At 47.8% G+C, this 69,868-nt stretch overlaps 4 protein-coding genes and 2 long non-coding RNA genes across 6 annotated transcripts in view; 3 read left to right on the plus strand and 3 right to left on the minus strand.

The window, feature by feature from the left end:
• The window catches only part of map3k4 (mitogen-activated protein kinase kinase kinase 4), a 33,887-nt gene extending 6,179 nt beyond the window's left edge, over positions 1-27,708 (minus strand). Inside the window, 24 exon segments of the mRNA XM_047029154.1 lie at positions 1-47; positions 1,999-2,099; positions 3,457-3,594; positions 4,851-4,944; positions 5,377-5,455; positions 5,594-5,672; positions 5,854-5,987; positions 6,275-6,436; positions 7,084-7,233; positions 7,474-7,743; positions 8,597-8,680; positions 8,871-8,970; positions 9,415-9,537; positions 9,660-9,817; positions 10,368-10,520; positions 11,141-11,296; positions 12,335-12,439; positions 13,276-13,445; positions 13,541-13,644; positions 13,646-13,832; positions 13,835-13,883; positions 14,721-15,658; positions 15,953-16,137; positions 27,414-27,708. The exon segment at positions 1-47 is cut by the window's left edge and continues 34 nt beyond it. Coding sequence (XP_046885110.1) covers positions 1-47; positions 1,999-2,099; positions 3,457-3,594; positions 4,851-4,944; positions 5,377-5,455; positions 5,594-5,672; positions 5,854-5,987; positions 6,275-6,436; positions 7,084-7,233; positions 7,474-7,743; positions 8,597-8,680; positions 8,871-8,970; positions 9,415-9,537; positions 9,660-9,817; positions 10,368-10,520; positions 11,141-11,296; positions 12,335-12,439; positions 13,276-13,445; positions 13,541-13,644; positions 13,646-13,832; positions 13,835-13,883; positions 14,721-15,658; positions 15,953-16,137; positions 27,414-27,448 — 3,801 coding nt within the window. The 5' untranslated portion in view covers positions 27,449-27,708.
• Positions 27,709-32,142: 4,434 nt separating this feature from the next.
• kcnk1b (potassium channel, subfamily K, member 1b) lies at positions 32,143-39,325 on the plus strand. Its single transcript, XM_047029137.1, has 3 exons — positions 32,143-32,695; positions 34,743-35,138; positions 38,998-39,325. Exons 1-3 carry the CDS (start codon positions 32,341-32,343, stop codon positions 39,243-39,245), a joined length of 999 nt encoding a protein of 332 aa, XP_046885093.1. The 5' UTR covers positions 32,143-32,340; the 3' UTR covers positions 39,246-39,325.
• Positions 39,326-49,985: 10,660 nt separating this feature from the next.
• Positions 49,986-51,997, plus strand: LOC124473696. Its single transcript, XM_047029329.1, has 6 exons — positions 49,986-50,330; positions 50,426-50,749; positions 50,863-51,201; positions 51,292-51,459; positions 51,581-51,632; positions 51,727-51,997. The coding sequence occupies exons 1-6, from the start codon at positions 49,986-49,988 to the stop codon at positions 51,843-51,845; spliced, it is 1,347 nt and encodes a 448-aa protein (XP_046885285.1). The 3' UTR covers positions 51,846-51,997.
• A 4,575-nt stretch (positions 51,998-56,572) lies between these two features.
• On the minus strand, positions 56,573-57,954 carry LOC124473953 (centrosome and spindle pole associated protein 1-like). Its single transcript, XM_047029727.1, has 7 exons — positions 57,916-57,954; positions 57,721-57,834; positions 57,420-57,545; positions 57,223-57,336; positions 57,052-57,124; positions 56,817-56,949; positions 56,573-56,714 (listed from the first exon to the last, which is right to left on the minus strand). The coding sequence occupies exons 1-6, from the start codon at positions 57,952-57,954 to the stop codon at positions 56,840-56,842; spliced, it is 576 nt and encodes a 191-aa protein (XP_046885683.1). The 3' UTR covers positions 56,573-56,714; positions 56,817-56,839.
• A 62-nt stretch (positions 57,955-58,016) lies between these two features.
• Positions 58,017-59,999, minus strand: LOC124473935. The gene is made up of 5 exons (XR_006956760.1): positions 59,881-59,999; positions 59,122-59,269; positions 58,872-58,994; positions 58,297-58,762; positions 58,017-58,056 (listed from the first exon to the last, which is right to left on the minus strand). It is a non-coding gene; the product is annotated as an uncharacterized LOC124473935 (long non-coding RNA).
• An 8,268-nt stretch (positions 60,000-68,267) lies between these two features.
• On the plus strand, positions 68,268-68,954 carry LOC124474194. Its single transcript, XR_006956793.1, has 3 exons — positions 68,268-68,356; positions 68,474-68,547; positions 68,870-68,954. It is a non-coding gene; the product is annotated as an uncharacterized LOC124474194 (long non-coding RNA).
• The last annotated feature ends 914 nt before the right edge of the window (positions 68,955-69,868 follow it).

Below are 69,868 nucleotides of genomic sequence, written 5' to 3' on the forward strand. Positions count from 1 at the left end.
GCTCCTGCGTGCTGTGCTGCTGGGGTCTCCCTTGGGGTACGAGGGCTCTGGAAAACAACATCACCATCAACACTAAGCTCAGGAACCCCCTGGAAAACAACATCACCATCAACACTAAGCTCAGGAACCCCCTGGAAAACAACATCACCATCAACACTAAGCTCAGGAACCCCCTGGAAAACCACATCGCCATCAACACTAAGCTCAGGAACCCCCTGGAAAACAACATTACCATCAACACTAAGCTCAGGAACCCCCTGGAAAACAACATCACCATCAACACTAAGCTCAGGAACCCCTTGGAAAACAACATCACCACATCACCATCAACACTAAGCTCAGGAACCCCATGAAAAACATTATAACCAGTGATGTGCGGTGATGTCAGTAAGAAGCTAGGCACAGAGTTATGAAAGCCAGATTACCTTAATTATTGTAAGGCTAATACGTCTAAACAGTAAACGCAGTAAACAGTAAAAGCAGCTGCTGCTGACTGCTAGCACAGCCATTCTTGCCTTCCATACCAGTCTGTTTGAAACGATTGGACACGTTTTGTCCCTTTTGCTGCAGTAGTCCAGCTAAGTCTGGCGTGGACCTCCCTCTTGCTATTAACTCCTTTTTTTGAATAAAATCGAGCTTGGACAAATCCCTCAACTCTGTGATATCGGCAGACACCGTTGCTGTAACTTTTACTTGAATTTTGCAGGGATTACGCTTACAATGTAGCTGGTGTAAAGACGTCAGCTGCTCAAATGGACAGTAAAAGCACTGCTTATTCTACCGTATTTTTTTGTATTTGATTATGCCTAACTGCTACATTTGTCATCGTAACGTCTAAACAATTGGAATAACACACATATTGCATATATAAATCACAAGAATAAATTGTATTAAATACAAATACAAGTTTATTAAATAAAATGATTTTAGAAACTTTTTTACGTTTGAATTTTGGCAGGGTAGGCAGTGCCTACCCAGACCGTGCATCACTGATTATAACACTTAACACTATTAGAAACATCCCACACCCACCAGTATGACAGACAGGATGAGAGACAGACAGACAGGATGTTAGGCAGACAGACAGGATGTCAGGCAGACAGACACAGTGTTTCCTTTAGGATTTTTTTTTTTTGCATTGGGGGCAGGTCTGTCCAACAACAACAACCTTCCCCCCTCTCCCCCCCCTCCATTTTTAGCCCAATTCCCTAACCGCTCAGCCATCTGACCCCCTGACCCAACTTATTGCAAATGGTCAATAGCCTAGCCTATCGATTAAGGTAGGCCACTCTAAAGCACGTGTCCACTGTCTGCTTAATTTGATCTTGACATATAGGCTAAGCATTATGTCAAAAATAACAATAAACCCTCTATTAATGACATTATCTCAATGCAGTGTAATTACCTCAGCATAATAAGGCACCTAAAATACAAACGTGAGCAAGGGCGTTCAGCAATCGCTATCGAATCAACAGCCACATGCAATTTAGCTAGCAGGTGAAGAAAAGAACAAAAATCACCAGTTAACTTAATAACATTTGCAAGAACTATAGAATAATACAATAACAGGCTTAAATGAACTGACAACGCAAGTTCTACGACTTACAGTTCTCAAGGACGCACGGTGGCACGTGCTATTCTCCAACATGCACTCTAACAATCACTGCTGATAGACGGCCTTTTGTACGGCCCTATTTCTGATACCGTGACGGCAGAAATCTTAGAAACACTGAGACAGGACGACAGCCAGACAGACAGGACGACAGGCAGACAGACAAACAGGACGACAGGCAGACAGACAGGACGACAGGCAGACAGACAGGACGACAGGCAGACAGACAGGACGACAGGCAGGACGACAGGCAGACAGACAGGCAGGACGACAGGCAGACAGACAGGACATCAGGCAGACAGACAGGACGACAGGCAGACAGACAGGACGTCAGGCAGACAGACAGGACGTCAGGCAGACAGACAGGAAGTCGTCATCTCTCCTACCTTCCCTGTCCTCCGTGGGGCTGGAGTGACGACTAAGAGACTTGAACTGCAGCTCAGCAGCCACCGAGGACAGACGGTCGCTCTCATGGAGATTAGAGCCCCTGGAGAGACAAGCGAGACCAGGGGAGAGAGAGAGACAAGGAGAGAGAGAGACAGAGACCAGTGGAGAGACCGTGGGAGAGAGAGTCCATGGGAGAGACCAGGGGAAAGAGAGAGACCAAGGGAGAGAGAGAGACCAGAGTAGAGACCAGGGGAGAGAGAGAGACCAAGGGAGAGACCAGGGAAAAGAGACCAGGAAAGAGAGAGACACCAGGAGAAAGAGACCAAGGGAGACCAGAGTAGAGAGACCAGGGAAGAGAGAGAGACCATGGAAGAGGAGAGGATAAAGAGCAGAGCATAAAGAGCGAGCAGATAATGAAGTAAATAGAGGGATCAGGAGAAACGAGGAGAAAGACCAGAATAGGAGAGAGAGCAGAGGAGAAGGGAAGAGAATAAGAGAGAGAGAGCAGAAGATGAATAGGAGGCAGGCAGGAAACATCAGTATCAACAGCAAGACTCTCTATACACTGTCATGCAGCAGCACAGCTGTTGGACTGTTGGTCTATTCTCTGGCAAAACTAACACACCAGGACACACACACACCATGACACACAACAGTGTAGCAGGCAGTGTGGCATGCTTGCACAGGACAGGACACAGTATAGAGCAGGACACAGTATAGAGCAGGACAAGTCTAGGAGGAACAGCCAGGCAGGGCAGCATTAAGAGTTAGCAGGACATACACTCTCTCTCTCTCTCTCCCCCCTTTCTCTCTCCCATCTCCCTCTCTCCCATCTCCCTCTCGCCCATTCTCTCTCGCCCATTCTCTCTCCCCATCCCTTAGAGGTAGTTTGTGTCTTTAGCTCCTTGTGATGTATCAAACTACTGCTGTACAGTCAAGAGTACACAGGAGTCTTCACTGTGGGAGGGGGTGGGGGTGGCTCAGCGGTTAGAACATCTGACTACAGATCTAGAGCCAGTTCAAATCCCGCTCTGCTGGTCGCTTTGGATCATAGTGGCACCAAAATGAATATCGTATTCATGTTTCATTTGAAGGTTTCTATATTGAGTGAGGCAGGTCAGACTTGCAGGGGCCAGGCCATGCCTGCTCTGTGGGCTGGGGTTCTGACAGGACCACTTGATCCTTGGGAACTGGCACAATAACATCTGGGACCTGGGCTTATAGTCAAGCTGAAGCACCTCTTAATCAATAAGAATTTAGTTTGGGGGGAGAAGGGCATGGGAGGAAGGCAGTTGTGGAGGAGGGAGAAGTAAGGGGGGGGGGCGGAAGAGGAGGGATGTGAGGGAGGAGTGGTATGGGAGAAAGAGTGGAGTGGGGGGGCAATTAAATGGAACTTCTGCTTGTGTCCCTGGCTGACAGTGTGTGGTAGCAAGTCCTGTTTGGGTAGGGGGGGCTACCTGAGGTCACTGGTGGGGGTGGTGCCACCAGGTGGTTTGGGGTGGCTGGGGTCCCCAGCGGGGCCTGGGGGGGCAGGGGCTGGCCGGGGGCCGGGGGGCCACAGCTGGGTCCGCAGGTCACATGGTAAACTCCTGGAACTGAGATAAGACACACTGAGGAGCGGGCTGGTGCTCTGGACCGGGGAGGAGCAGGGCGTGCGTGCGGGGCGTGTGATTGACAACGTGGTTGGGAGAGCATCTGTACGTAAGCACACCTCTCTCACACACACACACACACAACTTCCAAACCAAGCAATCTATTAAGTTGTAACTGAAATTGTAGGTGAAACAGACCCACCCAGTAATAGCAGCATAAGCATAGAATCCCGGCCATTATGACAGCCCCTACAAGCTACCCCTACACACAGCAGTACTGTAGCAAGCAGGCTAACACCTACACACAGCAGTACTGTAGCTAGCAGGCTAACACCTACACACAGCAGTACTGTAGCAAGCAGGCTAACACCTACACACAGCAGTACTGTAGCTAGCAGGCTAACACCTACACACAGCAGTACTGTAGCAAGCAGGCTAACACCTACACACAGCAGTACTGTAGCTAGCAGGCTAACACCTACACACAGCAGTACTGTAGCAAGCAGGCTAACACCTACACACAGCAGTACTGTAGCAAGCAGGCTAACACCTACACACAGCAGTACTGTAGCTAGCAGGCTAACACCTACACACAGCAGTACTGTAGCTAGCAGGCTAACACCTACACACAGCAGTACTGTAGCTAGCAGGCTAACACCTACACACAGCAGTACTGTAGCTAGCAGGCTAACACCTACACACAGCAGTACTGTAGCTAGCAGGCTAACACCTACACACAGCAGTACTGTAGCTAGCAGGCTAACACCTACACACAGCAGTACTGTAGCTAGCAGGCTAACACCTACACACAGCAGTACTGTAGCTAGCAGGCTAACACCTACACACAGCAGTACTACAGCTAGCAGGCTAACACCTACACACAGCAGTACTGTAGCTAGCAGGCTAACACCTACACACAGCAGTACTGTAGCTAGCAGGCTAACACCTACACACAGCAGTACTGTAGCTAGCAGGCTAACACCTACACACAGCAGTACTGTAGCTAGCAGGCTAACACCTACACACAGGAGTACTGTAGCTAGCAGGCTAACACCTACACACAGCAGTACTGTAGCTAGCAGGCTAACACCTACACACAGCAGTACTGTAGCTAGCAGGCTAACACCTACACACAGCAGTACTGTAGCTAGCAGGCTAACATCTACACACAGCAGTACTGTAGCTAGCAGGAACATTGTTAATGACAGACCAATATTGAGAAATCAATAACATTCATTATGTTGTAACCCCAGTCTAACCTGAATCCCTCGGCATTGGCAATAAACAGGTTGGGATTGGGTGGGTCACTATGGCAACGAGGTACCTTGACGGGTCGAGGGCTATTCCTAGAGGCTGAGAGGAGAAGAGGAAAATGAGAAGGAGGAGAGTGAATGAGAGTGGGGAGGAGAGAGAGGACAGGAGGAGGTGTGGAGAAAGGAGGGGAGAGGGAAGGAGAGGGAAGGAGAGGGAAGGAGAGGGAAGGAGAGGGGAGACGGAGACACAAACGGCAAGGTCAGTACAACTTGATATAACAGGTCCTTGTTGTAAGGACAGACCATTCTGGGTGAATGGCTGACCTGAATAAACATCCAGGCAGCCTGATTGACTGAATGACTGCAAGGCCCTTAGGAGGTAAGAATAGACTGACTGGTTTATAGACAACAGGGACATCCAGGTGGGGGGGGGGCAGCCTACACATACACTGGCTCAGCTTTCCCCATGTGTACACATACACTGAAGGCTTTAGCTCAGACGTATCTCTGTGTGGGACTGGTTTTAACTCACCTATGTACATGCCAGTGACAGGGCTGTGGGGCTTGCCAATCACATGACCAATGCACTCATTCATCAACGCCTGAAGGTTCTGCACACAAAGGAAGAGAAAGGTTACAATGACAACATGACCACAAGTGACGTAAAACACCCTGTTGCGGAATAAGGTATGGATGAAGACTGAGATTGATTGACAGGCCAATTGACCAATCGATGGTGGCGTCTTTACCAGGAAGTCGTCCTCAGGCAGGGCTGAGATGAAGGCGGGCTCGATGGCCTGGAGGAAGTCGAAGCCTTGAGTGGCCCACCTGGAGAGGGACACACCAACCACGCCGTGAGAGGATGGACAGACAGACGGGGAGCGAGAGTAAGCAGGAGGGGAGGGAGGCAGGGAGGGGGGCAGGGAGGGAGGGAGGGGAGGGGGCAGGTAGGCAGGCAGGGAGGGAGGGAGGCAGGGAGGGAGAACAGCAAGGCAGAGAGAGGTCTGACCTGGGCCTAGTCCCACGTCCGCTCTCACACTTGGTCAGGACGTAGTTCATCCACTTCCTGGCGAAGGAGATGTAGCGCTCTCCGATCCTCTGGCGGAACTCTCCAGACATCAGGCGAACGACCTCCTTGTGGTACTGGGGACAGACAGGAGAACGACCGCGTCAGGGACGAGGACAGACAGGAGACCGACCGCGTCAGGGACGAGGACAGACAGGAGACCGACCGCGTCAGGGACGAGGACAGACAGGAGACCGACCACGTCAGGGACGAGGACAGACAGGAGACCGACCACGTCAGGGACGAGGACAGTCATCCGTCTGCCCCCTTTAGTCTGTCTCTCCCCCCCCACTTTCCTCTCCACCTACCCCTCTCATCCCATGCCTCCCCTCCTACCCCTCTAACCCTTCTCCCCCCTCCTGACCTCGAAGGCGAAGTTGTAGCCCTGGATCATGGCCTCCCGGTAGTACTGCTGCAGGGTGGAGCACTCCGACTCGTCCACCTCCGACTGGAACTCCGACGTGAACATGAACTCCACCTGGTCGATAGCCAAGCTGATCCTTATACACAACTGGAGAGCCTCGTTCTGGAGGGGGAGAGAGGGGAGGGGAGGGACGGAGAAGTGACGCTTGTGCTACTTTCCTTGACTTTGTCACAGGGAGAGAGAGAGAAATAGAGACATCCTTTCACAAAGCTTGCATCTGCCACAAACTAGACTGACAGGGAGGAGCACTGAGACAGCCTCTCTCGTCTGAGGACGTCTTGACAGGGAACACACTGAGAGTGTGAGTGTGTGGGTGACTGAGGGGAACTCACAAGGAGAGAGAGACAGAGCGAGAGAGAGACAAAAGTGTGTGGGTCTCCTCGGTCTCCCTGTGACTGAGGGGAACTCACAAGGAGAGAGAGAGAGAGTGAGAGAGACACAAGTGTGTGGGTCTCCTCGGCCTCCCTGTGACTGAGGGGGAACTCACAAGGTTTACTGGAAATCCTATGGTTCTGAATGAAGAACACTGGGCCGACTGACGCTGTGAAAACAGTGGACGCTTTGTTTGATGTGTGTGTGTGCGTGTGTATACATGAGCGTGTGCGTCTGCATACGTGTGTGTGCGTACATGATGTGGGTATGTTTATTTACGTGTGCGCATGTTTATATACATACGTGTGTGTGCGTACTGTATGTGCGTGTGTGTGTTTATACACATATGTGTGTGTGTGCGTGTGCGTGCAGCCTACCTTGAGCTGCTCCAGGGCGCAGGCTATGAGAGGCTGGCTGGAGGTCTGCTCTCGGCTGAGGGACAGCACGTCCTCCATGGCCTGCTGGAAGGCCTTCCTCTGGGCCACCAGGTGGGCCGACTGCATCACGATCAGGAGCAGGTTCTCCACCTGGGACGCACCACAACCAGTCAGTCATATCCAGGCGGTCGATTAGTCATATGATCAGCTAATCAGTCAATCAACCAGCCAATCAGCTAATCAGTCAGTCAGCCAGACAATCAGCTAATCAGTCAGTCAGCCAGACAATCAGTTAACCAATTCATAAATCAGTCAAGTAGTCAATCAGTCAGCCAGCACCCACAACCACTATGAACTACAACCACTATGAACTACAACTCCCAGACCTACCTTCATGGCCCTGAGTGTGTCCACCGTCTCCACCTGGGGCACCAGTTTGATGGTCTGGCCCCCCCACTGCGCCCAGCCTGTTTCCCCAGGCGAGCCCCAGGCTCCGGGCTTGCTCATCAGCAGGTAGGCCTCGTCCTGGCTCTGCTCCTCCGGCTCCATGCTGCAGTCCTTCCCTGCGGCGGCATGGAGCAGCTGCAGGATCAGCGGGCGCTGCTCCATCAGCACGCTGGGGACAAACACCTCCAGCTCCTCCAGCCCCGGGATCTGGACCTGGGGGGGGGGGGGGGGGGGGACCAGGCCAGTGTGGGGGGGGGACCAGGCCAGTGGGGGGGGGGGGGGACCAGGCCAGTGTGGGGGGGGGGACCAGGCCAGTGTGGGGGGGGGGGGGGGGGACCAGGCCAGTGGGGGGGGGGGGACCAGGCCAGTGTGGGGGGGGGGGGCCAGGCCAGTGGGGGCGGGGGGGGACCAGGCCAGTGGGGGGGGGGGGGGGGGGGGGGGGACCAGGCCAGTGTGGGGGGGGGACCAGGCCAGTGGGGGGGGGGGGGGGGGACCAGGCCAGTGGGGGGGGGGGGGGGGGGACCAGGCCAGTGGGGGGGGGGGGGGACCAGGCCAGTGGGGGGGGGGGGACCAGGCCAGTGTGGGGGGGGGACCAGGCCAGTGGGGGGGGGGGCGGACCAGGCCAGTGGGGGGGGGGGGGGGGGGGGGACCAGGCCAGTGGGGGGGGGGGGGACCAGGCCAGTGTGGGGGGGGGACCAGGCCAGTGGGGGGGGGGAGGAGGGGGGACAGAAACAGAAGAGGGAGAGCAAAGTCCGGGAGACAGAGAGAGATTGGAGGGGACGGAAGAAGAGGAGAGAGATACAGGGGGAGAGATTCAAAGAACCAGGATTAGAAACCCAGCAGTGAGATAACAGGTTGAATGACACCGAGATAAAGCTTTGAGGTCAGAAGCACTCTGAATAGAACATCTCCACTGATATGAGAGAGGGAGAGAGAGACAGAGAGACAGAGAGAGACAGAGAAAGACAGAGAGAGAGATAAACAGAGAGAGATAAACAGAGAGAGAGACAGACAGACAGACAGACAGACAGACAGAGAGATAATTGACATCATCCCTGAAAAGCACCTTGACATAGTTTCTTTCCCTGAGAGCATCCAGGAGACTGGACACCCCACTGGTGATGCTGAAGTCTGCAGCAATCTCCAGGTCCTGAGGGGGAGGAGGAGGAGGGGGGAGGTGGGGGGGGACACAAACAGAGGTCAGTCAGTACAGACAACATTCACAGCCTTATCTGTAATAACAGAAGGACACCGCAGCCTCAAACACATGACGTACACAAACACACAGAGGAGAGATCACACACACACACACACAGAGGGGACTGATAACACACACATACCTTGCGGAGCATCTTGGCAAAGCCCAGAGCTTTGGATGCTCTCTCCCTGGCCTCATGGAACAGCTCTTTCAGAGACCTGCTGGTCTCGATGACCGACCGCCTGGACAGGGACGAGACACACACACACGGGCTGCTTCATCTCTTCACTTTCATCACAGGAAGTAGCGCAAAACACGGGAAGTACATCTGTACTCTGGTTGTAGGAGGAGAATCAAATTATTACCCACTACAGAACGACCTAGAGTACCTGGAACCTCCCTCTTTCGCCTTCATCCATCCACCCCTCTCCCCCTCTTCTCCACCCTCTCCCCCTGTTCTCCACCCTCTCCCCCTGTTCTCCACCCTCTCTCCCCCTGTTCTCCACCCCTCTCCCCCTGTTCTCCACCCCTCTCCCCCTGTTCTCCACCCCTCTCTCCCTGTTCTCCACCCTCTCTCCCTGTTCTCCACCCTCTCTCCCTGTTCTCCACCCCTCTCCCCCTGTTCCCCACCCTCTCTCCCCCTGTTCCCCACCCCTCTCTCCCCCTGTTCCCCACCCTCTCCCTACCTGATTTCGTCTGACACGTTGCTCGTCTCGTCCTCTCCGCTGCCCCAGAATTCGTCTCCACTCTTCTGCAGCCCCGCGTCCAGGAACTCTCCTGTAGACTTCAGCAGCATGCCGGCAATGTCGCTGGATACGATAAAGGTAACAATTTGTGATATAATGGATAGGGTCACAGGCTAGGATAGCAGAGTAGTAGGGCAGCAGGGTAACAAGGTGGAAGGGTAACAGTGTACTACAGAGCTACTGACCAGAAGAGCTTGCCGGACTGGGCCTCTCCTCCCCTGATGTAAGGGGTGATGACCTTGGTGAAGTTCCACTCCTCCTCCAGCAGGTTCTTCAGGCTGTGGGACGCCTGGGGCAGCTGCTGCAGCATCTGGATCCAGCTGTGCATGTAGTCAAAGTACACCTGAACACACACACACACACACACACATACATACACACACACAAAGACACAATCACACACAGCAAAGCCCAGATGAGATACTGATATATGTTGCTGTAGCACAGAAGCCTGAACACAAATCAAAAGATTTTTTGACTTGGCCAATCCAGTTCCTGGTTTATAAAATCCAGTTTGTAGAAGAGCCTAGTCTGGGGCTGGAGACTGGTGTTCTGCTTTCTCACCAGGCCTGTTAGGAAAGTGTTCATGAGAGAAGAAACACGCTTACGAGCCAGAGAGCAGTAGCGCATCTCTCTAAGAAAAACCTTCCTCTTACGTTTACCGAGCCAAGCCTGATAAAGCTGTTTGCTGTCAGCTGGCAAGACTGGCCAGGGTTCTGGTCAGGAGGAGGTCAGAGCTGGGGTCAGTGCTGGGGTCAGTGTTGGGGTCAGTGCTGGGGTCAGTGTTGGGGTCAGTGCTGGGGTCAGTGCTGGGGTCAGTGTTGGGGTCAGTGCTGGGGTCAGTGTTGGGGTCAGTGCTGGGGTCAGTGTTGGGGTCAGTGTTGGAGGCTCACCACCAGCATCTTGTGCAGGTCTTCCTCAAACTCATCGATGTTGGCGTTGGTCTGCAGGCCCTGGGCGTCGGTGACCACGCCCCTCAGCATGAACTGGTAATACTGCTTCATCAGCAGACCCCCCTTCAGCACCTCCTTACACTCGCGCACCAGCTACACACACACACACACACACACACACACACAAACACACACAGGCATTAAAGGCAGGGTAGGCAATGGTGTTGAGAAGCACTTTTTCTCATATTTGCCGAAAGTAACTTTACGTCTTGATAGCAACCAATATATATAAAGGTTTGACGGCAATATGAAATAATTCTGACATTTGTGGGCGTCGCAATACTGTAATAAACAGGACTTATCATTAAAGTATACCCTGACTAGTGATTGGACGGGCTACCTGTCTGTCTACCTCCCTACCTGCGCTCACTCTGCCCCTCCACTCAATGCTCGTCACTGTAGTTGTGTGGGAGTGGCTTTGAAGGGAGGATGTGGGATATTTGGGTTTGAATCGTGTCAAAAACAAGCTAAAATAGCGAGCTTCACACAACTTGCCTACCCTGCCTTTAACACACACAAGGATAAACAAGTGGCTGAAGTGAGCTGAAGTATAACCATAATTCAGAGCCTGTGTGTGTGAGCGCCTGTGTGTGTGAGCGAGTGTGTGTGTGAGCGAGTGTGTGTGTGAGCGAGTGTGTGTGTGAGCGAGTGTGTGTGTGAGCGAGTGTGTATGAGCGATTGTGTGTGTGAGCGAGTAAATGTTTACAGCAGACCTGTTTGATGCTGAGCAAAGAGGGTTCCCCGGCGGGCCTCTGTTCCAGACGCAGTTTGAGACACTCGTGGATGACGTTCAGCAGAACTCTGCAGAGAACCAGGAAGGCCGGACGGAACGAGGGCAGGTCCATGTCCAGCAGCTCCCCCCACGACACCTGCAAACCACACACACGGTCACTCAACACGCTTCCATCACTCGACACGCTTCCATCCCTCGACACGCTTCCATCACTCGACACCCTTCCATCACTCGACACCCTTCCACCCCTCGACACGCTTCCACCCCTCGACACGCTTCCACCCCTCGACACGCTTCCACCACCCGACACGCTTCCACCACCCGACACGCTTCCACCCCTCGACACGCTTCCACCCCTCGACACGCTTCCACCCCTCGACACGCTTCCACCCCTCGACACGCTTCCACCCCTCGACACGCTTCCACCCCTCGACACGCTTCCACCCCTCGACACGCTTCCACCCCTCGACACGCTTCCACCCCTCGACACGCTTCCACCCCTCGACACGCTTCCACCCCTCGACATGCTTCCACCCCTCGACACGCTTCCATCACCCGACACGCTTCCATCACCCGACACGCTTCCATCACCCGACACGCTTCCATCACCCGACACGCTTCCACCCCTCGACACGCTTCCACCCCTCGACACGCTTCCATCACTCAACACGCTTCCATCACTCAACACGCTTCCATCACTCAACACGCTTCCATCACTCAACACGCTTCCATCACTCAACACGCTTCCATCACTCGACACGCTTCCATCACTCGACACGCTTCCACCACCCGACACGCTTCCACCCCTTGACACGCTTCCACCTCTCGACACGCTTCCATCACTCAACACGCTTCCATCACTCAACACGCTTCCATCACTCAACACGCTTCCATCACTCAACACGCTTCCATCACTCAACACGCTTCCATCACTCAACACGCTTCCATCACTCAACACGCTTCCATCACTCAACACGCTTCCATCACTCAACACGCATCCACCACCCAACACGCTTCCACCCCTCGACACGCTTCCACCCCTCAATACGCTTCCACCACTCAACACGCTTCCACCACAAGCGGCTAAACGGGAGACTTCAAACTGAACGTACCATCTCTTTGCATGCACTTTTATAAATGTAAAAAGGTGTCATCTTCGAAGAGTTTAGCTCACCTGGTCAGCGTCCAGATCGGGCCGGCCTGGATCCCCACAGGACAGGTGCCTGGAAAGCTCCGGCAGGTAGTCACTGTACAGCATGGGGTCTGGGAAGTCTGCAAACTGGAGGAGGAGAAGGGGACGAGGGCCAGATTGACTTGATTTACCTAAACAAATTTCAACTTCTGTACTCTCAGATTTCAAAGCGTTAAATGACCTCTCCAAATCTAAAATACTCCTAGAAGGAGACATCGTATCTCGCTGCCCCATATCTATCAACATGCCCCAACCTGAGGGAAAGTGAATGACCTAGACACACTACGCACACACGTGTTTAATTGATACTTTGGCAATATTGTTGTTGTTACATTCAAGCCAATAAAACACATTTGAAAAGAATTGAGGAAAAAGGAGGAGAGAAGAGGGGAGGGAGAGGGCAGAGAGATAGAAAGATAGAAAGGGAGGAGAGGAGAAAGAAGATACAGGTTTCAGTGTGCGTTTGCTTTGTGAGTAGATATGCATGTTGTACTACTAGGATGAGTAGATGTCTAAAAGTGTGTGTGACAGAGTCGTCAGCATATGTCCATGACCTGCAGACAGATAGCTGTGAGGTTGAGCCATCTGAACTAGTTCATTATCACCCCCGCCCCTGCCGATGGCAGGAGGGAAACCCTGTTTCACCCACAAAGCATGTCTGAATGACTCAACTGTTGTTACTCAGTTGAGTCATTTTTACTAACTAAATAACAAGCATAATTGTTTTTATTTGCTAAACACTATGCAGTGAGCAGCATGCACATTTTGCACTTTGAAGCCTAATCAAACATTGGTAAAAGCATTATTAGTCAGAATTGCATAACTAGAACGTCAAATCCATAACCTCAAATCTCCCCCTCCCCTCCCCTCCCCTCCCCTCCCCTCCCCTCCCCTCCCCTCCCCTCCCCTCCCCCTCCCCTCACCTCCAGAGCAGGAGTGTGGCTGAGCAGGGCGGCCCTGGCCCGCTGCAGGGATCGGTCCATCAGCTTGTGCAGCCTGAGGATCAGCTTACGCAGGCCCATCTGCTTCAGGGCCTTGTCCACAAACGGCCGGTAGATGGCAGTGGAGCAGTACTGTCCCCCAGCCCCAGCCCCTGCCCCTGCCTCCGCTGCCCCAGCCCCAGCCCCTGCCCCTGCCTCCCCTGCCCCCCGCCCCAGCCTCCTCTGCCCCCAGCCTCCCCAGCAGAGCCTCCCGCTCCTGCCTCCCCCGCCACAGGCAGAAACTCCTCCTCGGACAGCAGGCGGGTGAACTTGGGCGTGAGGCAGGGCGACAGCTCCCCCCCCTCCTCCCCCCGCGTCCCGCTCCTCGCCCTCACTGTCGGCCGTGAAGGTGGCGGTCGAGTCGTTCTCTTCGTCCTCGTCCTCGTCTTGCTCTTCCTCGTTGCCGCGGGAACAGCGGGGCGAGGGGATCTCGAAGACGGGCCAGCCAATCCGGGACAAGTCTCTGAGGCCCAGCACGGTTGCCATGACACGCAGCTTCTGTTGAGGTCCTGGGTGATGTTGAGCCATAGACAGAGAGCCTGCACCCTGCCCTGGAAACACACAGACACACACAAGAGGGTAGGAAGGATGTGTGTGTGTGAGGCTGTGTGTGTGTGTGTGGCTGCTGGTGCACTTCACTAAGCTGTAGTCGGGGGGGGGCAGTGTTTCCATCGCTAGGTTGTGGCGTCCCGCCATAGTTTCATAAAGTTTCAAAACAAAACTTTTTCCCAACGTTAGCTCTAACGAAGTTAGCTGTCAGTCTCCTCGCTGACGTCTAGCTAGCTAGCGTTAGCTCATAGCTAGCTAGCGTTAGCTAATTCTAAATGTTAACGTTGTTATTACGAGCTCTGACACGTTACTATTTTTTGCATCTGAGGAGCTAGCTGGCTCATCATATAACCTTAGGCTGTTACATGTAATCAAGTTAAAGTACCGTTATTGTTTCTATCCTTGATTGGTTTCTATCCCAGATCATGAGCATAGATAAGTAGGCTGTTTTAAAAGAGAGTGAAATCTACCAGGAGCACCAGATGAGAAAGAAACAGTAAGAGGTAGCTAGCTTGCTAGGATAGTTTGATGGCATAGTTTCAGAAGTTGGTGCATGTGGAAAATAATTATATTATTTTTATATTATATATTATTACTTCGTTTATAGGCCATCTAGGTGCAGGCAAACACTGTACATCAGGGTAGAATCCTAATGGCATTATGACTGAGGTTTCTGAGATGTGCGCTTCCTCGATGGATTTAACGTTATAAATGTTCTCTCTGGGAGCATGCCACCGGACCCCCTACGGTCCCAAAGTTCCCCCCACAATCTCACTACATGCTGTGGGAAACACTGGAGGAGGTTAGGGAGGATGGGTGTGTGTGTGTGCGTGGCCCACCTGGAAGTCTCTGGCGGCGTACTTGTCGTAGTCCTTCTGCAGGGCCTGCAGGGAGGGGAACAGGGCCTCCACAGACTCCAGCAGCTCCATGACCCTCTTCACCTGCTGGAAGGCCAGCCGCTGCCTCTGCAGGTGCTCCCGGCAGCCCTGCCCCGGGCCCAGCGGGGCCGCCACATCCAGCGATGGGGACGGGCTGGCGCTGAAGCCCCACGGGTCCACCCCCACGCGGCTGCCCTCCGAGGGGCCCGCGGCCGGAGAGCGGCCCAGCCAGGGTTCACCACCCGGGGAGGGGATGTCCTGACCGCCCCTCTCCGCCGGCCCTGGTTCTTTTGCCCCGGCCTCTGGCTGCGTCCTACAGGGGCTAAGGCTGTGGTAGTCCACCTTGAAGTGCAGCACCTCCCTGATGATGTCGGGGATGGCCTGGCGGGCCGTGTAGAGAAAGAGATCCTGGTCGTGGACCGAGCGGTGGGCGTGCCAGGCCTGCAGCTCCAGCCACACCACCTCGTTGTTCTGGCCCATGAAGGCCGAGTTCTCCAGGCCGCGCTGCTCCTTCTCCTTCTTCTTGGACGACATGGAGGTGAGCTTGAGGAGCAGGCGCAGCGTCTCGAAGAACTTGAGGCGGTCGGCGGGGCAGTCGGAGCGCGACGTCTGGCGGTGGGGCCGGGGGGCCAGGGCGTGGGGCATGCTGACGGGCAGCTTGCCCAGGCTTAGGTAGGGCTTCCTGGGGTCCATGCTGAGGGCTCCGAAGGGGCTGGGCCTGGACAGCGGGTCCAGCATGAAGGAGCCTTCGAAGGTCTTCTTGTCTCTTTCCGTGGAGCGCTGGGTGGAGCGTTTCTTCTTCCCCTGCTTGTAGCTGTGCTCCTCGGGGACCTCGGACGGACGAGGGCTCTCCCTGTCCCGGGACCTCGGGGTCGAGGGGCTGGTGGGGTCTGGCTTGTCTGTTCACACACACACACACACACACAATTGAAAATGACTAAATATATCACGATTTAGCGCACCTAGTACAATAAAAACCAAAGATAAGTGTTTTGTTTTTGTTTGTTTTGACTAAACAAATGCAGTTAGGGGCTGATAAACCCTCCTCTCCAAATCGTGACACATTTTGTATTTTGTTTTGGTAATGCTACTGCAACAGCGCGGTTTCAAAAAAGCTCTCCTCGTGTCTTCCTTCCCTCCTCCTTCTCCGCTCTCCCCCCCTCACCTCCCTTATCCTCCCCTCCCTCTCTCACCCTTGTTGGGGGATCGTCCAGCTGAGCGGCCCTGGCTGTTCCTCTGGTGTTTCCCTGACATGCGCTTCATCTGCCGGGGGGTGCAGGGGGGGGAGTTGCTGTACAGGCCCTCCTCCTCGGCGTCCCAGGACTCGTCCTCCTCTGGGGCACCCCGGGGCCTGGCATCACCGGGGGGGCTCGTCTGTCTGGGGGAGGGGGGGGGGGGAGGTGGAGGTTAGCTACAGCAGTGGTTCTCAAACTGGGGGCCGCCATGCTCTGGACGACTAGCTGTTAGTCAGCAGGAGCGTCTCGGACATGAGGGGAAGGACAGAAGAACTCCACCATAGAATGAGGATATGGTGTGGGGATGTTTTCCAGTTCCAGAAGGCTGGGGCTCGTGAGGCGCTCAGGCAGGCCAGGAGGGCCCTGGGGGGGTTATCTCCGAGGCTTCAGCTATACTGCTGGGCTGTGGGCTTCAGCTATACTGCTGGGCTGTGGGCTTCAGCTATACTGCTGGGCTGTGGGCTTCAGCTATACTGCTGGGCTGTGGGCTTCAGCTATACTGCTGGGCTGTGGGCTTCAGCTATACTGCTGGGCTGTGGGCTTCAGCTATACTGCTGGGCTGTGGGCTTCAGCTATACTGCTGGGCTGTGGGCTTCAGCTATACTGCTGGGCTGTGGGCTTCAGCTATACTGCTGGGCTGTGGGCTTCAGCTATACTGCTGGGCTGTGGGCTTCAGCTATACTGCTGGGCTGTGGGCTTCAGCTATACTGCTGGGCTGTGGGCTTCTGGAAAGCCCTCTGTCACCACGCTTAGAAAAGGCAAACAACAGTTAAGTAACGCTGAAGTGTGAGTTCTTAGCGAGTCCCGGGCCGGCTGAGAGAGTTTGGGCTTTTAGACGAAAGGACAGGGGTTCTGGATGTATAACACAAGACAAAACAAGATCATCATCGCAAACCACAATGCAGCACAATAATCATTTGATATTTTTGTATGTTTTAGTAATTGTTGGATGTCAATATTGTGAATTTCCCGCCCAGCCTTCATCTACCGGAGTCTGTCTGCTACACTCTCAGCTACGTGTGATTTGATTATCAAGATAAAACGATTATTGTGCCGCATTCTGTTTCACAATGATGCTGATGTGTCAATGAGTCATCGGCGTTAAATAATCGCAAATACGAAACAAAATATGAACAATATTTATATAACAAAATATTAACAATAATTGTGTCAGTATTCATAATAATTGTGTCTCCCTTCAGGAGGTCATACCACAGGTCAGCAGCCATACGGAAGCACCACAGAGCGGCAGGTCAAAGGTCACGCCCCAGGGCTCTCTAACCTACGACCCCGGGCAGTAAGAGCTCATTATGCAGGATGTCTGCTGACAACGTCACAGTCTCTGCAGCTGCTGACTACAGTTCTGTACAGCGCACCAGCAGACACACGTGCACGCACACACACAAACCTACAAACACACACACACCCACGTGCGCACACACACACACACACACATGGACAAACACACACACGCAAATGTGCACGCACACGCACAAACACACATGCACACGTGCAAACACACCCACAATATACCCATGCTAAAATGATCTCAACCCATTTAGACCTGAACCCTCATTGGTGTGTGTGAATAAGAGCTAACAGTCAGGCTGGAGGATGATAGATATGAAAATAGATCTGGCGAGAGGTGAGATAGCAGCGACAGCAAGTCACTGGCCTCTATTCAGAGAGAGAGAGTGACTGTGGGTGACCTGGCCTCTATTCAGAGAGAGAGAGAGTGACTGTGGGTGACCTGGCCTCTATTCAGAGAGAGAATCAGAGAGAAGGGGGGTAGAGAGTGAGATCTGTTGATTTTGTCTTTACTGGGCAGTCAGAACGGCCAGGTAGCAGCTACACCACCCTGGACATTTAGAAAACTGAAATCACACTGGTGCAGGACTCAGGAGAGAGATACAGAGAGAGAAGATGGACAGACAGAACGAGGGTAGAGAAAGAGAGGGGGGGGACGACGACGACAAAGAGAGAGCAGAAACCAAGCTGTTGAAACACTTCCTTCAGAGTAAAAGGCGACCAGAACACAAAGCAGCAGAGACGGCTGCGACCACGCCTCTCCAGGTTGCGCTCTTTGTTCCTATAAGCTGCTCGGAGGAGAGTTTAACAGGATTAGAGGAGGAGGGGCTGACCTGTCCGTGAAAACAAAGGAGGAAGAGGGGAGAGAGGAAAAGAGGATAGCGCGAGAGAATGGAGTGTATGTGTGTGCGTGTGTGTGAGGTCAGGGTGGGGGTGTGTGTGAGGGTGAGAGAAAGAAGTGTGTGTGTGGGGGGGAGGGAGGGCAGGGTGGAGGGTGTGTGGGAGGTCAGGCTGGGGGTGTGTGTGAGGGTGAGAGAAAGGAGTCTGTGTATGTGTGTGGGGGGGGGGGGGAAGGGCAGGGTGGAGGGGGTACTTAATATCTTCATCCCTCCATCAATCAAGTGAAAGACATTCCACCACGTGTGTCTGTCTGCTGGTGTACAAGTGTGTGAGGATGTGTGAAATTGCCACCTTTTTGGTCTCATATCCTCCCAAACAGAGGTTTGAGAGCATTTGTGCGAATGCAAATAGGTCTTATGGTGTAACCTGTTTTAATTTCTTTACAAAACGCTTGCTAATGAACCTACTGCACAGTGTGTGCCTGCTGTGAGCTGATACCGTGACCACTCCACCGTTCTATCCAACGTTCCATGACCAATTAAACTTCATTTTTATGTTCTAAATTTGAATGCAGATTTTTGATTAATTAATATTAGCCGTCAGTCACTCCTAGTCACTGCGCTGGGTTGTCAGGTGACGAAGAGCTAACCAGCGCTCAAAATAAATCCAGGGCTCTCAAGGCTCACGCATTAGCCCAGAGACTCGCGCATTTCAACCATTCAACCATTTCTCACGCGACACCTTGTATTTCTCACACTGAAAAGTAAGGGATAACCTGTCCCGCTGTATACAGTTAATGGACGAGGCGCAGGCATACAGAGGAAATGTATATCTGCCGAGTTGAGAGCTTACTCGAGTTATACAACTAGTCAGAAACAACCCCCCCCCCCCTGAACCCTTTAAATCTATAACATAAACATGGTAGTTGTGGTGCTCCTACATTTCTGCTGTGCCAGAGCCACCAAGTAACTGTTCATTTCAAGCCCTATGATTGTTTGTGTATAAGTGTGTGAACGTGTGTAAAAGTGTGCAAGTGTGTGGACAAGTGTGTGTGTGTGTGTGTGAGAATGTGTACACTTGTACAAACAAGTGTGCATGAGTGTGTGTGTGTGTGAACCAGTGTGTGTGTATGAACCTGTGTGTGTGTGTGTGTGTGAACCTGTGTGTGTGAACCAGTGTGTGTGTGTGGGTGTGTGAACCTGTGTGTGCGTGTGTAGGAGTGTGTGTGATCTATCTGCATTACTAGATCACTTTCACGAGGAGCCTTAATCCCCCCTCCCCCTGTCGCATTTCACTGGAGACAATGAGCACGAGCATCTACTGCCCATCTGCCCTGACCCCCCCCCCACCGTCACTGACAGTCACTCATCTCCTAAAGCACACATGCACACACTCCACCCACTTACACAAACAGACCACACAATGCCGCCTCCCCGCCGTGCACACACACACCCTAAAGCGCACACACACACACACACACCCTAAAGCACACACACACACACACAACTTAAAGCACACACACACACACACCCTAAAGCACACACACACACACACACCCTAAAGCACACACACACACACACACACCCTAAAGCACACACACACACACACCCTAAAGCACACACACACACACACACACACACACCCTAAAGCACACACACACACCCTAAAGCACACACACACTCACTCTCTGTCTCTCTCCCCTGGGACCCACTTTGGAGCTACAGACACCTGCTGCTGTTGGGCTGGAGACACAGAAGACTCCAGATGCTGCAGCTACAACATCACAATGTAGAGAGAGGAGGGGGAGCAGGAGAGGGAGGAGGAGGAGGAGGAGGGGGAGCAGGAGAGGGAGGGAGGAGGAGGAGAGGGAGGAGCAGGAGAGGGAGGAGGAGGAGGAGGAGAGGAAGGAGGGGGAGCAGGAGAGGGAGGAGGAGGAGGAGGAGGGGGAGCAGGAGAGGGAGGGAGGAGGAGGAGCAGGAGGAGGAGGAGAGGGAGGAGCAGGAGAGGGAGGAGGAGGAGGAGGAGGAGGGGGAGCAGGAGAGGGAGGGAGGAGGAGGAGGAGAGGGAGGAGGGGGAGCAGGAGAGGGAGGAGGGGGAGCAGGAGAGGGAGGAGGAGGAGGAGGGGGAACAGGAGAGGGAGGAGGAGGAGGAGAGGGAGGAGCAGGAGAGGGAGGAGGGGGAGCAGGAGAGGGAGGAGGGGGAGCAGGAGAGGGAGGAGGGGGAGCAGGAGAGGGAGGAGGAGGAGGAGGGGGAGCAGGAGAGGGAGGAGGAGGAGGAGAGGGAGGAGGAGGAGGAAGAGAGGAGGGGGAGGGGGAGCAGGAGGAGGAGAGGGAGGAGGAGGAGGAGGAGAGGGAGGAGGAGGAGAGAGAGGAGAGAGAGGAGGGGGAGCAGGAGAGGGAGGAGGAGGAGGAGGGGGAGCAGGAGGAGGAGGGGGAGGAGAAGATGAGAGGAGGAGCGGAGATGAGGGAGGATCAGATGGAAGAGAGGAGAGGGAAAGAGAAGAGGAGGAAGATGAGAAGAGGAGCAGGAGGAGAAGGAGAGCGAAGGAGGAAAGAAGGAGGAGAGGGTTGATCAGAGGGAAAAGGGGAGACGGAGACGATGAGAGGAGAAGGAAGGAGGGAGAGGGAGGGTCAGGAAGGAGGATCAGGAGGAGAGGGATAAGGAAAGGAGGATGAGCAAGAAGAGAGAGAGCTTCAGGAGGAGAGGACAGGAAGGAGGATCACCATGTGTAGAGAGGAGGAGGAGCTGTACTTCACCACCACCAAGCATTAAGGAGGAGGGCACATCCCTGCCGGTTCCCTAATGAAGTGACCAACTTCTACAGAGAACAACAGGGGTCTTTTGAGCACGCTGGTGTCATCGCAAGAACAAGTCGCACAAGTCCGCTTTGTGTGGCACCGGCGGACGCTACACTGGCAGAATGAAACTGCTTCTGATTGGGTCAGTCAGCCTCCATCTAAGAGGGTTGCTAGTGTAGGTCGGTTTACGTCAGAGTCATCAGCCTTAACCAGTAGTAGCCATATCGTTTGGCATAATAGACAACGTAGCTCGACGCAAACTATTCCTCTCTTGTTTTGTTGCTGTGGTGGAGCATGCGAGGGTGTGTGTGTGTGCGTGTGCAGTACATGGGGTGTGGCCCTGGGCACAGTGAGGTGACTCAATCACTCAGGAATGGGACCGGAACCAGTGACATCATCACACTGCCCACTGTTTGTTTGGTTGCTATGAGACGCTTCTGCGAAGCTCTGCTGGGCCCAAGGACAGTACAGGACACAGACACACCTTCTCAACTGACTGCCAATGAGAACCTCATGCCTGCGTGAGCTCGGGGGTCAGGTGGCTGAGCGTTTAGGGAATCGGGCTATCAATCAGAAAGTTGCCGGTTCGATTCCCGGCCGTGCCAAATGACGTTGCGTCCTTGGGCAAGGCACTTCACCCTACTTGCCTTGAATGTCCCTGTACTTGCTGTCAGTCGCTCTGGACAAGGACGTCGGCTAAATGACTAATTGTAAACATGTAAACCATGAGTAGGCCATGTTCACCTCCCTCCCCCCACCTCACTTCCCCCTCCCCCTCTGTCACCCTTCACACATCCCTGCTGCCTCCCCCTCCCCTCCCCGGGCTGACACCAGTTGAATTGCCCCTGCAGATGGCGTCTGGCTTCTCTCAATGGCTCATCTGACAGCCAACCAGCTCAGCAGTCCGAGCCGCAGGGCTGCTGTGGCCCCTCCCCCTCAGACAGGCGCTCTGAAGGGTCATAACCAGCCAGTGGGCCGGAAGACAGAGGGGCCGGGGGCGACCTTTGAACCCCCAGCCATCAGATCCATTGTGCCAGGCAGGAGCATTGTGAGGGAGGGTTGGGGAAGGGTGCACGGGGGAGGGGGGGGCACGTGGCCGGGGGGGGGGGCAGAGCTGAATGGCTGGTCACAGCTGCCGAGTGACACGGGGCTACACCACAGGAGCGTACGAGGAGGGGAGGGGGAGGAAGACAAGTTGGCAGAAACTCTTTTTGTCAGGGGATGGGGGGGGTGGGGGGGGCTTTCCGAGCTAAATGAGTCATCCATGGTTCCCAAACCCGTTTATGAGAAAGCTGTGTTGTGTACCTGAGAGGGGAGGGAAGGGGGGGGGGGGATTCCGATAGCAGTTGCTAAAAGGAAATATGTTGCACAGTCGCTTGACACTTCAGTCAACAAGCTAACCACGGGCAAACAGAAAAGGGAGGAATATGCAGCCGGAAGCAAATTCAGCCACTCAGAATTTCCCAGAAGTGCAGAATAATAACCCAGAGGCCTGTTTGTCAGTTGAAGCCTGTTTGAAACCTGTCTGTGATGGGAATGACCACATGTCCTCGACCCTCAGCAAGGATGACAGCAAAGATCAAACAATCAATGTGGGAAAGAACGTTTATCGATTTATATTGATTTATATTTACAATGATGTATTTTATGAAATATATTTTACATCGATCAAAGACCAGTTCCAAGCAACATAATCCAATCCATAATAATCATAATTCCAATCCTTCCAGAAACTGAGCTGTATCCTCATTAAAAACATCATCAATATTGTGATTTGCTCCAGTGGCATTGGGGGCGGAGACTGAACAGACATCGATCATTTCAGAAACTGGGGCAGAGTTTATTCTAGGTCATAGATGTAGCAGCTATCTAGCAAGCTGTGGCTTCAACAGCAGTTATGTATGGAAACAATAACAACATTGAACAAAATGCAGATCAAGTTATGCAGAGAAAAGCTGTGATAACTCAGCTACTAGTACAACGTCCCCTCACCTCACATTTAAATACAAAATGCCGAGCAAAAACACAGACAGACATGTCTTTTATGAGGTTCAGTAGTCTACTGTTCAGAAAATACTGTAGTTAAACTGAGATTTAAATACAATATCCAAAGCATCCAGGGTGCCTGTACTGCTCTGTGCTGCAGGGTGTCTGTACTGCAGGGTGTCTGAACTGCTCTGTGCTGCAGGGTGTCTGTACTGCTCTGTGCTGCAGGGTGTCTGTACTGCACGGTGTCTGTGCTGCTCTGTACTGCAGGGTGTCTGTACTGCAGTGCGTCTGTACTGCAGTGCGTCTGTACTGCTCTGTGCTGCAGGGGTCTGTGCTGCAGGGTGTCTGGGCTGCAGTGTGTCTGTACTGCAGGGTGTCTATACTACTCTGTGCTGCAGTGTGTCTGTGCTGCTCTGTACTGCAGGGTGTCTGTACTGCAGTATGTCTGTGCTGCAGGGTGTCTGTACTGCTCTGTGCTGCAGGGTGTCTGCTGCAGGGTGTCTGCGCTGCAGGGTGTCTGCTGCAGGGTGTCTAAGCTGCAGGGTGTCTGCTGCAGGGTGTCTGTACTGCAGGGTGTCTGTACTGCAGGGTGTCTGTACTGCAGGGTGCCTGTACTGCTCTGTGCTGCAGGGTGACCCAGTGTTTGTGCTACTCCTCATGACCCTGCAGGGTGAGGGAGCAGCTCTACTCCTCATGACCCTGCAGGGTGAGGGAGCAGCTCTACTCCTCATGACCCTGCAGGGTGAGGGAGCAGCTCTACTCCTCATGACCCTGCAGGGTGAGGGAGCAGCTCTACTCCTCATGACCCTGCAGGGTGAGGGAGCAGCTCTACTCCTCATGACCCTGCAGGGTGAGGGAGCAGCTCTCCTCCTCATGACCCTGCAGGGTGAGGGAGCAGCTCTCCTCCTCATGACCCTGCAGGGTGAGGGAGCAGCTCTCCTCCTCATGACCCTGCAGGGTGAGGGAGCAGCTCTCCTCCTCATGACCCTGCAGGGTGAGGGAGCAGCTCTCCTCCTCATGACCCTGCAGGGTGAGGGAGCAGCTCTCCTCCTCATGACCCTGCAGGGTGAGGGAGCAGCTCTCCTCCTCATGACCCTGCAGGGTGAGGGAGCAGCTCTCCTCCTCATGACCCTGCAGGGTGAGGGAGCAGCTCTCCTCCTCATGACCCTGCAGGGTGAGGGAGCAGCTCTCCTCCTCATGACCCTGCAGGGTGAGGGAGCAGCTCTACTCCTCATGACCCTGCAGGGTGAGGGAGCAGCTCTACTCCTCATGACCCTGCAGGGTGAGGGAGCAGCTCTACTCCTCATGACCCTGCAGGGTGAGGGAGCAGCTCTACTCCTCATGACCCTGCAGGGTGAGGGAGCAGCTCTACTCCTCATGACCCTGCAGGGTGAGGGAGCAGCTCTACTCCTCATGACCCTGCAGGGTGAGGGAGCAGCTCTACTCCTCATGACCCTGCAGGGTGAGGGAGCAGCTCTACTCCTCATGACCCTGCAGGGTGAGGGAGCAGCTCTACTCCTCATGACCCTGCAGGGTGAGGGAGCAGCTCTACTCCTCATGACCCTGCAGGGTGAGGGAGCAGCTCTACTCCTCATGACCCTGCAGGGTGAGGGAGCAGCTCTACTCCTCATGACCCTGCAGGGTGAGGGAGCAGCTCTACTCCTCATGACCCTGCAGGGTGAGGGAGCAGCTCTACTCCTCATGACCCTGCAGGGTGAGGGAGCAGCTCTACTCCTCATGACCCTGCAGGGTGAGGGAGCAGCTCTACTCCTCATGACCCTGCAGGGTGAGGGAGCAGCTCTACTCCTCATGACCCTGCAGGGTGAGGGAGCAGCTCTACTCCTCATGACCCTGCAGGGTGAGGGAGCAGCTCTACTCCTCATGACCCTGCAGGGTGAGGGAGCAGCTCTACTCCTCATGACCCTGCAGGGTGAGGGAGCAGCTCTACTCCTCATGACCCTGCAGGGTGAGGGAGCAGCTCTACTCCTCATGACCCTGCAGGGTGAGGGAGCAGCTCTACTCCTCATGACCCTGCAGGGTGAGGGAGCAGCTCTACTCCTCATGACCCTGCAGGGTGAGGGAGCAGCTCTACTCCTCATGACCCTGCAGGGTGAGGGAGCCTGCTGCTCCAGGGAGTGTGTGCCAGTCTGTCTGCCCTGGAACAGTGTAAACAGACAATAATAATGGACTGTGCAGCCATATACCACTTCCTTCCAACAGTATATGCACACAATCCAAATGAAGGTGCAGTCGTTACTCTCTCTCTCAGAGAGGGGTGGAAGGATATATATTCAGGAAGTGTTGCCAGGATTCCCGAGTGTCAGGGCATTAACGAGTTCTAGAACATCTAGCCACAGATGGCTTTTACAACCAGAATCCATCAGATCTCCTGCACACCACACAGGAAGTCGCACGGATCTGCTTCACACCACACAGGAAGTCCCGGCATCAGCAGTGTGGGAGTCTGCTAGAGGAACAACCAGGCCCCAGACTGAGGCCAGAGGCTGAGACCAGAGGCTGAGGCCCCAGACTGAAGCCCCAGACTGAGGCCAGAGGCTGAGGCCCCAGACTGAAGCCCCAGACTGAGGCCAGAGGCTGAGGCCAGAGGCTGAGGCCCCAGACTGAGGCCAGAGGCTGAGGCCAGAGGCTGAGGCCCCAGACTGAGGCCAGAGGCTGAGGCCAGAGGCTGAGGCCTCAATCTGAGGCCAGAGGCTGACAGACAGACAGACAGCCTAAAACGCGGCTCACAACAGATCTCTGTGTGTCCGTCTCCTGCAGACATGAATACAGTGTGCTGTTCCACAACTGAGACATTCTGTACAGATGTGACCTGAACTTGGAAGAGCTTTGCACAATCATTTGCGTTGTTGTGTCTCCCTGCTTCCTGCAAAAGTACTTGGGAGGGGGAAGAAGGGGTGGTAGGTGGTCGGAATGCCATTCGACATCACGTAATTCTGCACTCAGTATTCTGCCTCAGTCTTCTACGTTTTCCTGCAGAACCGTGTGTGGAAGCACCCAGTGAGTTCCTGTATCTGAGCAAGGGGGTCCTCCAGTAAACTGACTCCACTGTCTGCTGGGGATCTTGCAGGCAAACTGTAATAATCTCACTGCTTCCTGGAATAACATGCACTCGACTGCAGCTCTTAGCTACCAGTGCCAATATATCCTATTGCATACTATTGCATAAGACCAACTATGCTAAGCATGGTGTAGTAAAAAGAAAATCTCCGATCAGAGAGTAATGCGGACGGCGGATGGATTGGATTAATCCAAACTGACTTTAGTCGAACCATGAAAACATGACGGGGGAAGGGGGGGACTCGCGGGAGACAAAACATTGGATTCCAGAAAATCTGTCGCCACGAGTCAGGGGCAAACAAGCGCAATGACGTCGTTAGGGTCAAGAAAGAAGCGAGTGGCGTCAACATAGAATAACAAGCATTCCACAACAACATAATAAATGAACTGCGCAAAACAAACACGAATGAAAACAATTGTGCAAATACAAATAAATAGTAAAGTTATTATTCAACAGGTGAGAATCCAGAAATACAGCAAACGGTACTTGCTAAACATAACAAAAACACAGGACACACCTTTACACAACTGGCCCACTTCTTAGATGGCAAATGACACATTACACGATTAAAAGTTAGCAAACCTACACGCAGGAGTACACACGTGAACAGGCCAGATGGATATCTTTGACAAAGGGCTGACTTGACTGCTCCGGCCGCTCCGATGTCAGCTAAGCACATTTGCGGTGTTTACATGAACAATCACAGCCTGCACGAAATTCGAGTAGCCACTACATTTCTGCCTTTGTACACCAACACATTTCAATCAGACAGTATAGTCGCAAAATAACCAGTGTGAGTGTATCCAGAACCTATCTGCAACTTATTATGCCTAGAAATGCCAAAAAGATGTTTAATTATAATAAAATAAACACATGCATTCTACAGGGGCAATATCAATGCTTAACAACCTACGGAGCTCTTATGGATAGAAGTATGTAGCTAGCTAGGAAATCAATTATTATGACACTTCGGAAAACTGCAGACAATAACTCGATGAAGCGCCCGACTATTCATTTGGCTGGCTGTAGCTAGCTAACGTTGGCTAGCTAGCCGTACACGGATAGCTTTTTCACGTTGTGCAGACTTGGACAAGTTATAAAAATTACCTCTTTCACACGGCAGGCATTTCCTCCAATAGTCCAAAACTGAATAACTATTAGAAAATCTGTACAGACTTGCGTTTATAAGACGCAAATTATCTCATAAAAGTTTGCAACTTCAACGCTGCAAATTTACAAGAACTGCAACTGCACGCGGACCACTTTGTGACAGGAAGATGACAGCCAGAGTTGCGCAGGCGCGCCCATTGGCCCACTTCATTTGTCACATTGAGCTCATAATGTGGCAAGCGCGAGATCCCGGCTGTGTAGTTCTCAATATTCCTCAAACTATCCTTTCGCATACCTGCTAGGATCGTCGTTAGGGTCCGGGGGTTCCATTGCAGGGGGAGGGCTCCTCAGTTCTACACGTGCATGGGCTCATCCATGTCCCGACAAATGTAGTAGCTGTTTGCACGTTTGCTGTTTGCAAAGGCGTCAAATTGGCGTCTTTTTAAAGCACTTTTTTTATCCACCCGCAGAGTTAGGACTCGCCCGTTTGCGCGCTGTCGCCATCAGAAAAGCTTTTCTACGGCAACTCGTACAGTACATTACAAGTTACGACACTGGCGATGATCTTCGTGCTAGGCCGTTTTTTTTCGTTCTCACTGTCCTCGATTCTCTTGCCTGTTTTATGTAAACATAATTATTCAGTTGGATATTCACCATATAGTTTAGCCTACATAAAAAATCATAGATTTTTTTTACGTGCAGTTACAATAAGGGCACAATTTATACACCGTGTAAAATAGTAGGCCTACTTACATACTTTTGAACGTTGACATGATATGGTAACATTAATATGATGCTTTTTCAAGCCTCACATTCTCAATCCGTGAAGCCAGAACATAACCGTTCTAGTTTTCATTTTATATCGATGTGCATTAAGTCTTTCTAGTAGATAGGAGTCTGACATTACACTTAAATATACAGGTACGATACAGGTTTTTTTGTAGTAAAAGAAACTCAGTCGTGTCCCCTATAAACATGTTGTGTAAGCTAAGGAGGCCCTCTGAAAGTTATTTAGCAACACAGACAGCTCAGTGCCAGTGGAACAAACATTTATAATGTTTGGAGCTGTCGGCTACTTTTGAGCCAATTATATTCCAACAATTCTTCTTCCAGCCAATCGCCTTTGGCGAGGCGGGCCTCTCCGACGATTTTGACAATAATTTGTGGCTGTGTTTCTCATGTTTGGAAGTATTTTATGACGTTACCTACTGGAGCTCCAAGCCATCTGCAGCATCAATGACAAGCGAAAACTGAATAGTTTTTTTTTTTTGAAACCCTATTCAACTGGGCATATGTTTTTGACATGAAAGTGACAGAGCAAATATATAAAGACAGCGAGGAGGTGAGGGGGCAGAGAACGAGATGGTGAGAGGACATGTATTTACGCGACTTGTAGTCCCATAATAGTCATATAATATAATATACTGTATACAGTGACTATTATATACAGTGTATACGTTACCCGTTACCAAAAGGTGTTCTTCATGTCTTGCGGTTTTAAACACCCATCCTCCCGCAATTGAAATGACATAGTAACCGACTTGTACCTCTGACACTTCAACAAAGTTTTCTGTCTCTTTTTTAGATCATTTGACCCACCTGTCTCTCATTTGACTCATCATTTGCCTGAATAAGGGAACAAGCTGCTGGTCCACAGCGCCACCTAGTGATATCCTTCATGCACGACATCAACTCTTTCTGAAGAGTTAAAGGCAGGGTAGGTCACTTTTGAAGCTAGAGATTTGGGCTTGAGTTGGAAAGGATTCAAACCTAAATATCCCACCCCCTCACTTCAAAGCCACTCCCTCAAACACATGAACTGTAGACAGACATCAGTAGCGGTTTTTGACATGGGTGAAGCGGGCAGCCGCCCGGGGCGGCGTGAAGAGGGGGTCGCCTAAACCTTGCCCAGGGCACCAAATGTCCCTAGGCCCACCACTGACAGACAGGTAGCCCATCCAGTCATTGCATTCAGTCTGAATGCAGTGTAAGCACTGGTCGTGTTTATTACAATCATGCGACGCCCACAGATATCAGATTTATTTTATTTAACTGTTAAACCTTTAGATTTATTGGTTGCTATCCAGATGTGAAGTTTATTTCAACAAATTTGACAATAAGTGCTTCTCAACAACATTACCCTGCTTTCAAACTGTCTAGCTTAAATAACCCCATGGTTAAAAGTCATGCTTAACTAACCATTCCCAGTCTTGATTCAGCCAAATCTTTGCCCAAAGGTTATTTTTAATTATTATAGTAAATCCCAGCTCTTTTGAGCTCTAGTGGTCAAAACCTTGAAGACATTTGTGACGTTTAAGTCTTTTGAGTACTTTGAGGACGTATGGCAGGGTTCGTACCACAGGGTCCACCGGGGTCCCACGTATCACAGGATCTGTGCCATGTTGAACATCCAGCTCGTCCGGTTATGCGCTGCAGACTGTCTCGCCGTGCTCCTGGCTTCATCAAAGATCTGTGTCGTCTTTGACGTAAGCAAAGGGTGCTGGTTTTCTCATTTCGGATTGGTTTCAAACTCTGTAATACTACATTTGTATTGGCCGTGTTTATGTATCACTTTGAGTGCTTGAGAAAGCCCAAATATGAATATACACAGCCCCCAACAGGGCAGGATGGGGCTGGCATATCATGAGTTTGGTTACTGTTTACATCGATTACATTGTTTTCAAAAATGAAGAAAGAAATGTCTCTGACTGCCCACCCTGTCATGGAAGTTTAGAACTCACCCTGGTTAAAATACCAATGTTAAATGTGTGTTTTATTCATTAATTTGTGCCACAGTTTAACTACATAAAAGAATATATAAAAAATATGTTATTAAAATTTTGAAGCATACACAGTGAATTAATATTACCACGGGTAATTAATTAGCAAGTAATATACTGTATATATTTATACTGTGGACAAAATCACAGCAGCTTGGATAATGGAATGACCTACATGTCGTGGAATGTGACCCGACAGAACATGACAGTCACAGACACGCTGAATTAGAGAACAATAGAACTATTACGAGGTCAACATCATCTTTACTTCAACGGCTTATTCTATGACGCATTTCTTTTCCAGTTGTCCATTAACATATTACTTTTAAAGGGTCTTCTTTGCCAACCCGTTTGCTGATGTAACACCTTGTGTAATAAACATGTTAGTAACTTGGGGAGGCTTGTTGTGCAGGGACAGTCACAGAAGACCACAGGGAATCCTGGACCCTGAGGTGTTGTTCTCAAGTCACTGTTGTCTTCTTCTCTAACTTCTCCAGTTGACGTCTGTTGTCTTCTTCTCTATCTTCTCCAGTTGACTGAGTCCACAGCAGTGGGCCTGTAAAACCAACCCTAACCCCAGCCGTGACCCGGAGTGCGAATCATTTATACCTAAAGCATATACCAAGCAAAGCAAACCTATGTTATGACAACTGAACGAGAGAACCATGTCCTTGTACTCAACTTCACTGCTCATCACTGATTTTACTTTCCATAAGAGAAAGAATCTTCCTGTTGTATCAGGATGTTTAGCAACCATCAACAGCAAACAGGCCTACTGTACAATAACCAGGCCACACTATCCAACCCAGAGAACTGTCTGACCTCATCACTCCTGTCTCTGCTATCCTCGGTCTTCCCTTACCTCAGGGCTTATCATTTAGCACACAACCTTGGACTGGCTCACAATTACTCTGTCCCTGGTAAGAATCTCAGATTCCCAACACACTGACCTTGAAATGTCACACCGGTTCAGACCAGGGCTATTTCTGGAGGCCTTTCTGACTGGCAGAGCATCTGGGACAAGGAAACAACAGGGGAAAGTTATGCTCACTCATGTCAGTCCCACTGCAGCCCTACTGCTGAGGAAACATGACAGGCTTATTCAGGTAGTAAAGTAACCTTTCTTGGGAAAGGTGTGGGATCATATTGTCAATATATAACAATGCTTTAAAATGTAATAAGTTAGAGAATAGGTTGAGTGAGGTACCCTCACAGTGAATGAGTTATGTAAGGGAAGTTTATGATTAAATCTTCACTCGTGATTTCGTAAAAGAACAGCACTGATATGTTTTACTTCCTGTTTTCCTGGTATCATACTACACTCTAACCTGCAAAAGAAGAAATGGATCAAATAAAATGTGACATAATGGCAACCTCGGAATGGGGAAGTCAGAGGATAATAGCTACATTGACTGACAAAGGCACCCTGACGGCTATTCACAGACCAACAGGTAATCTCTTGAGAACATCGCCCCACCCTGAGTCGCTATCTGACGCGCAGATAGGCGTGGTGCGTCTACGATTAGGTATGATAAAGGGCATTGGTGCAGTTCAGACTAGCTGAAGTCTGAGGTGAGGTGTGGTTTTGTAGTGCTGCAGCGTTTGGTTATGACCTCACTTGTGCGCCAAACCGAGCAAAACTAAACAGCTACACCCAAGTTGAAGTGTTGCTTTCATTTGAGGCAGTGAGAGAGAGAGAGAGAGAGAGAGAGAGAGAGAGAGAGAGAGAGAGAGAGAGAGATGAAGAGAGAGAGAGAAACCTGTGAAGGGCAAAAACGAATGTGTCGAAATAAATATTGGTCATAGGTCCTCTGATAAAATTGATTATCGATTTGAACTAACACAAGTTCACAGTGCACAGATAAAGGCTGAGGCTATAAAACACGCTATGGAAAATATTGAGACCGATAGCGTGTGTCTGTCCCCGTTTGAATTTGTGATTTTGTATAGGAAGATAAAAGATTATGGACAACAAGGTGCGCTTATTTTAATATACATATTTCACAGCATAATAGGACCTACTAGCCCTTTGCCACAGGCATAACATGTTTAAATGAGGATTTTGTTTCACCGCACCCTATCGCGACCATTGTTGTTTTTGTATAGATAAAACAAGGCTTATTTAACACCAGTTACCACTTTCGATGACTTGGCTATAGAGGGCCGCCTGTTTCTATAGGCTACCTGGGAGGAGAGAAGATGGAAACATACGTCACACATCCACCCTCGACTCGGCCGCCACATCACCCAGCCTGCTTCCAAAAGCAGGTTTGGTGAAAGTCAACGAAGAAGGAGACCACCGAGGATAAACACTGCATAGACGAGGAGAATAATTATATCTTTGGTCGTCGACATTGACAGAATTGCGCTGGACAGAAGATTAGCATCGTTGACGCCGGTGCAAATTTCAACATTGTAAAAAATCGAGGGACAACTGTTAAAATGTTACAGTCGTTAACCAGTAACTCGTGCGTTAGGTTGATTCAGAGTCACAAATCGACGTGGTATTTTTTGTTTTTAGTTCTAGGATACCTTCTGTATCTAATATTTGGCGCTGTTGTATTTTCCTCGGTGGAACTGCCGTATGAGGACCTGCTAAGACAGGAGCTTCGAAAAATAAAGAAACAATTCCTCCAAGATAACAAATGTCTGTCGGAGGAACGCCTCGAAGAGTTTTTGGAGAAGGCACTGGAGGCTAGTAACTATGGAGTTTCCATCCTTCAAAATGCTTCGACAAACTGGAACTGGGACTTCACCTCTGCGCTGTTCTTCGCCAGCACCGTACTGTCCACCACAGGTGAGTGCCACTGCTAGACGTTCACAACAAAAGGCTGTCTGAACACAACTGCCGCTCTCAGCCCGGAAGCCATGGGCGCTGTTTTTTCAAAATAGTGAAATTACGTCTCCCTGTCAGGCCTACGCATGTGTTGAGGTGGTGCATGGTTATGGTTACTACTGTCTATTGTTTAAACGTTTGCCAAAGTGGTTCAGGTGTAGTACAGGTTATCGCGCCAGGTGATATAGGCCGCATTTTGTATGCAGGTTGAGGCGACGCTGAAATGTATTCCTCCACGAAACAGTAGCCTACCCACATGAGAGCAGGATACATGAGAGCAGGATACATGAGCTTTCTCTAAAAGCCTGACACAAGCATTATTTTGTGGGCCAGGCGTTAAGTAAGGTTATGTCCAGCAACATCATGAGGATGAAAACGTTCTTTAAACATGAAAATCATACAAACACTGTCCTTCAACTTACACCTTGCATCATCAGCTCTTGCTTCGAAAAACATTCATCCAATCACTTACGGTGAGTCAATGACAATGAGCATATTCAGTAACCCGTTCTCTTAAACAACCCCCCCAGTTCCTAGGAAACGTTTGTGGGTTTCAATTTCTAGAATTTTTATGAGCGGATATTGCACAAAACGGTGGCCGAGCTTTTACACAGTCAGCCACTTGTAGTCTCGACAACTCACTTCGAATGAGTTTCGTGATAACCGCTCGGATAGTGCGGAGTGAAGAAAACAACCTCCCGCTGTCTCAGCTCTCCGTGTTTAGATAACAGACCCGGATAGAGGGCGAGGGCGTGGGCCCTGAACCCTAGATTATAGTTTTATCCTTTGTTGTCTAGACAACAGCTCACAGATAGCTGATGTCGCCCACCTGTCTCACAGTAATTTACGGTAATAACAGTGGGGCTGCGTGGAGGCTATGTTGACAGTGTCAACCTCGAGCATGGAATGTTTCCATTCAGGGGTGTGTCCTTGTTGACCAAGGCTATGTAGCAACTGCTTTATAACTCAATAGTACCTGTTTTTATGGATGTGAAACAAAACTGAACTTTATTTATTCAACAAAAATAAAACAGAACTACAACCACAACAAATAGAACAGAACAGAACCGGAGCAGTTAACATAGTAAAGTTAAGATGCTGGTGTTCAAGCCTCTCTTAGCATTAGTAATGCATTTAGCATGTTCTTGCCAGAAACACAGGCATGTTGAACCTTCATGCTAAAGGTCCACTTGTCCAAAACAGGCCACCTTGTGTTATTGACATGAAGGTCACCTGGGTGTGACAGTGCCCTGGAACAGACCTGGATCTGTCAGGCTGCTGACGTAGCTTGGCCCCTGGGACCATGGGCGGAGCCACAATCATATTTTTGGGTAGGCCTAGAAAAATATGGGTAGGCATCTTTTCAGTTTTTTTTCTTATTTACTTTGCGATGTGCACCCGGTGCATAAAATATATTCGTTTTTGGGTAGGCCTTAGAACAAATTGGGTAGGCCTGTGCCTACCCATGCCTACCCAGGGCTACGCCCCTGCCTGGGACAGACCTGTATCTGACGTAGCTTGGCTGTTGCTAGTAGAACCACTGGCTCTCAGTTGTAGATGTTAGAGACACCAACAATGGAAGAATGATCGTGGATGTCTGAATGGCGTCACTCCTCCATCTGTGCATGTGGGTGTCTGTACACAGGAAATGCCTCTCATATTTCACCATCTGTGTGCTGGAATTCTGTGTGTGTGTTGTGTGGGTACACGTATTTGAGGCTTTTCTACAAATGTTGGTGTGGATAGGATATTCCACTCACATAGCCTAATAAGTTATTTCTGTTATAATCCTACTCTCTTTCCTCCTCATCATTTTTCTCCTTCTATTTTTCTCTTCTCTTTTTTCATCCTCTCTCACTAATCTCCTCTCCTGCTCATGGTCCCTCCTTCTCTCCTGTCTCTCCCCTTCTCTCATCCCCTCCTCTCCTCCTCCTGTCCTCCTTTCCCCTCCTCCTCTCTTCCTCCGCTCTCCTCCTCCACGCCTCCTTTCCTCCATCTCTGTCGCCAGGTTACGGCCACACAGCTCCCTTGTCAGACGGAGGCAAGGCCTTCTGCATCGTCTACTCCGTGATCGGCATCCCCTTCACCCTCCTCTTCCTCACCGCCGTGGTGCAGAGGATCATGGTCTTCAGCACGCGCCGGCCAGTCATGTACGTGCACACGCGCTGGGGCGTGTCCAAGCCACTGGTGGCCGCGGTGCACGCCGCTCTCCTCGCCGTCCTGGCCGCCTCCTGCTTCTTCCTCATCCCGGCGGCCATTTTCTCTGCCCTGGAGGAGAACTGGAACTTCCTGGAGTCGTTCTACTTCTGCTTCATTTCCCTCAGCACCATCGGCCTGGGAGACTACGTTCCAGGAGAGGCCTTCAACCAGCGTTTCAGAGAGCTCTATAAAGTGGGGATCACTGGTGAGTCTGCATCACGACTGTCAGTCATCAGAGGTGTTGACGTAAAGTATGTCAGGATCCAGTCATTCCTGAGGGATGGCTGGTATATCAGCAGAGTTTTAGAGAGCTCTCGCCTCAACACACGAGGGGCAGGGGCGGACTTACCCGTTAGGCAAAGTAGGCAACTGCCAGGGGCCCCTTGAGAGACTCCATAAAAATAGGATCAATAATAACTATAGTAATAATACAAATCGATTCAAAGTCATAGCCTCCCCCAAAAGTATCAACAAAAATACCAACAGAGCGATTATTGTATTTGTGTCAACGCAGGCCCCCACCCCCTTATTACTGTGGACTATTCCATTACGCACGTCAGTAGGTTAATGTGTCAGAGAAAGTAGAAGAGTGAATACAAAATAGAAGTTAACAAAATGAAACGCAATTACCCGAGCGGAGCACAAAAGAGGAAGAAAAAAGAGGAGAGTTAAAAAGTCGTTTCCAAACTGAAACTCCAGAAGGTGACGTCCTTTTTCTCTCAACCGGTATCGAGTGATGCTGTTGCGTCAGCTAGCACCAGTGCTGTCACCATGTGTGACACACCTCCCCTTGCTCTGACAAAGTCGACAGCGATGTTGAAAGGGCCCAACTCACTGATGATAGTCAGAGCGATGTTGAAACTGTCTTTCTCCCACTGCCTGAAAATGATCATTTAAGTGACCATCTCTCCCTTGAACATGACTTGACTTCAACACTGATGACCCAGCGCTCTGGCCAAAACCACTGTCAGATCAAAAGCGATGCTTGTTAGTGAGGAAAGGGCCAGTTTAAGTCGTGTGTAGCTGATCGGTTAAACTCACTCCTCAGGTATTTAACAGGCCACCCGCATCAGTGAATAGCTAGCTTTTTGTTGACGTAGCTGGTAGTGCCAGTGCCTGAGATGTTGGAGGTGGTGAGTTCTATCCTGAGTGAAGGCGAATATCGGTATAATATTGAGTATTCTTCCGACGGAGGCGCGGCCACGTCTCTTACTTAAGGACATAATTGAGTGTGGTTGTTGTCAAGTTGTTTAGATTATATGGATTGAAAAGGGTGAGAATAGGAATTAAGGGGGCCCCATGCCTGTCTTCGCCTGGGGCCCCGAAATCACTAAAACCGCCCCTGACGAGGGGGCAGTGTAGTTGCGCTGCTGGTCATGATTGCTGTGGACAGCAATTACACACAGCAGTTAGCCTATTTCTGAAGCAAAGTAGCTCTTAGCACAATCAATTGAAGTTCTTTGCTGAAGCTCTGTTTTGCTGAAGCTCTGTTTTATTTTTATGGCAGTCACAAATCCAGTGGGTGTCAGTTGGTCCTGATAATCCCCCAGCCCCTGACAGCCGTGGAAGGGTTCAAGGCCAGCTCAGAGGTGGCGCTGCTCTGGAACCATTTCTCCTGGCCAGGAGACGGTTCTTTTTTTTTTGTCAAACTCAAAGAACAAAGAACTGATTTGAGACTGGGCATTAGCTCCAAACCCTTCTAACTGCCTTAGTGGAAAAGGAGTGACCTAACACACACACTCACACACACACACAGACACACACACACACACACACACACTAACTAAGATAAATTAACTTTGAAGTTACATATTTAAGAAACTCAATGTTCAGTTAAAACCCTAACTGGTCCATTTCAAATGTAACACAGGAAGTGTGAAGTTACTGATGTACACACAGCTGCAGAGCTCTGTGAAGTAGAGCGTGGTTTAGGGGCCTGGCTGTGTTCTGGCTGTGTTCTGGGTGTGCTCTGTGTTCTGGCTGTGTTCTGGCTGTGCTCTGTGTTTTGGCTGTGTTCTGGCTGTGTTCTGGCTGTGTTCTGTGTTCTGGATGTGTTCTGGCTGTGTTCTGGCTGTGTTCTGGATGTGCTCTGGGTGTGCTCTGTGTTCTGGCTGTGTTCTGGCTGTGCTCTGTGTTCTGGCTGTGTTCTGGCTGTGTTCTGGCTGTGTTCTGTGTTCTGACTGTTCTGGATGTGCTCTGGGTGTGCTCTGTGTTCTGGCTGTGTTCTGGCTGTGTTCTGTGTTCTGACTGTGTTCTGGATGTGCTCTGGGTGTGCTCTGTGTTCTGGCTGTGTTCTGGATGTGTTCTGGCTGTGTTCTGACTGTGTTCTGGATGTGCTTTGGTTGTGCTCTGTGTTCTGGCTGTGTTCTGGCTGTGTTCTGTGTTCTGGCTGTGCTCTGTGTTCTGGCTGTGCTCTGTGTTCTGGCTGTGTTGTGGCTGTGTTCTGTGTTCTGGCTGTGTTCTGGCTGTGTTCTGGCTGTGTTCTGGCTGTGCTCTGTGTTCTGGCTGTGCTCTGTGTTATGGATGTGCTCTGGGGCACATGACCCTCTGCCCGGCATGAGGCTCAGAATAGACAAGCAGGCAGATTTAATTTATTAGGGGCTCTTGCATATTTCATGTGAAAAAGTCTCAGTGCTTTTTGATGTCTGCTGGACCTAAAATATGAGCAGATGTCTTTTCTTAGGCCCCACCTCTCTCCTCATTAGTGTGGTTCGTCCAGGCCCTAGCAGACCTGCATGTGGGGCTGTGCAGGTCTGCCCACACTGGCTGTGTTGATGCCAGTCTGGCTGCTGGAGATCTGTTTGCATCAACACTCTTGTCCTTTGTATAATCCTGTTTGTAAACTAATACTTTGATTGTCAAATATGTGGCTTGGTAACGCTTTCACAACATTAGCAATACAAAATTACTCTGTCAGGAATGCCTCATTCAGCAAAGATCCCTATTGATTCTTCCTTCTGGGTTTGGCTCTCTCTTACTCCCCCTGCTGGTGAGAAAGTGTCACTGCTATAGGCCTCAGACCCAGCTGCAAAGACCAAGCTAGTATGATAGCAGTGCTAACTTAGCACCTAGTTTAGTAGCTACTTAAGTTGGCAGCTAGCTCCAGGTGGGTTGCAATGAGTTGAGAAGTTACGTTAGCCGCTAGGCTAGCATTAATAATATGTTTATTTAGCAGATGCTTTTACACTAAGAAGCATGAAGGGGTTTTGAACCTGCAACAGTTAGTTGCTCTATACCACTGGTCTCTCTTCAGGCCCTTAGCTCCAGACAAGCTGAATGGTCTGCTGGTGAGCTGCAGAACCTGTCGTTTGTGTGTGTGTGTGTGTGGAAGGGTGTGTGTGTGTGGAAGGGTGTGTGTGTGTGTGTGTGTGTGTGTGTGTGTGTGTGTGTGTGGAGGGGTGTGTGTGTGCTTGTGACAGAAGGTACATCCACAGATGACCATTCTGTCCCCTCTATCTCTTTCACACATACATACAAAAACACTCAGTCACACATAAACACGGTATAAATGGATTTTCTTGTGTATTTCCCTATATTTCCTATACAGCTTATGTTGATGACAGGTCACCCTCATCCACCCTCTTACATGCTGCTCACCCAAACACACTTTAAAATACCATTACTCAATCAAAATAAACCACATCTCATCTTCTCTGTCTCCCTTCTTCCTCATCCCTCTCTCTCCCCATTACAGAGGAGATGCAGAGATCTACAGACACCTGCTCTCTCTCTCTCTCTCTCTCTCTCTCTCTCTCTCTCTCTCTCTCTCTCTCTCTCTCTCTCTCTCTCTCTCTCTCTCAACCACAAGTATGTCTTTTGTGCCTTAGCCTTTCTTTTACAACTCTCTCTGCCCCTCTGCTTTTTCTGACTTTCCTCCCCCCTCCCTCCTTCTCTCCCTTTTCGTCCGCCGAACAGTTACTTATTTGGTTCTAATCAAGCTACTTTCCTGGTTCTAATTATGATGTTGCTGGTACTGTTGATCCTCTGTAACCTAATGATTTCTCTCTCTCTGTATGTCTATCCCTCCCTCCCTCGGCCTCCCTCCCTCCCCCTCCCTCCCCCAGTCTACCTCCTGCTGGGCCTCATCGTGATGCTGGTCGTCCTGGAGACGTTCTGCGAGCTGCAGCAGCTGAAGCAGCTGCGGAAGATGTTCTACCTGAAGAAGGAGAAGCCCCAGGACCGCCTGGCCATCCTGGAGCACGACCACCTCTCCTTCACCTCCGTCTCCCAGGGCTCCGCCCCGCGCTCCCACAAGCTCGACTTCAGCGCCCCCGTCCTCACCTCGCCCTGCGACGACCCCATGATCGGCTAGGACAGGGGATGGACGGATGGAGGGGTGGAGGAGGAGGCCTGACTGAAGGGGGAGGGAGGATGAACCTGGTGGGATGGGAGCGGGGGGGGGGGGGGGCTGGAGGGGAGAACATTTGACTGGTGGGGAGGTTGTTGATGGGCATGGTGAAGTATAGCTGTATCAAGTCCATACACCTCAGTTGCAGCTAGTAGCTTACAGTACAGTAAACATTCCAACCCACTGTAAGGTCTCTCACGGGATGCTGTTATCCTCACAGGCCCTAGGGGGCGCAAGTCACTTCTGTAATCATGACATCGCTACTGTCAGCTGCTGCATAGGGGCGCTGTGTGTTAAAATATAACAGTAACCAACGCACATGTAGGTGTTTCCTGTTTTAAGGGTCTTCTGTAAACAGCATCATGTAGCCTACAGTAAGGAGCTCACAGTAGCTAACAGGATGTAACAATAGCAGACCCATCTGTAGAGGAATCATGCATTTAAAAGTAACTAAACAACAACAACAAATTCTTAGACCCCTATGGTGAATTCTCATGCACGGCTCAATGCACGACTCAATAATCCTGGTCTTGATTCCGACAAATCTTTCCTCAAGTGTTATTTTGGATGATTTGGTGGTAAATCTCAGCCGTTTTAGTGGTTAAAAAAAACGTTTGAAGACATTTGTGACGTGTGAGTGTCTATTAGAGGGATCAGACAGGTGACAGCTTGTATTCCTCTGTACAGGTGATGCCATCCCAGTCATGTCCAAATATGTGTTTTCTTAGACAACCAAAGGATTCAAGGAAGGAAGGATGCAGTGAAGGGAGGAGGGATCAAGGAAAGGGCTGGCCCCTAGCTTTGCATCATCAGTCAGTGTCAGTAGTCATATAGCAGGCGGTGCGACCCAGTCTTAGAGAACAAGTGCCCCGCTGGATTGGTTTTGCACATTGTTCCACACAAGCACAAAAACACATAGGATATATGATATCTGGGGGCGAAAAACACATCAATAGAGACTAGACTCCTTGGTGCAAGACCAGTGATGAAACGATAGATCTATATTTCAAAAATGGAACTGAAACCATTTGTAACGTGTTTTGGACCGAAATAGCTCTATTTTTTGAAGATGCAGAAGGAGGGGATGTTTACAGATGTGTGATTGTAATTTATGGCGGTGACGTTGTATGAGTAGCGTGTTCTCTGGAAGACGATCTGTTTTAAAGAAAGTTGACCGGAGGGACCCACCTCTGGCTGCTGCCGGTAGCAGCTCCCGCGAGGCCTCACGGTTTGCAAACAGACAGCTACATTACGTGATGGCCAGCAAGCAGTGCAAGCTAAACTGCATTTATTTATTACGACTCATTCCATTTAGTAGGAAGTATGTTTGCTTGTAGCCTACATATTTGTCATTCCGTATTTGGAACACATGCTCGTGTACATTGGGGTAGAATGTGCGTGAATGTATACTGTACAGAAATCTAGAATGTAGAGAGTTCTAGAATGTTTCACCGTTGCTCTGCGGAAGAGCTTCGAGGCTTTAACTCCTCTAGAAGGTATCTTGTCTTAACAGTGATGTTAACTACACAACTGCGTTCATTACTCCTTGAAAAAACGAAATAAAGAGAAGTCTGTCATTTCATACTTGCCAAAAACTTGTTCTACAAATTTACAGGCATGTTTTGATTGTTCCATGGATGTGTTGCAGTGTTATCTTAGAGGCTTGTTGGAGAGTGACGTGCCACATGGTGCCTCTGAGCTACACCAGCCGTCTGCTGTCAGCTATGGTTCTGTGTTTTTACTTGTGTTTTAGTCCCTGTTAGTCGCTGATAGTCCCGGTGTGTTCAAAATGTCATCCTTAAAACTTGAAAACCCTATATAGTTTTGTTTGAAATGGAAAATGTTTGGTAACACTTTATTTACAGTCCATCTGTGTACAGTACTTGCAAAATAGATTATAATAACCAAGATCAAATGTTGATTTTAAATAGCCTATACATAACCAGTTTATCAGCATAGATGCACTTGCTCTTCTTCCATCTCTTTGATAATTTGAGAACGTTTTGTTTATCTGCAGATATTCTGTCTACATTGAGAGCTAAAGAGGTTAACTTCTGTGGTACCAACTCTTTTCTCTCTCTCAGTCATATTTTTTGCATGTAGCAGTGGTGTATTTTGCAAACATACCGTAGCTAGTTTTAACACATTGCCAGCTTTACAGTAACAGATAGCTAGCTTTAACGGATAGCTAGTTTAAACAGATAGCTAGCTTTAACAGATAGCTGTCTTAAATAAAAAGCTAGCTTTGAGAGCTTGCTTTACAGTAACAGATAGCTAGCTTTAACGGATAGCTAGTTTAAACAGATAGCTAGCTTTAACAGATAGCTATCTTAAACAAATAGCTAGCTTTGAGAGCTTGCTTTACAGTAACAGATAGCTAGCTTTGAGAGCTTGCTTTACAGTAACAGATAGCTAGCTTTGAGAGCTTGCTTTACAGTAACAGATAGCTAGCTTCATCCTGTAGTGTGCAGGCCCAGGCCTGGCAGCAGGGTTCATGTGAAGTTCATTCCTTTGTGAAGGTGTGAGGTGTACCTGTGATCTGTGAAGCTTTCTGGTGTCGACACAATAAAATTCTGCTGTAGTACGAGACACCTCCTCTGTGACACTGTTTCTGTTGACCTACTGCCATTTATCTTCTCTTCCTCTCCTCTCTCATCTCAGTTTACTCCTGCTTTCTCAGTCCCTGATAAACATCTCTAACCCTATCCCTTAACCTTTCGTTACCCTCTCTTTCTTCCTTCTCGATCCTGCTGTCTCCTTGATGGGCACCCTTCTCACCTCTCTCCTAGACACCATTTCGGTCTCTCTCTCCCTCTCTTAACGCTCCCTCTTTTAACTGTCTCCCTCTCTTATCTCTCCCTCTCTTCTCTCTATCCCTCTCTTCTCTCTCCATCTCTTATCTCTCCCTCTCTTATCTCTCCATCTCTTATCTCTCCCTCTCTTCTCTCTCCATCTCTTATCTCTCCCTCTCATCTCTACCTCTCTCACCTCTCGCTCTCTTAATTCACCCTCTCTTATCTCTCCCTATCTCTCTATCTCTTTCTCTTTGTTCCTGGAACTGGTTAATGTGAAAAGCTGTAAGCCCTGGCTGAAGTACAGAACCATACAACAACACATCATGTTTAACTACCTGCAGTATCCTTGTCGTTCATTCATCCATCACTCCTCCCTCTCTCACCTCTTTCTCTGTCATCCCTCTGTCATCCCTCCCCTCCTGGTGGGGTGGTTCCTGGTGTGATGATCCTGACTATCTGACTATCTTCCTGCTGCTTCCTGGGACTGCTGCCTCTTCATCTGACACCCTCCCACCCAAGAGAACAACACATGACAGACAGACGGACAGACAGACAGACAGACAGACTGACTGACAGATAGACAGACAGACAGACAGACAGATAGATAGACAGACAAACAGGCTGACCGACTGACTGACTGACAGATAGACATAGATTCATAGATGGATAGATGACATGAGAGATTGAAAGAGGGAGGCAAGGAGAGAGTGAGAAAAGGATACAGGGGAATGCGATAAGGGAGGAGAGGGAAAGATAGAGTTAGAGAAAACAAGAGGCAGGGAAAACGAGAAAGGAAAACGGAAGGAGAAATGTAAAAGACTAAATGATGTTATGAAACAAATGCATGTCTGCCGGAAGGAGACAAATGCAACCTGACTCCAGGTACCAGTCCTGGCTCTGTGCAGATGTTCATAAGGTATTCAGAGAGAGAGAGGGAGAGACAGAGAAGGAGAGCAGTGGCGAGACGTGGCCCAGAAAGAAGAGAAGGAGGAGGAGAGGAGCAGATGGAAACGCTTGCTTTGATCTTTGCGGCCCTTGAGGTGACGTCTCCTCCGACAGGACGGGCGGGGGTAATATCCTGGTGTTGTGGGGCTCACAAGAATGAGCTGTGGGAGAGACCCTTTGTCTCTCAGGACTGATGAGTCTGGTCAAACACAAGGCTGAATGAAACAGCATGATTAAAGACTGAACTAGGGTTCAGATGAGAGGCATTCTTAAAGGGGCAATTGTTTTTTGTGGGTATTTCACACTGTTCCTTAAGGTCTCCTAATAGGGTATGTAACATTGGTTGGGTTGAAAATGGCCCGGGTGCTGTTCTACGCCCTCTGACAGATCCTCTGAAATGTTCCCGGGAAAAAATACTAGCTTTTCTCCTTTTATGGTATGCTCATTAATATTTAGATAAGCTGCGCGCTGATTGGTTGGTTATCAACAAGTGAAGCTGGGAGCAAAAACGCAACACGGCCAACAGCAGCACTCGCTGAAACACCGAAGTTGGAGACTTGAAATAAAAACGCGCAAATAAATCTATTGTGTCTACACAACACTGTTTTCAAAAGATTGACTATATATATCATTTGAAATGATAACATTACTTGTTTCCACTTCTGTTGTTGAAGCAAACTGGAATGACTTAGGTGGGTAGAACGTTAGGCTACAGCTTAGCAACCAAACCATATCGTGATTCTACTCAGCTTCAGTTAGCTAGCTAAGCTAGCTCTAGATATCTTGCTGTAAAATAACATGACAAAGATCTGGACAAACATGCATCGTGAATTGTAGATTTTCATTACACAGGTTATTTATTTGAATGAAACAGTCAGGAACATGAATCAACGTTAGCCCCATTGCCAAAAACTAGGCTAAATTATCACACATTCTATGCTCTTGCGTTAACTAGCAAGCCAAACTTGTTTACATGCCTACAGTCTAGGTGTTACTAGTAACAGTTAGTAGCAATGCTAACATATCCTGTATCTAAAACCTGCATTTCTCCAGTTCTTTCAAATAGATTACCTAGACAGGCGTTAGCAATAAGCCAGACTGCAGTTCGTTTTCAGGCTATTTTTCGGAAGCTTCCCTTCTAATGCCGACTACAGCTAGTCTAGCTAGAGTCATTTGATGTGTGTAGAAACGTATTTAGCATTCTACCTGGTATGCTATACAGGAAACGTTAGCATTGCTAATAACTGTTAGCACAACATCATACTGTCCTTATAGCTTGCGGTTGCAATGAGCATACGGTTGGAACAGCACCTCTTTCCAGGTTCAGCTTCCTAGCATATCCTGCTTGAAATTGTCCAAGGTTGTCAAAACTGTCTTGGGTGAAATGTTCAGAGCAAATGAATGATTGAGTGTCGAACTTCGCCGGGATCTTCTCATAGACAACAGCAGCCATGCCTGTTGAATGTTTGGCTCCTTGGGAAGACTGTGAGTGTTAGCCTTCCCTGTACAGCCTGAAACACAGCATTTACGACCGTGGTCCATTTTCAATATCCTTATCCATTATAATTCAAAACGTTCTTCTTTGTAATTCCTTGTAAGTAGCCTACACAGAGCAGCGCGCAGCTAAACTAGTATCGGAGATAGACGCTACCTCGGGCTGGTCTGGATGTAAATTCTGGGGCGTGACACAGATACAGACCAGAGCCAATAAGAGGGCGATCACCGGTCCTACGTAGGACCGGTGGCTTTGTTGAAAACCTAGCGTTTTACAGCCAAATTTTTTCTTTTTGAGATTTGAATAGGAAAGAGGTGTCAATGGACTTTGATATTCACGGTATGTTCAGTTTACCCTCCGAACTGTCGTTTTTCAACAATGACGAGGTAAAATCGGTTTTGCAGTCAATTGCCCCTTTAAGAGAACATGAGAGGTTGGGATTTACACTTCAGACTAAGCAGTTGTTTGTTGTGTGTGTGTGTGTGTGTGAACTGTATATATGAGAGTGTTAGTGTGTTTGTACATGTTTTGATGTGTGTCTGTGTTAGAGAGTGTCAGTGTGGTGTGTAAACATGTGTGCCCGAGAGAGTGTTTGTGTGTACAAATCCATAAATGTGTGAGTGTGTGAATGAGAGAGTGTTAGCATGTGTGTGTGTGTGTGTGTGTGTGTGTGTGTGTGTATATATAAATCTGCATGTGTGTGTGTGTGGATCCCATAGTGTGAAGATGAAAGGCTGAAGTGCAGAGAGGAGTCGAGGGGCTTTTCTTGTAACTCTGTATTCTGTGGAGCTTCTGGGGCTCCTGGTGTTGTGAGGACAAGACTGGTTCGGATGTGTGTCTCTGACTGAGCGGAATAATGGTGAGTGTGTGTGTGACTGAGCCGAGTAATGGGCTGTGTTTTGTGTTCATGATCAGGCAGAACTGTGGTGTGGTGTTGGGTGCCTGTGACACGGATGTGTACTGAGGTGTGGGGTCAGGGCCGAGAACTGGACTGAAGTTGAGTGTGGGTGTGCTTTGGTGTGCGCGTGTGTTTGAGGTGTGTATGTACAGTCTATATGTGTGTGTGTGCGTGCTCGTGTGTGTGCCTCCACTGGCAGCTCTGAGTGTTCCAGCCAGCGATGTCATCTCTCTAACAGCAGAGTAATAGTCTCTGGCACCCTGGCTCCTCTCGTTCCAGCGTCATGCATCAACATTACCAGCCCTGGGATCAGGCTGCGCTCACATGAAGGGACGACAGCTCCTGGCTCAGCTTCCATCAGATGTCTCTCTTCCTCTCTCTTCCTCTCTCTTCCTCTCTCTTCCTCTCTCTTCCTCTCTCACTCTACCGCTCTTCCTCTCTTTGTGTCTCTCTATCTTACGCTCTCTCTTTCCATCTTTCAGTCCCTCTCTGGCTCTGTTCCTTTTGTTGTTCTCTCAAGAAAGGGAGAGAGAGAGATTTTGACGTCTAATTTAATACACCAGAGCACACCCGTTAAGTTTTAAAGACCTTACCCTTCTATTAGCCACTGATTAGAAAAACAACTACACATCTACCTCTCTCTCTCCTCCACTCTCTCTTTCCAAATCTCCTTCTCTCTATCTAACTCACTCTCTCTCCCTATCAATTAAATTAAATTCAAAATGCTTTATCGGCATGAATGTTCACGCTGAAAATGTTGCCAAAACAGTCCACAGTGTCACGGCCACAGTCGTGCCCTCCTGTTGTTTTTGGTTTTGCCCTGTCCTGGTGTTACCTGTCTGATTGTCTTCACCTGTGTCTCGTTCAGTTCTTGTTAGTTTCATTGTGTCCACCTGTGTCTCGTTTGTTTCTGTGTATTTAGGTTCCTGTTTTGTGTCCAGTCTTTGTCTTGGCATTACCCTTTGTTCCTGCCTGTACTATACCCTGTCTGTTTCCCAGTTTGAGTATTAAACCCCTTTTGTTCACAAAGCCTGCTGACTCTCTTGCACTTGGGTCCTACCCCACCTCACATCCTGACACCCAGTGAACGTACTACACAAGAAACCATAACACACCACCAAATCACAAACAAACTGGTCACAATAAGGCCAAGGAACACATAAACACACGTTGTATGCTTATACAAACACACACAGTACATTCAAAAGAAAACAAATAAAAGTTCTCGTATGTTGTGAATACATCTTTTTCTTTCCATCTTTAAAATGTTGAGAAGGACAATTTTAAGTAAGGAACAGAAGGGGACAAATACAGAGGCGTTGTCAGACATAAAGCTTTACTGGGGCACAGGCCCGTATTCATATCCTTTTTTTTTCTTCCAAGCGTGCTGCGCACAATGCACTAGCCTGACGTTGTCATACTCATAATTCTATTCAGAATATGAGTCTGAGAACTCTCCGTTGGGCTTTGACTACAGGGCGTGTTTCAAACGAGCCTGGAAAACAAATGCCTCTTCGCTCAATTGGATAGATCTACAACCAATCAGAGCAACAAAGTATGTGACGTATGTTAAGCACCGCATAGTTGTTGTCAACAGAACTAAACTACAAGCAGACTTGAAGTATGCTTGAAGAATGAATACAAACGATTTTTGCCGGTGTTGTAAAATTAATTTAAGGGTAGGGAGAGTACTTGTTCACACGGTCAACCTTTTTGAGCGAAACAATAAAGGGCAATGCATATACGAACAAGTTCTCCGTTCAGGATTACAACTCCATCGGGGCCAGCTGATAAATTAAACTTTTACCGAATCCCGTAGGAAGGACGGCAAAAACATATTTTCCATTGACAAATGCCTTGATTGCGTCTCTCTGTTCCTCTTTCAAAATTAATGCGCTCCCGATGTCTTCTAAAACAGACTCGATGGCAGAATCATAACATCCCAGATCACCAGCGGTAGCCATGTTTGTTCAAAACGAATTCAACTTAAACGCTCTTTTGTGACGTGGGTGATTACGTTACTGGTTGATCATCTGTCCATCATCCTATAAAGCCCGCCCGGCAATTTAATTGGTTCGCCCAGATTCTGGTTTTCTGTAGTTGGTCCCCAATACGAGACCCTCCAGACCCAACTTCCCGAACAAATTTTTTTTTGGGCGGGGAGAAGTTGGGCTGGCAGCCAGGCTAACAATGCACTACTAGGCTATAGAAACTCCACTTCTAAAACTGGTTGTTCCCATCCTTGATTGTGATTGGCTATATCGCATTCCATGCCGTTGTAAAATCCGGCATAACCTCACAGGTTGTCCTCATAACATTCTTTAACATTCCATATTACTGCGCATCGAATATTTCAAATTGAAAAAGACGGCAAAGATGTCAATCTGGCAGTTGCGTGGCAACGATTTATGTAGGAACTATACTTTGTAGTAGCGGAAAAATGACGGTTTATTATTAAACTATTTTGTTTCTAATTGTTTTTATTGATGAAACCATATCAAATATTTGTAGTAACAGTTTTGGAAAAGCAATAAGCCCTGCGAGTCCTTGGTTTACGCTGATTTTAGAACAGGTAAGGGGGTTTTCGGCACTCCGCTTCGCGTCGTGCCTAACTACTTCCCTTACCTGTTCTAAAATCAGCGTAAACCACGGCCTCTTGGGGCTTATTGCTTAATTCTAAAACTGGTCGTTCCCGTCCTTGATTGTGATTGGCTATATCGCATTCCATGCCGTTGTAAAATCCAGCATAACCTCACAGGTTGTCCTCATAACATTCTTTAACATTACATATTACTGCGCATCGAATATTTCAAATTGAAAAAGACGGCAAAGAAGTCCGTCTGGCTGTTGCGTGGCAACGATTTATGTAGGAACTATACTTTGTAGTAGCGGAAGAATGACGGTTTATTATTAAACTATTTTGTTTCTAATTGGTTTTATTGATGAAACCATATCAAATATTTGTAGTAACAGTTTTAGAACTGTTCCCGCTTCGCGTCGTGCCTAACAACTCCCCTTACCTGTTCTAAAATCAGCATAAACCACGGCCTCTTGGGGCTTATTGCTTAAATATTTTTATAGACGATTTGATTGCCTATGTCATTCTTTAGGTAAATGACTGTTTCACCAAAATGGACAGAGAAGATGAATATGATGAGTTTGAGGTAATATTACACAATAGCAATTAATTTAATCCTGCTATTGCTGAATACTTAATATGTTAAAGATTAAGTAACCAATACTTATTCAAAATGTAATGTGTGTGTGTAAAGAAAAGCAAAAGGCTCAGAAGTCATTATTTGAGTGACAATTTGGAGATGATTATTCAATGTTAAGAGTTTCAAATGTTGGATTCAGGAGGAGAACACCAAAATGCGCGAGCTAGTTTGTGAGCTGGAGAACATTCTCAGTGAAATGCAAGCATACGAACGTCGTTTGTCGGAGCTGTTTGACGGAAAGGTATGAATGACAACAGCATTTGTTTCTGTCTTCAGCCTCTCTTATGACACTGAGAAGATTTAGTTTGGTGACTAAAATATCTCAATTAGATCTCCTTATCTCTTTTTGTCTCTCCGTGAAGATCACAGTGGGATCACAGGTCCCAGGCATGATGACCTGTTCCCTGAAGCACCTGCGGGAGAAATCCCTGGTTGCTCCCCTGGATACTGAGGTGAGTAATAATTACCTCAACATGGCACAGTCAACCTTCCCATTTTATGTTGGGTTTGTAGTGTTTTTTTGAAGAAGAGATATATTTAACTGGTTTCCTTCAACTTTTTACAGATCTCTCAGACCGAGAAGGTTGCCCTCATCACTGGCAAGGCTAAGTCTCAGGTTACAACTGAAAATGTTCCTGATGACCTCCTGGAGAAGACAGAGAAAAAGTCTGAGGAGAAGGCTGCTGTCTCTGAAAGTCTTTTCCTGGCCTTACTGCCTCCTGAAGCCATACAGCTTGTGGCAACTGGACACGTCGCTGATGTCCGTGCTGAAAAAGCTCTGGTGAAGGCTGAAGCCAAGGAGTTGGTTATGGACAGCCTGAAAACTGCAGCTTGCAAAGTTGTGGAGGACCTCATAGCAGCAGCCAATGAAATGGTTGGCATGGATGCTCCCCTGGATACTGAGGTGAGTAATAATTACCTCAACATGGCACAGTCAACCTTCCCATTTTATGTTGTGTCTGTAGTGTTTTTTTGTACAACAGATATATTTCACTGGTTTCCTACAACTTTTTACAGATCTTATCATCGTCTGGACGAACTGAACCAGAGTCTTTAGCCCTGACTGTGCCTGACTTCACCATGGGAGCTGAGGTCCTGGTCCCAGGCATGATGACCTGTTCCCTGAAGCACCTGCTGGAGAAACCCGGAGAGATGGTCCAGCAGTCTCTGGCTAAGCTAACCATACAATTCAGTAACCTTGGCCTTGTCTCTGTTGTGGGAAAGAAGGCTGTGGCAGCCACATGTGAAATGTATAATCTTGTCATGAGAGTGGTTTCCATCTTCCTATCCCATTGTGGCAACTGCTCCTGGCACATCTTGTCCTCAGTTACAGTTATAATTGCACGGGACAAAATGGCCGCTGTGCTTCGGTGCTTCACAGAAACAACCAAGACCTTAAACCAACTGGGCTTCAACAGCACCTTCTTCCAGTTGAAGCCTGTGGTCCAGGCGGTGGTGACCTATCTGGGAAACATTTACCAAAGCAAATTGGCTGCTGCCTTCAAGTGCCAGCTACCCCTGGCTGATGATTATTCCTCTGAGCTTCGTGAGGAGGAAGAGTTTTGTGGGAAGATCGAGGCACCCATCATTGTTGAGGAGGTCCCCAGTGAGCTCCTGGGGAAGGTGGTGGACTCAGAGCAGAAAACAATTCTGTCTGACCTCTCTTACTGTCACAGGCCTATCCTGGCCAAACAGCTGGTATGCACCTAGACATATCTAAAGTTATTTTACCGTCCTTGTCATGTTCAATGTTCATATTGCAACATGTTCTATGTTTACGTTGTTTTTTTAAGAAAGAAGAGCTTGCTGCAGCTGAATACATCATTTATTATGATGTCCCTGATGAACTCCTGGAGAAGACAGAGAAGAAGTTGGTGGAAAAGGGATCCCTGGCTGCTGTCTCTGAACATCTTTCCCTGGCCTTACTGCCTCCTGAAGCCATACAGCTTGTGGCAACTGGACACATCACTGATGTCCGTGCCAAAAAAGCTCTGGTGAAGGCTGAAGCCAAGGAGTTGGTTATGGACGGCCTGAAAACTGCAGCTTGCAAAGTTGTGGAGGATCTCATAGCAGCAGCCAATGAGATGGTTGGCATGGATGCTCCCCTGGATACTGAGGTGAGTAATAATTACCTCAACATGGCACAGTCAACCTTCCCATTTTATGTTGGGTTTGTAGTGTTTTTTTGAAGAACAGATATATTTAACTGGTTTCCTTCAACTTTTTACAGATCTCTCAGACCGAGAAGGTTGCCCTCATCACTGGCAAGGCTAAGTCTCAGGTTACAACTGAAAATGTTCCTGATGACCTCCTGGAGAAGACAGAGAAAAAGTCTGAGGAGAAGGCTGCTGTCTCTGAAAGTCTTTCCCTGGCCTTACTGCCTCCTGAAGCCATACAGCTTGTGGCAACTGGACACATTGCTGATGTCCGTGCTGAAAAAGCCTTTATGAAGGCTGAAGCCAAGGGGCTGGTGATGGACAGCCTGAAGACTGCAGCTTCCAAAGTTGTGGAGGACCTTATAGCAGCTGCAGTAGAGAAGGTTCACATGACCACTCCCCTGGATACCCAGGTCTGGCATCATTCATCAAAGCTTACTTTGCTGTTCAGACAACAGTACATATAACTTATTTAAGTCTTCACACTGATTTGCTGTTTACAGATCTCTCAGACACGGAAGGTCGCCCTCATCAATGGGAAGTCTGAGATTGCTGCAGAGGATGTTCTTAATGAACTCATGGAGAAGGTTGTGAAAGAGTCTGAGAAGAGGAGATCCCTGGCCCTGATCTCTGTCTCTGACTGCCCCCCCTTGGCCACTCAGCTTCCTCAGGTAAGAGACATTATGGGTTAAGATTTTCTAAGGTTTGTGCACCTTGCTCTTTTTTACTAAACACCATCTTCACCTTTCGATGTTTTTAGACACATGTTAATTTCTGTGTCTCTGTGTTCAGCTCACCGATCTTGTTCCTGAGCAGTGCAGTGGAGAGGATGCAAAGTGTGCTGGTGAGTTATTCAAAGCTCCACGATAATTTGGCCTCCATTACCTTAGTTTGAAATGCTTGAAATTAATTCAGTGATGTATGCTGTTATTATTCAGCACATGAAGACAAACAGGTGAAGAAGAAGAAGGAGAAGAAGAAGAAGGGAATCCGTGCATTCTTCAGAGGGCTTTGGAAGAGGATGATATGTTCCTCTGGAATCCCCAAGGATGACTGAGGCCCTGTCACCTACGATTGTCTGTGCCCCTACAAGCCGCACACAAAATATTTAACATCATTCATTAATATGTGATACAAAACCCCAACAAACATCCAATCGGAAAAAAAACATACTGTTTTTACTAATCTTTCTTAAAAAGTTTTCCTCTTAAATCCTCATGCTATCATTAGTAATAAAAATTGTAAACTATTGAAATAACATGTTGTACAATCAAAGAAAGAAATATAAAAAAAAAAAAATAGAAGTAAACAAGTGCATTCTGTAAAACATACATCATACTGATGATTCTGTCAGTCATATCACAAAAGTCCATATGTTTCTGTTACTTAAGAAAGTCAGAGATTGTGCATACATGTGTCTTTATGTTTATTTAGTAGGTAAGTTTTACGAACAGAGTAACCCACATTGACATGAGGACTACACTAACTGCACCAGTAGAGGACATGGCGTTATTCACAGGACAAATAGTGGTGTCTTTTGTAGTCACAGGACGAATATTGGTGGATTTTGTAGTCACCGGACCAGCAGTGGTGGCTTTTGTAGTCACCGGACCAGCAGTGGTGGCTGTGGTAGTCACTGGACCAGTACTGGGGGCTATGGTAGTCACATGACCAGTATTGGGGGCTGTGGTAGTCACCAGATCAGTAGTGGGGGCTATGGTAGTCACAGGACCGGTATTGGGGGCTGTGGTAGTCACTGGACCAGTAGTGGGGGCTGTGGTAGTCACCAGCCTAGTAGTGGGGGCTATGGTAGACACCGGACCAGTAATAGGGGCTGGTTGGACCAGGCACAAAAGCAGCCAGAAGAGACAACAGTGCACATAGTTGAGGATACACAGCCCTTGAAGACACCATTGCTTGCTGTAAGGTGTGATGAGTCCTGTAATTTTTTTATTCCTTTTTTGAAGCAGTGGGAACTTTACAGTTCTTCAAGAGATGGGAGAGGGTGTCCGAGTCTTAGGCATTAGGCCTCAGTAGACACCACCGGGTATTGAGTAAAACGAGAACATAGCTTTTTTTGTATCAGATTACTATCTATGAGACCTGTCAGTTTTCGCAGTGTTGTAAAGGCTTTGGAATGACAAAATCCAATCTAAAATAAAACAGGCAAACTAATTTCTAATCTATAATCTCATTATAATTGCATGATCAAATTAAAAGTTTTTCTCTCTGGCACACAATTAGATGAAACACAGGTGCTGCTCACACTACTGTTGTTTGAAACCCTAAAGATGGAAAATGTGGTGAAAGTGTTTATGATTTCTAATAAATGCTGTCAAGTTACTTACAGGAAACACAGTGAGGCAGTTTAACCACAGTTTGATCAAAACATAATTTATCGTAGAGATGAGTTTCAAATGATGATAGGCGATGATGATGATGATGAAGATGATGATGATGATGAAGGTAAAAACCAAATGTTACAACCTTTGGCAAATACCCATCTGTCACATCACAAAGTGTATTTTAATCATATGTCCTTATAAATACACATTTAGAAACATGACTGTAAATACATTTTACAAATCCATAACTTTCGCCGAAAAGGTAGTGTTGTGGAAGCTACTATAAAAAGTTATATCTTTACATTCACAAGGGAAGCTTAAACAACACTGTATCGCAATATAGTTATGAACAATACTTCATGTATTTAACTTAAATTCTAAATGTGTTATCAGTTTATATCTAAACTTAATAATAATATCTCACCAAAACAGATTTTAATGGCCTAATGCACGTGGACACTGGATCAAGGATATGAATTACACCTTAACTGGGCAATTTAACTGCATGTTCTTACCATAACATCAATGCAACATGTTATCAAACAGTGGTTGCTCTTCAGTGCAGTGAATAAACCACAAACAACACTGTGCAATATCCCCATCTTGTGGACAGACATAGATCACACATGCAGTTCTCTTGGGGGTTATTGCTTAATTAACCCACTGTACAACTGTTCGCAAGTTTGATATCAGCTTTGGCAGGGACATCTATATTACAGTTTTTCACAATTGTTAAGACACAAAAAGCAAAAATTTGGCAACATTTTCTCAACCTTAACTTCATGTACCAATTCCTGGACCCAAATTGGCCCTACTTTACACTCCCTTATCTGCATTAGACTCTGACTTTCCTTGTTTACACACTGATGTCAATTACACATCACCTTGTTGTCAAAACACTACACACAATGTTCAGGTGTTGCACACACTGCTCAAGTAAAGTCTCAAAGCATCAACCTACAACAGGAAGAGGAGGACGATAAGAAGAAGAAGGAGGAGGAGGAGAGAGAAGGAGAGCGGTGATCTCTAATGAGATTCGGGACACTGTGGTTGACCGTGTGCTCAACCATGGTTTGAGCATGAGGGAGGCTGGCCAGAGGGTCCAACCAAATCTCAGCCGCTTCACAGTTGCTGCCATCATTAGAACCTTTAGAATGGAGAACAGGTATGAATTATATTTGCCTTGTATACTGAAATACTGCATATCAATAGAATACAGTGTGCTCACTGTATTTGTATTTTCCAGGACTGAAAGAGAACCAGGACGTGGAGGAAGAACATGTACTTTCACAGCCGAACAAAAGGCTGACATTGTGAAAATGGTTCGTGAAAACAACACTATCACACTCCGACAGATACAAACCGGGATCCTGGCTGACCATGCCACATTCAGAAACATCCAGACCATCAGCCTCTCTACACTGGACCGTGTTCTCCGCAGGAATGCCATGCGGATGAAACAAGTGTACAGGGTCCTATTCGACTGGAACACTGTTAGAAATATTAATTTATCAAGCATTGCACAGTCGGTGAACAAGTTTAAGAAAGCTTTATTGCTTGCGGCCGGCCCACAAGGAGACAAAACATCACACCCCATTGTGCTACAAGTTTGTCCGCTAGCATGTTGTACTAGCTAGCTATTTAAGCAGCCCCACTCATACAGTCATTGGTTAAGACAAAGACATGCAAATGTTCCATGGCTCTTCTTCATTGGCTCCTTGCGTAGACCTGGTGCGCGTGTGTGCGTGCGTGATTGAGTGTGTGCGTGTGTGCGCCTTTTGACCCCTCTAAGATTGACCACATGATTCACCCAACACAGATAAGGCCAGACATCTTTTATGGCCTCTCCAGTAAGAGAGAGTGGTCAGCCCAGGTCACCTTGTTTACATATGCCTCATGCTACCCAAAGTTCAGATTTGGGGGTAGGCTTCTCTCTACACACAAGGAATGCTGAACACAGAATCATTCTTATACAGGATGAATGTGTTACATCTTCAATTTCTCCAACAAACACAGACCACATCAAGGACTTATGGCAAGAGTTTGTGCTTGTAAGTCCCATACATTCAGCACTGACACATGCATGTATTGTACCTGTAATCCAATATTGTTCCTTTTCTACAGTGTCTCACTGTACCCCACTGTGTTGACCCATCTGTATCCATACTATAACTAGCATTATCATACTGTCATATCATACTGTTTCAGCGGATCCAGGAGCATGACACAGCTAATGATCTATATGAATACATGAATACATGTTCATTGATGAGGTTGGATTTAACCTGGTGAAGAGGAGGCGCCGGGGCAGAAATGTCATTGGCCAGCGCACCATTGTTGAGGTCCCTGCCGAGCGTGGTGGGAACATCACTTTGTGTGCTGCAATGGGTTGAGCAGGCCCGTTGACTGTACTGTACTGTTCTAAAAATTAAACTTTTTTTTTGCTGCATATGTGTGCTGTTTTATGTTTAACTATGAATAAAATGTGGCCTACACTGAGACATTTTACAAAAGTTGAAATGGCTCATTCTCCAGAGTCAGTCATTCATATGGTGTGTTCCATTTTAAGAATTGTGTTTTCAATTTTGCACTACTGTGTGCTGTGAATGCTTGGTAGTGTGCAGCAAATGCTTTTTGTGTGTACTGTTATGAATGGTATGTGTGTGTCATTTGAAAATATGGCTGTGTGTACCAAATGAGAACACAAGTTGCATTCTGTGAACAGGTGAGATATTTGATGGCAAAGAGTCCTCTTGCAAAGGGAGTGTCAGGTTTAGCATTTTGTGTGTGAGGTTTTCAGTTTTGTGTGTGCAGTTATGAGAAAGACGTTATTGTTTTGACAAAGGGGTGTTAACAATTTTGAAAAACGTAAGTAAAATGGACATTCAAATGTAAATAGCAAAATACAGACGTCAAATTATGCAGTTCTAATTATGATGGGTAGGGTAAAGAAGGTTGCAGTCTAGAAGACACTCTACTCTCAGAAAGCCAACGAGAGAGAGTGAGTGAGTGAGTGAGAGAGAGAGTGAGAGAGTGAGAGAGAGATAGAGTGAGAGAGAGAGTGAGAGAGTGAGAGAGATAGAGTGAGAGAGAGTGAGTGAGAGATTGAGTGAGAGAGTGAGAGAGGGAGAGAGAATGAGAGAGCGTGTGAGAGAAAGAGAGAGAGACAGAGAGAGAGACAGAGAGAGACAGAGAGAGAGAGACAGAGAGAGAGAGAGAGAGAGAGAGAGAGAGAGAGAGAGAGAGAGAGAGAGAGAGAGAGTGAGAGAGAGAGTGAGAGAGTGAGAGAGAGATAGAGTGAGAGAGAGACAGTGCGAGAGAGTGAGTGAGAGATTGAGTGAGAGAGTGAGAGAGGGAGAGAGAATGAGAGAGCGTGTGAGAGAAAGAGAGAGAGACAGAGAGAGAGACAGAGAGAGACAGAGAGAGAGAGACAGAGAGAGAGAGAGAGAGAGAGAGAGAGAGAGAGAGAGAGAGAGAGAGAGAGAGAGAGAGTCAGTATTTCCTCATGTTTCTTTGGGTCCACGCTCTTTGATATGATGTAGTCATCTGGCAGTCTGATAAACTCCCTGGAAGCCTCCATCCTAAGACACAGAGAGAAATTTAGCATCTCATACTTCATGACCAAACCCTGTTCTACTCTCCCCTAAACTTTGCAGTAGTGCCCCAGTAGCGGAGGGTGTTACCTGTCAAGTGAGTCCAGCTCCTCTCACTCTGAGCGCATCATCTGGCCCTCCGCCCGTTTCTGCTCTTTGAGCAGCTTTTTACGGATTGCAGACAATTTACAGAGGACTTCCCTCTCGTACTCTGGTAGGCAGCCTGACATATATACACACACAATCACATACCAACATACCAACTAATCCACAATGTGTTGGTTCTAGCTGTATGGAACATTTAGTGTTTTTGTGTGTGTGTTACCTGCAGCTCTCAGCTCCTTCCTAACAGCTGGGACAGAAGCTGTCTGGGATTGGAGCCCTGAAAGAGAACCCTTCTAAAAGGTGTGTGGGGGGGAGAGAGACATCAGTTTATACCTGTTTTCAGACCATGCTCTCCATACTACGTTTATGCTTTATATAAGCGGTAACTTACAGACATGGGGGTGGTGGGGCGTTTGCTGTCCATGCTGGGGGGACTGGGGGTGGACTGGGGGGCCCTGTGTCTCTTCTGGAGGGTGGGGATGGGGGGCGAGATCTCCCTTCGCACCTGCAGATAGACAGTAAGATGGGGATCATACTGATATTTCTGTTTGTTCAAATCTTTCTAATCAAGTTGTGTGGTCCTCTCACCTCTTGAATGCGCGCCTGTCTCTCTTTCTCATAGCGCGTCCTCCCAGCAGCAATCTCCTCTTCCTCCACCTTTTTGTTGTTCTTCTCCTTGGCGAGACGGACCAGCTCCTTGTTTTTGGCCGTTTGCTGTTGCAAGAAGAAGACCAAACTTTATTTAGCTAATAACAGCTGAGTCACAAGAACACTCCTGAAAGAGAACACTCCTAAAAGGGGTCTGTGGGGGACAGAGACATGTGTTTCTACCTGTTTTCAGACCATGCTCTCCATACTACGTTTATGGTTTATACAAGCGGTAACTTACAGACATGGAGGAGGTGGATCGTCTGCTGTCCATGCTGGGGGGACTGGAGGTGGACTGGGGGGCCCTGTGTCTCTTCTGGAGCGTGGGGATGGGAGGCGAGATCTCCCTTTGCACCTTCAGATAGACAGTGAGATGGGGATCATACTTATATTTCTGTTTGTTTAACTTTCTAATAAAGTTTTGTGGTCCTCTCACCTTTTGAAAGCGCGTCTGTCTCTCTTTCTCATAGCGCATCCTCCCAGCAGCAATCTCCTTCTCCTCCACCTCATTCTTCTTCTCCACCTCTTTCTTCTTCTCCTCTGCAAGACGGACCAGCTCCTTGTTTTTGCCCCTTTTCTGTAGCAAGAAGAAGACCAAACTTTATTTAGCTAATAACAACTGAGTCACAAGAACATGTTACACTCGCTTAAGTGTTTATTGTCCACACCATAAAAATCCAATTCTACGATCAAGATTGTTCAGCATTGTTATTCAAGAGTGTGTGGTCCACATAAGATAAGTTGTATACTGTATATTGCAAAGGCATATACGGTCATTTCTGCCAAATCCCTCTTAGCCAATCAGTGCCCAGCTGACCTCCATCTCCTTGAGTTTTCGGATCTCCTTCTCCTCTTCAAACTCCCTCTTCATTTGAGCCCTCTGCTCTGCCAGCCTCCTCTCTTCCTTTGCCTCCTCCAGGCGTAGCTTCTCCCTCTCCTCTGCCTCCTTAAGGTGCTTCTCCTCAATCTGGGCAGGGCCCGAAAGGTAAACAGTTTGTTATACAACATCATGTACCTGTGTGTGTGTGTGCGCGCGTGTGCGTGTGTTTGTGTACAGTACACAACATCCATCAAATCAGTGGCTTGTTGAAGCTAAAAGACCCTACAGCCACCAGAGGCCAGGGTCTTGAAATCTATACATGACACATCCCAAACCATACCACACTGTACCTGTTTTTTTAGACCAAGCTTATACTTATCCAGTTCAGTAAGTTGATGAAGCGTTGGCTGATTGGGAAACACATTTCCTCTGGCATACATCGAGGTCTGGACAGGGGCAAAACCTGCAAAGATAAAGTACAACAGTCATATGCATTGTGTGTACGTGTGTATTACATTCGCGTGAAATGATGTGATGTCTGCAGTGCGCCAGCTGGTGCAGTGACTGTCTACCAGAGACTGTGTTGATGGGAGGCAGTCTGTCCTCCCTCAGGATGGGCCTGGTGGCTTTTTTCAGAGAGGTCTCGGGGTTCATCCAAGCTTCCTCATTCTGCCTGTGCATCTGCTTCAGGTCAGCTAGACAGGCAGAGTACAGTCAGACACTTTATACAGAAATATCTGCCATCAATTGAACTCCAATCAACTTATGCAATCCTGTAGGGTGAGCCAACATGGAATGTAAGTGAAACATGCTACAACGTACTAATGAGGTCCCCTTGGTTGTCTCTGAGGGGTGCGCCGCACCCTCCCCGGCCCCATGGGTCATAGTTCTTGATTTCGGCCTCCAGCTTGGCCTCAGCCCGGTCCCTCTCTGCCTTCTCCAGCCTCCGGCGCTCCTGCTTCTCCTGGATCTGCAGGGATTCAAGGTTATGGAGGAATTTGGTGAGGAATACTGACTCCCCTGGAACTACATGTACCAGAGGTTTGAGGATAGACTCAGTCAGCGTACACAATGACATCATCATGAACATGAGACTTTCATCTTGCACAACTAGAATAATTCATCCTTTGTGAATAAAGATGGTCTTGTATTTACCTTTATCAGGTTATAAAAGCATAATGATTATTTCATAATGAAACAGAGTCGCTAAAGGCTCTAAATGGGAAGGATCCCCTTTGTGAATTAAAGTAACGTATACAAAAATAAACAAATCTACTTTGATGTACAACTGCTCTGTTTCATCTGAGCAAAAGGCTACCTACTCTCCTTTCTCTACCCTTTCTGTCAAAACCTTACATGCCCACCATCACAAGGTCCACCTTGGAATTTCAGTCACCACATCTCAATTTCAACCACAACATCTCAAAGTTGATGAAGAACATTCCATGTTCTACAGTTCAGTCCACATGATGGTGAGTTTGTTCTTTCAATCCCAAAACATTATCTATGAGCAGAACTAATTGCATTTGGGGTATTTTGGTACTGTATTCCAACTGATAGAGGTGGGGGGGAGGAGGTCACCTGCTGTTCCAGTTCCTCCTGATAAGTTGGCGCCCTCCGCTCAACGGGCCCCACCCTTCCCAGTCTGGTGGTCCTGCTCTCTCTATCGGGAGGTCCACCCTCCTCAGCCCAGGGACCCCTGCCCTCGGCCAGGTGTTGCCCCCAGTGCGCCCCTGTCTGCTGGTTAGCAAACAAACTGCTGGAACTGTCACTGGTCTGGACATGATCAGAACCTGCAAAGATGAAATATATTACAACCATGTGTATTCCATGCACTTTAATGTATGTGTTATCTGCAATGTGCCAGCTGGTGCAGTGACTGTCTACCTGAGACTGTGTTGATAGGAGGCAGCAGTCTGTCCTCTCTCAGGTTGGGCCTGGTGATATTGGCTTTTGTCTGAGAGGTCTCGGGGTTCAGCCAAGCTTCCTCATTCTGCCTGTGCATCTGCTTCAGGTCAGCTAGACAGGCAAATCATAAGAAGTGTTTTAAATACAAGATTCAAAAGTTAAAACCAGCAGACCAGCAAACATTTTTACCCCTGACTTCAAAACTGTTTAAAATGTGGCCCTCTACAAAGTGAATATATCAAATCATGTTATTTGTATAGCCCTTCTTACAAACAATGTCACAGAGGGCTTCACAGATCAGATGAGCACCTACATATATATATATATATATATATATATGGGGATGAGCCTGTATCTCTCATCAATTTAAGACAGTTCCACTTATGCGATCCTGAAAGGTGAGCCAACAATGAAGGTAAGTGAAACATGCTACAACGTACTTATGAGGTCCCCTCGGGTGTCTCTGTGGGGTGCGCCGCACCCTCCCCGGCCCCATGGGTTGTAGTTCTTCATTTCAGCCTCCATCTTGGCCTCAGCCCAGTCTCTTTCTTTCTTTTCCAGCCTCAGGCGCTCCTGCTTCTCCTGGATCTGGAGGGATACAAGATTTTGAAGGAATATGGTGAGGAATACTGACTCCCCTGGAACCACATGTACAAGAGATTTGAGGATAGACCCAGCATAGATTGTGACATCATCATGAACATAAGACTGACTTTCACTGGGTGAGACGGTCTAAATGGGATGAATCAAACTAACTTACAAATGATGTTAAAAATCAATATAAATCTACAACTTTTACATTGATCCGACCAAAACGTTCAGTCCTCCAATCTCTGTACCATTCACGTCAAAACATGACATGCCCACCATCATTGCTCTACTTGTTTCAAACATAGACCAAGGTAAAACACAGAATCTCAACTCAAAGTTGATCAAGAAAATTCCATGTCTATAAGTTCAGTCCATGTTTTGGTGAGTTTGTACCTTCAATACCAATCCCTCATCTATGAGCAGAATCAATACTATTTACAGTATTTTGTGTATTTTTGTCCGGTATCCCAACTCATAGAAGGGAGGGGGGCTCACCTGCTGTTCTAGTTCCTCTTTGTACGTTGGTGCCCTCCGCTCAACAGGCTCCACCCTTCCCAGTCTGGTGGTCCTGCTCTCTCTATAGGGAGGTCCACCCTCCTCAGCCCAGGGACCCCTGCCCTCGGCCGGGTGGTGGCCCATGTACACCCCTCGCCCCCCTTCAGTCAGAGTGGAGGGATCTCTTCTGAGGGAGGCACCGTACTCCTAGGGAAGAGAGAAAAGGCTTCATGCTGTGAGCAGTGATCCATTTAAAATGACATTTACTCGCTACAAATGAGGTGCCATTCACAGATGAGTATTCCTCTCACACCATTTTTGAAATAAAAGCCAGTCAGCTGTCTATACTCTACAAATAAAGAGAAACTCACCCTTGTTTCCATGTAAGGACCATCTTGTTTAAAGTTAGGGTTAAGCTTCATTTTCTGAAACTTTGGCCCTCTGTTGCTTGAGGAAGTTCTCAAGTTGAGTTTTCTCAATTTTGCAGATGGAAAATTGTGAACACTCCTGTGAACACAAGACAGTGTTTACCTACTAGTATTTGGCAACTGGTAAGGCACACAGGTAGCCTACTTAAGGCTTCTCTTCCAACTAAAGCACACCAAAAGTTCTCACACATGATGTAACTCCCATATTTCTGACAGTGCTCGTTCTTAACTGTGCAATGACACTAATATTAATGGTACGCATTAAGACCTTATCTCTGTACTGAGTTTCTGTTTGTGTCAGTCTTAGCTAATATCGGCTGCCAAAAAGCGTCAGGCGTGACATCATAATGCTTTGGAATGCCAAGATGTGTCCGTTGCTATGTCAACTTCTGATTATGATGTCACGCCTGATGCCTCTTTGCAGGCAAGTTCCCCATGGTAAAAGTGGGGGTACGCGCACCCCGAAGGACGCGGATCGTTCTCTGGTGTACGCAAAATAAAACGGGGATTTTCCTTCCCAAACAGTCCTTTTGATGATTGGTCGACTGCAGTCTCAGTATCAAAAATAAATACATGCACTCTAGGCCTAGTGTATCAACAGAAGGATGTCATCACAATGTCTAATATGTCGGCTAAGGGATAATGTTAAAATTATATCATTAGGCTACAAAATAACAGTGTGTGAATCACGCATGGTCATTTACCTTTGTTCGTATGTTAAGTAAACATTTGTATCCCGCCTACACAATTCATTCATTATTTTTATAAGTTACATCGGAAAGTCATCAATAGGCCTACTAAGTAGCTTGAATAGATCAGTAACACTCCTGAAGCTTTAATGTATTTAAATGGTTATTATGAAGATTTTGATCTCATTAGGCCTACATCTTACAATTCTTTGTGAAGAATGGTCTGAAATAAAATCCTGTATTTACATCAGTGTATTCCCTAAATGCTTTGAGCTGTGTGTGTCATCCAAAAATACCACCAGTGGAACTATTTCTGTTGTCATGCTGTATTACCAGTTTTTCTCCATTGCTTTGGCTCAATTCTTGAAACAGAAATGACATTCTCAAAGCTCCACGTGCATTTAGCAAAATAGCCTTTATGGTTCAGCACAACTACATAGATCACCTTCAAAAGGTCATATCTCAACCAAAACAGTTAACTCATGCTTCAAAACCAAATCATTTTCTCATATAAATAGTCAGTGCCCCCAAAATGAAAAGTTCCTTCTCGATTGCTTTGGCTCATCTCTCGAGAAAAAAGAGGACATTCTCAAACCTTTAAATACATTTGCCAAAATAACCCAGATGGTTCAGAAAAACACCATGGAAAGGGTCATCTGTTTCCTAAAACAGACAACTTATCAGTCAAGACTAAATCCTTTTCTCATACAAATAGTCAGTGTCCCCAAGATGAAAAGTCCCTTTGGCATTGTGTAAACACTGCAGGTCAAAATGTTTTGATGTTTTGTCAGTATGGCAGTGGACCTTAGAAATATCCCTCATGTACACTGTGCTACAGTTACTGAAGTAGATGTTTTCTTTCCAGAATACAATGTGTCTCCATCTACATTTATTCATTTAGCAGATGCTTTTACCCAAAGCGACTTCCAAGAGAGCTTTACTAGAGTGCATAGGTCACTGATCATAACAACACGATAGCCCCAAACATTTCGGGTGGCCAAAACATGAAGCATACATTGTGAAAAACCCAAATACAGCAAGTGCCAAAGAGAAGAACCATAAGAGCATGTAGCCAAACAAGTTACAACTAAACAACATGAACCTCAAAAGTGCAAGAGTGTACCTGTAGAAAAGCAAGCAACAATACTGTAATGTATGCTTCATGTTTTGGCTAACCACAATGTTGTTGGGGGCTATCTCGTTGTTTAGGACCATTGACCTATGCACTTTTGTAAAGCTCACTCTTGGAAGTCGCTTTGGATAAATGTAAATGTGTATCAAACATAAAAACGATTACAGTAATTCAAGAGTAGCCTACAAGGTTTCACATCACATATTGCACTTACACTGCCATGGAAATTGTTACTGTAATTGCCATACATCATGGTTACTGTAACAGGAAAAGTGTACAGCACAATATACTTTCATACAATAAGCACATCAAAACTAACATTATGTATAACCTACACTAGTAGTATGAGTAACCACAGTAAGTTTCGGGCAAGTGACACTTTCCTAGTCAGAGTTAGCAGGGGGTGCATTACAGTAAGCCCGGCATGAAATGCACCTCCTCTATTGTCTGTTCTGTATATCCCAGCATCAAATGATTCCTATTGTACACTGAGGGGACTAGTATGAGTAACCACGGTACTTTTCAGGCATCTGACCCTTTCCTAGTCAGAGTTGCAGAGGGTGCATTTCATGGCCAGAAGGAAACACATACAGTAAGAAAGTACCGCAAAGCTGGAGTTTCACTAGTTGTCGTCCTCACTCTCCTGCTCATCCTCGCGCTCCTGTCTGTCTGGCCACAGATTTCATTGACATCACATCTGACGTTCTCCCTTGCCATGCAACAGGGGAAGAATCGTTGTGCATGCCTCAACAATCCCCTACACTGATCTGCTGTGACATCATCACAAGCAGCATCCATTGTCTGGAGCAGGGAGCTCTGGTTTTGAGCCTGATGCTCATAAACCCTCCACCTCCATGCAGAAAAAAAGCTCCTGGATAGGACTAAGGAATGGGGAGTCAGGTGATATGAGCAGCATCAGCATTCTTTGATGGGCAGTGAACCCTAATGAGTGGGCGACGGTGGAAGCTTTCAATGTCCCACACAATGACAAATGTAAGAAAGTGAGGCCCTACCAAACCCCTCTCATGTAGAGGGATAAGATCGGAGTGCAGGCGGTCCAAGGACACCAGGAGTGTCTGGGTATTGTATGGGCCAAGACTGGGAATGTGGGTGACTACACCATTCTCTGAAATGGCAGCACAAACAGTGATGTTTCCCCCGAGCTGGCCTGGGACAAGCTCTATATATTTGATGGAAGCATTTATACTGCTGCATAGCTCCTGTCAGCTAACTAAACTTACTGTGTGATTGGTGATCGGATGTGAACCATGTTTTTCATGGTATTATGTGCCTGAAAGACTTTGACAGTGGAGTGAACTATTGTGCAGGTGATGATGTACACAAGGAAATTATGCCAATATGGTTTGGAGAGAACAACCACTTGACTGAGAAACAACAGTCAGTTTAGACCAGCAAGATATTTTCAATTGATAGTTGGCCTAATTGAAGGCAATTATACCTAACCATTTCAAAGATGTGCTAAATCATTTGAAATGTGTGCAAACTGTAGGCAATTGCACTTGTCATTTACAAGGATGTGCTAATACAATTGCAATTTGATTACGTAAAGGAATGAAAAATTCCAATCTGTTGTGAACAAGTGCCCAGCGGTTTGGAGGTTTGCACATGTTGTTTTGAGAATGTCATTTCTGTTTCGTGAAATGAGCCAAAGCAATGGAGAAAAATTGTAATATTACAAGGGCGAAATCTGTCATTAATGGTTTAACCAAAAGAAAGAATTTGCTGGAAGAGAAATAATGGTAGAAATGTGGGAAAGTTAGAGTAGAAGGTTGTGTCCAGTCAATCTTGAGTCTTATGTAATGAGTTTGTGTGACAAAGACAGTTGGTTCCTTTACACCAACTCATAAGTATCCACAGTGGACCTTTTTTTATTCAGTCCACTACGTTTTCAACCAAAACATACAACCGCAATTTACAGTTTTTCACAATTGTTAACACACAAAAAGCAAAACTTTAAGTTGAAGGGCAATTGTCAAAACACTACACACAATGTTCAGTTGTTGCACACTTCTCAAGTAAAGTCTCAAAGCATCGACCTACAACACACAACTATTCAAATCTCTAAACACTCAGGTCTGGTGAGCAATTTGCGATCAGGACTGCAGCATAAAAAGGGCCTTGAGCTTCTGTTTTGTTTGGTGAACAATGGAGAACTTAGAACATATCAACAACCAGAGAAGGAGATGGGTAAGAGTGAGAGTAGGAAGAGGACAAGGAAGAGGATGACAAGGAGGAGGAAGAAGAGGAGAAGAAGAAGGAGGTGGAGGAGAAAGAAGAAGGAGAACGGTGATCTCTAATGAGATTTGGGCCACCGTGGTTGACCATGTGCTCAACCATGGTTTGAGCATGAGGGAGGCTGGCCAGAGGGTCCAACCAAATCTCAGCCGCTTCACAGTTGCTGCCATCATTAGAAACTTTAGAATGGAGAACAGGTATGAATTAGATTTGCCTTGTGTACTGAAATATTGCATGTCAATAGAATACAGTGTGGTCACTGTATTTGTATATTGCCGGACTGAAAGAGAACCACGACCATGCCACATTCAGAAACATCCAGACCGTTACCCTTTTTTAAAACATTTTATTTCACCTTTATTTAGCCAGGTAGGCTAGTTGAGAACAAGTTCTCATTTACAACTGCGACCTGGCCAAGATACAGCATAGCAATAAGACACATACAACAGAGTTTCACATAGAATAACAAACATGATAAGCACAGTAATTACAAATAAAACAGTTTAACACTGAGGATAAAAGTGCAGGTAGAAATACTGGAGTGCAATGGAGCAAGATTAAATAAATAAATCAATACACTATTGGTGTGAGGTAGGGAGATGAAAGTCTCCAACTTCAGAGACCTTTGTAATATGTTCCAGTCATTGGCAGCAGAGACTCAGCAGACTCTCTACACTGTACCGTGTTCTCCGCAGGAATGCCATGCAGATGAAACAAGTGTTCAGGGTTCTATTCGACCGGAACACATCAAGGAGTCACGGCAAGAGTTTGTAAGTCCCATACATTCAGCACTGACACGTGCATGTATTGCACCTGTAATGTGTCTCACTGTACCCCACTGTGTTGACCCATCTGTGTCCATACTATACAGTAACTTGCATTATCATGCTGTCTGTTCCAGAAGATCCAGGAGCGTGACACAGCTAATGATCTATATGAATACATGAATACATGTTCATTGATGAGGTTGGATTCAACCTGGTGAAGAGGAGGTGCCAGGGCAGAAATGTCATTGGCCAGCACACCATTGTTGAGGTCCCTGCCGAGCGTGGTGGGAACATCACTTTGTGTGCTGCAATGGGTTGAGCAGGCCCGTTGACTGTACTGTACTGTTCTAAAAATTAAACTTTTTTTTTGCTGCATATGTGTGCTGTTTTATGTTTAACTATGAATAAAATGTGGCCTACACTGAGACATTTTACAAAAGTTGAAATGGCTCATTCTCCAGAGTCAGTCATTCATATGGTGTGTTCCATTTTAAGAATTGTGTTTTCAATTTTGCACTACTGTGTGCTGTGAATGCTTGGTAGTGTGCAGCAAATGCTTTTTGTGTGTACTGTTATGAATGGTATGTGTGTGTCATTTGAAAATATGGCTGTGTGTACCAAATGAGAACACAAGTTGCATTCTGTGAACAGGTGAGATATTTGATGGCAAAGAGTCCTCTTGCAAAGGGAGTGTCAGGTTTAGCATTTTGTGTGTGAGGTTTTCAGTTTTGTGTGTGCAGTTATGAGAAAGACGTTATTGTTTTGACAAACGTGTGTTAACAATTTTGAAAAACTGTAAGTAAAATGGACATTCAAATGTAAATAGCAAAATACAGACGTCAAATTATGCAGTTCTAATTATGATGCTACACAAGCTAGTTTTATAGTAATTCCCTCAACATGCAATTACGTAATTTCCAGATGTGATAAGTTGCCATTTATTCGTAGGGTAAAGAAGGTTGCAGTCTAGAAGACACTCTACTCTCAGAAAGCCAACGAGAGAGAGTGAGTGAGTGAGTGAGTGAGTGAGAGAGAGAGAGAGAGAGAGAGAGAGAGAGAGAGAGAGAGAGAGAGAGAGAGAGAGAGAGAGAGAGAGAGAGAGAGAGAGAGAGAGAGAGAGAGAGAGAGAGAGAGAGAGAGAGAGAGAGAGAGAGAGAGAGAGAGAGAGAGAGAGAGAGAGAGAGAGAGAGAGAGAGAGAGAGAGAGAGAGAGAGTGAGAGAGAGAGAGAGAGAGAGAGAGAGAGAGAGAGAGAGAGAGAGATAGAGTGAGAGAGAGACAGTGAGAGAGAGTGAGTGAGAGATTGAGTGAGAGAGTGAGAGAGGGAGAGAGAATGAGAGAGCGTGTGAGAGAAAGAGAGAGAGACAGAGAGAGAGACAGAGAGAGACAGAGAGAGAGAGACAGAGAGAGAGAGAGAGAGAGAGAGAGAGAGAGAGAGAGAGAGAGAGAGAGAGAGAGAGAGAGAGAGAGAGAGAGAGTCAGTATTTCCTCATGTTTCTTTGGGTCCACGCTCTTTGATATGATGTAGTCATCTGGCAGTCTGATAAACTCCCTGGAAGCCTCCATCCTAAGACACAGAGAGAAATTTAGCATCTCATACTTCATGACCAAACCCTGTTCTACTCTCCCCTAAACTTTGCAGTAGTGCCCCAGTAGCGGAGGGTGTTACCTGTCAAGTGAGTCCAGCTCCTCTTACTCTGAGCGCATCATCTGGCCCTCCGCCCGTTTCTGCTCTTTGAGCAGCTTTTTACGGATTGCAGACAATTTACAGAGGACTTCCCTCTCGTACTCTGGTAGGCAGCCTGACATATATACACACACAATCACATACCAACATACCAACTAATCCACAATGTGTTGGTTCTAGCTGTATGGAACATTTAGTGTTTTTGTGTGTGTGTTACCTGCAGCTCTCAGCTCCTTCCTAACAGCTGGGACAGAAGCTGTCTGGGATTGGAGCCCTGAAAGAGAACCCTTCTAAAAGGTGTGTGGGGGGGAGAGAGACATCAGTTTATACCTGTTTTCAGACCATGCTCTCCATACTACGTTTATGCTTTATATAAGCGGTAACTTACAGACATGGGGGTGGTGGGGCGTTTGCTGTCCATGCTGGGGGGACTGGGGGTGGACTGGGGGGCCCTGTGTCTCTTCTGGAGGGTGGGGATGGGGGGCGAGATCTCCCTTCGCACCTGCAGATAGACAGTAAGATGGGGATCATACTGATATTTCTGTTTGTTCAAATCTTTCTAATCAAGTTGTGTGGTCCTCTCACCTCTTGAATGCGCGCCTGTCTCTCTTTCTCATAGCGCGTCCTCCCAGCAGCAATCTCCTCTTCCTCCACCTTTTTGTTGTTCTTCTCCTTGGCGAGACGGACCAGCTCCTTGTTTTTGGCCGTTTGCTGTTGCAAGAAGAAGACCAAACTTTATTTAGCTAATAACAGCTGAGTCACAAGAACACTCCTGAAAGAGAACACTCCTAAAAGGGGTCTGTGGGGGACAGAGACATGTGTTTCTACCTGTTTTCAGACCATGCTCTCCATACTACGTTTATGGTTTATACAAGCGGTAACTTACAGACATGGAGGAGGTGGATCGTCTGCTGTCCATGCTGGGGGGACTGGAGGTGGACTGGGGGGCCCTGTGTCTCTTCTGGAGCGTGGGGATGGGAGGCGAGATCTCCCTTTGCACCTTCAGATAGACAGTGAGATGGGGATCATACTTATATTTCTGTTTGTTTAACTTTCTAATAAAGTTTTGTGGTCCTCTCACCTTTTGAAAGCGCGTCTGTCTCTCTTTCTCATAGCGCATCCTCCCAGCAGCAATCTCCTTCTCCTCCACCTCATTCTTCTTCTCCACCTCTTTCTTCTTCTCCTCTGCAAGACGGACCAGCTCCTTGTTTTTGCCCCTTTTCTGTAGCAAGAAGAAGACCAAACTTTATTTAGCTAATAACAACTGAGTCACAAGAACATGTTACACTCGCTTAAGTGTTTATTGTCCACACCATAAAAATCCAATTCTACGATCAAGATTGTTCAGCATTGTTATTCAAGAGTGTGTGGTCCACATAAGATAAGTTGTATACTGTATATTGCAAAGGCATATACGGTCATTTCTGCCAAATCCCTCTTAGCCAATCAGTGCCCAGCTGACCTCCATCTCCTTGAGTTTTCGGATCTCCTTCTCCTCTTCAAACTCCCTCTTCATTTGAGCCCTCTGCTCTGCCAGCCTCCTCTCTTCCTTTGCCTCCTCCAGGCGTAGCTTCTCCCTCTCCTCTGCCTCCTTAAGGTGCTTCTCCTCAATCTGGGC

The sequence above is a fragment of the Hypomesus transpacificus genome, chromosome 11, assembly GCF_021917145.1.
Source record: "Hypomesus transpacificus isolate Combined female chromosome 11, fHypTra1, whole genome shotgun sequence".
In the NCBI taxonomy this organism is placed as follows: Eukaryota; Metazoa; Chordata; class Actinopteri; order Osmeriformes; family Osmeridae; genus Hypomesus; species Hypomesus transpacificus.

What these genes read in the sequence shown, in the direction of transcription:
- LOC124473696 (XM_047029329.1), top strand. Translation starts at nt 49,986, where the DNA reads ATGGCCGCTGTGCTTCGGTGCTTCACAGAAACAACCAAGACCTTAAAC. An exon ending in CTATCCTGGCCAAACAGCTG is followed by an intron (nt 50,331 to 50,425) that starts GTATGCACCTAG and finishes TGTTTTTTTAAG; the next exon opens with AAAGAAGAGCTTGCTGCAGC. An exon ending in AGAGGATGCAAAGTGTGCTG is followed by an intron (nt 51,633 to 51,726) that starts GTGAGTTATTCA and finishes GTTATTATTCAG; the next exon opens with CACATGAAGACAAACAGGTG.
- LOC124473953 (XM_047029727.1), bottom strand. Translation starts at nt 57,954, where the DNA reads ATGCGCTATGAGAAAGAGAGACAGACGCGCTTTCAAAAG. An exon ending in GACAGGCGCGCATTCAAGAG is followed by an intron (nt 57,337 to 57,419) that starts GTGAGAGGACCA and finishes GTCTATCTGCAG; the next exon opens with GTGCGAAGGGAGATCTCGCC. An exon ending in GCCCCACCACCCCCATGTCT is followed by an intron (nt 57,125 to 57,222) that starts GTAAGTTACCGC and finishes CACACCTTTTAG; the next exon opens with AAGGGTTCTCTTTCAGGGCT.
- kcnk1b (XM_047029137.1), top strand. Translation starts at nt 32,341, where the DNA reads ATGTTACAGTCGTTAACCAGTAACTCGTGCGTTAGGTTGATTCAGAGT. An exon ending in CACCGTACTGTCCACCACAG is followed by an intron (nt 32,696 to 34,742) that starts GTGAGTGCCACT and finishes CTCTGTCGCCAG; the next exon opens with GTTACGGCCACACAGCTCCC. An exon ending in CTATAAAGTGGGGATCACTG is followed by an intron (nt 35,139 to 38,997) that starts GTGAGTCTGCAT and finishes TCCCTCCCCCAG; the next exon opens with TCTACCTCCTGCTGGGCCTC.